This window comes from Numenius arquata, unplaced genomic scaffold (assembly GCF_964106895.1).
Source record: "Numenius arquata unplaced genomic scaffold, bNumArq3.hap1.1 HAP1_SCAFFOLD_154, whole genome shotgun sequence".
NCBI lineage: Eukaryota > Metazoa > Chordata > Aves > Charadriiformes > Scolopacidae > Numenius > Numenius arquata.
The window spans coordinates 175,315-245,722 of NW_027415214.1; the positions used below are offsets into that span (position 1 = coordinate 175,315).

Genomic DNA, 70,408 nt, shown 5'->3' on the forward strand with positions numbered 1-70,408 from the left:
ACAGAATTAAAACTAACATAAACTACAGTACATGAGCTTGACATATAATGAGTTACGTTAACAGTGATTTGTAGAAGAAAACAGCTTATTGTTTCAGAAAATCATCTGGTCATCAGTTTCCACACTGCACCTTTGAGCTCCTGGTTCCTCATGCTGTAGATGAGGGGGTTCACTGCTGGAGGCACCACTGAGTACAGAACAGCCACCACCAGGTCTAGAACTTGGGAGGAGATGGAGGGGGGCTTCAGGTGGGCAAAAAATGAAGTGCTGATAAACAGGGAGACCACGGCCAGGTGAGGGAGGCACGTGGAAAAGGCTTTGTGCCGTCCCTGCTCAGAGGGGATCCTCAGCACGGCCCTGAAGATCTGCACATAGGACACCACAATGAACACAAAACAACCAAATGATAAACAGACACTGACCACAAGAAGCCCAACTTCCCTGAGGTAGGAGTGTGAGCAGGAGAGCTTGAGGATCTGGGGGATTTCACAGAAGAACTGGTCCAGGACATTGCCCTGGCAGAGGGGTAGGGAAAATGTATTGGCCGTGTGCAGGAGAGCATTGAGAAACCCACTGCCCCAGGCAGCTGCTGCCATGTGGACACAAGCTCTGCTGCCCAGGAGGGTCCCGTAGTGCAGGGGTTGGCAGATGGCAACGTAGCGGTCGTAGGCCATGACAGTGAGAAGATAAAACTCTGCTGACATCAAGAAGACAAACAGAAATAGCTGTGCAGCACACCCCCGGTAGGAGATGGCCCTAGTGTCCCAGAGAGAATTGGCCATGGCTTTGGGGACAGTGGTGGAGATGGATCCCAGGTCAAGAACGGAGAGGTTGAGGAGGAAGAAGTACATGGGGGTGTGGAGGCGGTGGTCACAGGCTATGGCAGTGATGATGAGGCCGTTTCCCAGGAGGGCAGCCAGGTAGATGCCCAGGAAGAGCCCGAAGTGCAAGAGCTGCAGCTCCCGTGTGTCTGCGAATGCCAGGAGGAGGAACTGGGTGATGGAGCTGCTGTTGGGCATTTGTTCACCCTACACATGGGGGACTGTTGAAAGAGAAGAAGACATTGACAAGTTATGACCGACTTCTTTGACCCTGTCCTGTGCTGTTTTCCAAAAAAAATCCCGCCAAATTGACTGTGAGCTCAGGTGTGTGCTGCTGAGTGAGGGCACGTCCTTTGCAGGGGCGGATATCCCTCTCCTTCCCGTTGTCTTTAGCCTGGACACTGCTGATCCCTGGGTGACAAAAAGGCTCTCTGTGCCCTGGGGCAGAGCCAGGAGAGCTGCTCTGCACACCAGTACCTGCTGGTCACCACCCAGGTGTCCTGTGCTTACACCTCTCTCCGTGGGAGAATGGTCTCCCTGACACCGTCCTTGAGGAAGAAAACGGCCTTTTGTGAGTGTGGGAGAGTCCAGGTTCCAAGTCCATTTCTCCCGTCTGTTGTCCCTTTCCCTGTGCAGCTGAGCAGAGAGGGATGCAGAGGGGCGGCCTGGCTCTCTGCTGCCTGGGGCTGTCCCTGCTGGGAGCTGTCTCTCTGTCCCCAGGTCTCTCCCTGTCACTGCTCCCAGAGACCCCCACCCACCCTGTGCTCAGCTCTGCCCTGCAGACCCCTCCTGGCAGCAGGGCACTGCCCAGGGACATCTCCCTGTTTGTGGCTCCTGAGCAGTAGATGAGGTAAAGCCTGATGCTGCAGGCAAAGGTGATGCTGCTGCTGTCTGTAGGGAGAGGAGTGGGGGAAGGCACGGTATGAGGTTTCTGGCAGATCTGCTGATCCCTCAGTTCAGTGAGAGCTCCTTTCCCTTTTCCCTTGGGAGAAAGCTGACAGCACAGAAAAATGAAAAGTCTTCGTCTTTAATGGAGCCCCTGCCTTGCCCTTCCTCTTGAAATGCTGCCTCTGCCAATGTCCTGGGGGTGATCTGGAGCTCTCAGCAGCCCTGTCCCACGCAGTAGGACATCCCTGATAGCCCTCGTGAATGAAGTAGGATCTTTTACTGACAGGGGTCACTCCTTCCACTCCAGCTTCTCCCCACAGATGCTCCATGGGGAGCTCCCCGGGCAGGCTGAGAGCTGACCCTGGCAGGCAGCAAAGTCCCTGTCCTGGCACACAGACCCCTGGGGTGCAGGGACCCTGCTCTGCAGGACAGCCCTGGGCACCCCTGGATGCACTCCCAGCTTCACACCCTCTCGGCTGTCCCCGGCAGAAGGCAGCCTTCAATCCTTGTCCCCGTGATGGTGTGGCATTGAAGCCCTGCTCTGGAGCACATCCTCCTTCTCCACACCAAAGAAACCAGGAGAGCCATCCTGAGAGGTCCTATCAGTCATGTAATGTGTCAGCTCTAGAACACCTCTCCAAGATAGTCATCTTAATGTCCCTACAGCCAGAGACTTACTGTGTCAAAAGATGTGAAGATTTCTCCATGAACAAGCTCAGAACCGTCCCCCCACTCCCCAGACTGCCTCTATCCTCTCTGTACCTCACTCCCCTCGGTGCCTGCAGGCAGTGCCCTCAGCCCTGCTGCGCTTGGCAGAGGAGCTGCTCCTGGGCAGAGCTGTCTCTCTGATGCGCTGCCCCATGGCCAGGAGCTCCCTCCATCCCAGGAGCCCGGCCCAGCTCAGCAGCAGAGCAACAGCCCAAGGCAGCGCTTCCTCTGGCCCCTCTGGAATTCCTTGAGGTGTCCCTGGGGCTCCAGGGGAACCTGCTGTGAAACAGGCTGAGGCAATCACTTGTTTTCAGTCTCTCAGCTGGGGACAGACACTTCTTTCCTGCACTGTCATTTCTCCCATTACAAAAAGAGGGAGGCCCATGGGTCACCTGATCATTGTCCCATCTTCAGAGAGGACACCCAGACAGGGACAGGGAATGATCTCATCTGCCATTGCTGAGGGAAGGGATTGATTGAGGGTGGGAAATTCCTTTGCCAAACTTAAACGACACAAGGTGCCCACCTGTAGGAGAAGTGAACCTGTAACTGTCCTGATGTCCAGGGCAGCCCAGAGAGGGATTCAGCTGACCTCGTGGGGTCGTGTGGCACAGGGACAGCTGAGTCTCTCTCTGTCTGGCAGTTGTCTCCTGTGCATCCCTTCATTGCCTCACCTAATTCAGTGCAGCTGAATCTTAATTTCAGTCACCAATTCAGGCCTGTGGTGCTGTGGGAGGTGCCAGGGCTCTGCAGCACAACTGCCTGCACCTGCCATGGACAGCACAGGAACCCCGTCCCCATGCAAAGAATCACACAATCATCATGGTTGGAAAGGACCTCTGAGATCACCGAGTCCAACCATACACGCACACGGAAATAAACCCCTTACAATCTCAGCCCCTGAAGCATGCCTTGAAGTGCCACATCTACATGTTTCTTAAATTCCTCCAGGGATGGTGACTCCACCACCTCCCTGGGCAGGCTGTTCCAGTGCCTGACCACTCTCTCACTCAAGTAATTCTTCCTAATATCTAACCTAAACCTCCCCTGCCCCAACTTCAGACCATGTCCTCTGCTCCTGCCATTATTCCCTTGGGAGAAGAGGCCAACACCCACCTCTCTACACCCTCCTTTCAGGGAGTTGTAGAGGGCAATGAGGTCTCCCCTCAGCCTCCTCTTCTCCAAACTAAACATGCCCAGTTCCCTCAGCCTCTCCTCCTATGACTTGTTCTCCAGACCCCTCACCAGCTTGGTGGCTCTCCTCTGGACACGCTCCAGCAGCTCAATGTCCTTCCTGTAGTGAGGGGCCCAGAACTGAACACAGCACTCGAGGTGAGGCCTCACCAGTGCCCAGTACAGAGGCACCATCACTTCACCACTCCTGCTGGCCACACTATTCCTGATACAGGCCAGGATGCCGTTGGCCTTCTTGGCCACCTGGGCACACTGCTGGCTCATGTTAAGTTGGCTGTCCACCAACACCCCCAGGTCCTTTTCTGCTGGGCAGCTTTCCAGCCACTCTTCCCCAAGCCTGTAGCACTGCCTGGGGTTGTTTATTATGAAAGAAAAGCAAGCCCATGGCTCCACAGGGTTGTTGAAATGTTAGAAATCACGGAAGTGCTTGAAAACTCTCCTGCAGGAATTAGGGCTTCTCCCTCCAAGAAAAGTAGCGGGATCAATAGCCCAACTGAAGTGCATCTACACTAACGCCCACAGCATCGGGGCAACAAACAGGAGTTGGAAGCTCTTATGCAGATGGAAGACTACAACATCGTCGCCATAACGGAAACGTGGTGGGATGACTCGCACGACTGGGGTGCTGCAAGGGATGGCTATAAACCCTACAGAAGGGACAGGCAAGGAAGGAGAGGTGGTGGGGTGTCCCTGGATGTTAGGGAGTGTTTTAACTGTCTAGAGCTTGACAATGGTGATGAAAAGGTTGAGTGTTTATGGGTAAGAATGAGGGGAAAGGCCAACAAGGCAGGTATCACGGTGGGAGTCTGTTATAGACCACCCAACCAGGATCGAGAGGCAGACTAAATAGTCTGTCAGCAGCTGGGAGAAGTCTCACAATCGCTGGCCCTTGTTCTCGTGGATGACTTCAACGTGCCAAATGTTGGCTGTAAAGACAATAGAGCAGAGAGAAAACAGTCTTGCAGGTTCCTGGAGTGTGTGGAAGAGGCCTTCCTGACACACCTGATGAGTGATCCAACTAGGTAGGAAAGGCGCCCCACTGGACCTGTTGTTTTCCAGTAGAGAAGGACTTGTGAGTGACCTGGTGGTTGGCAGCCGTCTTGGAGGCAGCAATCATGAAATGATAGAGTTTTTATTTCTCGGAGAAATAAGGAGGGGGGTTAGAAAAACCTCTCCCTTTGACTTCTGGAGGGCAGATTTGGTATGTTTAAAGACCTGGTTGTCCTTGGATGGCTCTCTTGACGTGCAAAAGAGGCCCAGGAAGGATGGCAATTCTTCAGAAAGGAAATCTTAAAGGCACAGGAGCAGGCCATCACCACGTGCCAAAAGACGAACCGGCAGGGAAGAAGACTGGCCTGGCCAAACAGAGAGCTTTGTCTGGAACTCAGGAAAAAAACCAGAATTTATGACCTTTGGAAGAAGGGGCGAGTAACTCCAGAGGACTACAAGGATGTCGTAAGGTTATGCAGGGAGAAAAGTAGAATGGCCAAAACCCAACAGGAACTTAACCTGGATATTGCCTTAAAAGACAATTAAAAAGTTTCTATAAATACATTAGGAACTAAAAGAGGGCTAAGGACAATCTCCATCCTTTATTGGATGCAGGGGGAAACATGGTGCCCAAGGATGAGAAAAGGCTGAGGTACTTAATGCCTTCTTGGCCTCAGTAAGACCAGTTGTCCTCCAGGTACCCAGACCCCTGGGCTGCAAGGCAGGTAAGGGGAGCAGAGTGAAGCCTCCATAATCCAAGGGGAAACAGTTAGTGACCAGCTACAGCCCTTAGAGGTACACGAGTGTATGGCTCTGGATGGGATCCACCCAAGGGTAGTGTGGGAGCTGGTGGAAGTGCTCACTGAGTCACTATCCATCATGTATCAGCAGTCCTGGCTGAACGGGGAGGTCCCAGTTGACCAGAGGTAAGCAAATGTGGTGCCCATCTACAAGAAGAGCAACAAGGAAGATCCGGGGAACTCCAGGCCTGTCAGTCTGACCTCAGTGCCTGGGAATGTTATGGAGAAGACCATCCTGAGTGCCATCAAGCTGCATGGAAAGGACAACCAGGCCCAGTCAGCATGGGTTTGTGAAAGGCAGGTCCTGCTTGACAAACCTGATCTCCTTCTATGACAAGGAAACCCGCTTGGTGGATGAGGGAAAGGCTGTGGATGTTGTCTACCTGGATTTTAGTAAGGCCTTTGACACCATCCCCCACAGCATTCTCCTGAAGGAACTGGTGCTTATGGCTTGGATAGGTGTATGCTTTGCTGGGAAAAAACCTGGCTGGAGGGTGTGGCCCAGAGAGTGGTGGTGAATGGAGTTCAATCCAGTTGGTGGCTGGTCACGAGTGGTGTTCCCCAGGGCTTGGTACTGGGGCCAGTTCACTTTAATATCCTTATCAGTGATATGGATAAAAGGATCAACTGCACCCTCAGTAAGGTTGCAGATGACACCAAGTTGGGTGGGAGCGTTGATCTGCTGGAGGTTAGGCTGTCTGTACAGAAGGATCTGGACAGGCTGGATCTATGGGCTGAGGCCAATGGTATGAGGTTCAACAAGGCCAAGTCCCAAGTCCTGCACTTGGGTCACAGCAACCCCATGGACGCCACAAGAGGCAGGAAGAGTGGCTGGAGCTGCCCCACGGAAAAGGACCTGGGGGTGTTTGTCGACAGCTGGCTGGATATGAGCCAGCAGTGTGCCAAGGTGGCCAAGGAGGCCAACAGCATCCCTGCCTGTATCAGGAACAGTGTGGCCAGCAGGACTAGGGAAGTGATTGTCTCTCCTGTGCTCAGAACTGGTGAGGCCCCATCTTGAGTGCTATGTCCAGGTTTGGGCTCCTCACTACGAGAAAGACGTGGAGGTCCTGGAGCACTCCCAAAGATCAACAAAGCTGGTGAGGGGTCTGGAGAACAAGTCTTGTGAGGAGCGGCTGAGGGAACTGGGGTTGTTCAGTCTGGAGAAAAGGAGGCTGAGCACCTTGTCACTCTCTACAACTACTGAAAGGAGGTTATAACGAGGTTGGTGTTAGTCTCCCTTCCCAAGTAAGTAGTGTTAGGACACGAGGAAATGGCTGCAAGTTACACGAGGGGAGATATAGATTGCATATTAGAAAAAATGTCTTCACTGAAGAGTTTGTCAAGTGCTGGAACAGGCTGCCCAGGGAAGTGGCTGAGACACCATCCCTGGAGGTGTTTATAAGATGTGTAGATGGGGCACATAGGGATGTAGTTTAGGTGTGGACATGGGAGCGTGAGGGACTCAATGACCGTAAAGGTCCTTCCCATCCTAAATGATTCTATGAGTCTACGATTCTTTTGAATCTTGGGACTTTGTTTCATCCTCGCCCCTTCTTTGGGAGGCCAGGAGGTGTCACAGAATTTTCCTGCCCTGGGCACTGCTCACCCCCACATCCCACTGCCCCCAGGAAGAGCCCTGAGCCACAAGTGAGGGGCAGGATCTGCCTTGCCAGGGCCTGGGGGTGAGGGCTTGGCCTTTCTGCTTCCTCAGACAAAGCCAGGCTTTCCTCAGCATTACAGCCACCTGCACTCTGCCTTTGCCTACCTGCAATCACAGCCTCCAATTATCTGCTCTAACGAGTCCCCAGGGAGCCTTTGTCAGTAACTGCCCTCAGTGGGGCTCCTTAAGGCTTCCAGGAAGTTTGGGTTGTGCTTCTCATTTCTTGAGCACTTTCTTCAATCTTCTCTCAGTATCTGAGGTTCATGGACTCAGCAGCAAATACCCCATGGGGCTCCTTGGAAACAGAAAGCCTTAACAAGGAATTTATCTCTTTGCAATTTCCTTCAAGACTTGTACAGCTACTTGGGGAGGTTTTGTGGTGTAGTTAATGACAATTTTTTCAAAGTGCATCTAATGAAAATGCTTTCTTGATTGTAAAGGATGTATTTTATGAGTGTTCAGTTTACAGAGGAGGTGATGGAAGCATTCTCCAAGGGATACTGAGGCCGAGTGTCTCCTCAGGAGGTCTGGCCAGGTCAGGAAAAGCAGTCCCGTGATGTCCATCCCTGTATGGACAGCTTTGCTCCTCACCTCCCCAACCCCACCAGGTCTGACCTCACCCACCTGGGACTGACATCACTGTTCCTTGCATCAGACTTCTCCACTCCAGTCTGGATGTGACAGCTCCATTGCACCATCTCCCACCTGCTCTCCTCAGAGACCTGGCTGCTCACAGCCACAGGGGAATTCTGCCTGTTCTTCAGAAAAGAAAAGTAAAGCACAGTCAGTTTTCATAAACAAGAAAACACTGTGTAATCATACGCAAAGTACAAACTGCCTCTAATGAGGTTGCCTTTCTACAAGGGATAATCTTAGGAGAAATAGTTGAGGTAGGTAGATACACAAAGATAGATATAAACATAATGAAAGAGCTGGCTGAGGAGACAATGAGACTACTGAGAGACAGGCAAGGTTTTACTCCCTGAGGGTGAAAGAGCAGCAGAGGTGAGAGGTACCTGGATGAACAAAGAGTAAAGGGAGGAGAAAACTGGAGAATGATGGAGAGGGCCTTTTCCTAGACAGTCTGCATCTGAAAAGATGACTTTGCAAATGACCATTGTATCAGGACAAGTGTAAGTATAGTAAAGATTAGAGAAACAAAATACACCATATAACAGACAAAATAGTTGTAGTGAAGTCACAAGGGAAGACTGAGATTTCTTTGGAATATCACCTCTGGAAGGTGACAGGCTTGGCAGAGCTCTCTTGTGGGTGAGGACAAGCCAATGTTGCCCCCACCTTTGAAAGAGGCCCAGCCCAGGGACCCACAGGCTGTACAAGCTCCCTGGGGTGATTAGTGTGCCATCAATGAGAGTCCCCTTGGGTGACATTTCTGGGCACCGGAAAGAGGACAATGTGTCCAAAAGCAGTCAGCGCGGACTTTCCAAGGGTAAATCAAGCCTCAGTGAGGAAGTGGTGACAGCAGGGAAAGCTCTCGGGTTTCCTGTGTCCATGGAAGTCAGTCAGATGTTGGTACAGTCAGACCAGCTGCATGTTTCTTGTCCTGCTCCAGGCAGGGTTGCTCAGATGCAGGGCTACTTGACAGGTATCTCCAAACAGCCCAGATCATTTCCTTTGCTTAACCATTCATTCCCATTGCACTATTTTCCCACGTCTCAAGTCCCACTCTTTAACCAACTTCATCCTCTCCCTTGCAAAAAGTCAACCCCTTTTCACCATTTCCCCACTGGCGCTGCCTTTCCTCACTTTGCTCCCACCTTTGCTGTTTCTGAGATGGTATCCCAGTGCTTTCTACTTTGATTAGCAACTCCATTACACCAGTACTGTCTTCTTATCTGTAGCGTCCTGCAGCTTCTACAATGATGCTCTTGCTAGAGGCACCCTGACTCAGGATGAACATCAGCACCTGCTGGTGGCAGGTGGGATGCACCTATCCCAGAGGGGGAAAAGAATTTTGGGGCAGGAGTTAGCAGGGCTCATTGACAGGGCTTTAAATTTGATATGAGGGGGGAAGGGGAAATAACTGGGCCTGTCAGGATTAAACCCAAGGGAAGCACGCCAGGGCTTGAAGGATGCTGGACTAGTGAGGACTCTCGCTCTGCCATTTCATTTGAGCAAAGGGATAGACGTTTAGAAATTTCTGATTGCGAACAATGGGAAAACCCTCTCCCGAAAGGGGAAAAGGGTACTAGGCCAGGAGTTAACAAAGCTCATGGACAGAGCTTTAAACTAGAAGTGAAGGGGGAAGGGGATAAAACCGGGCCCACTGGTAATGAGCCTGGGGGTAAAGGGGCAAGGATGGGGGTGAAATGGGGAGCCCAGCTCAAGTGCATCTACGCTAATGCACGTAGGATGGGCAACAAACAGGATGAGCTGGAAGCCATTGTGCAGCAGGACAGCTATGACGTAGTTGCCATCACAGAAACGCGGTGGGACGACGGTCACGACTGGAATGTTGCGATGAGTGGCTATAAGCTCCTCAGAAGGAATAGGCAAGGAAGGAGAGACGGGGATGTGGCTCTGTACATTCGGGAGTGTTTGACTGTATAGAGCTTGATTCCAGTGACGATGAAGTTGAGTGTTTATGGGTAAGGATGAAGGGGAAGGCTAACAAGGGGGATTTTGTGCTGGGAGTCTGTTATAGACCACCCAACCAGGATGAGCAGGTTGATGAAGTGTTCTGTAAGCGGCTGGCTGAAGTCTCGCAATTGCCAGCCCTTGTTCTGGTTGGGGACTTCAACCTACTGGATATCTGCCGGCAATACAATCCATCAGAGAGCAGGCAGTCTAGGAGGTTCCTTGAGTGTATGGAAGATAACTTCCTGACACAACTGGTAGGAGAGCCTACCAGGGGAGGCGCCTCACTAGACCTACTTTTCACAAACAAAGAAGGACTAGTGGGAGATGTGGAGGTCGGAGGACGTCTTGGTCTTAGCAATCATGAAATGGTCAAGTTTTCAATTCTTAGTGAGGTAAGGAAGGGGGTGAGCAAAACCTCCGCCTTGGACTTCCGGAGGGCGGACTTTAGCCTGTTCAGAACCCTGGTTGGGAGGGTCCCTTGGGAGAGAATCCTGCAGGGCAAAGGGGTCCAGGAGGGCTGGATGCTCTTCAAGAAGGAAATCCTAAAAGCCCAGGAGCAGGCTGTCACCATGAAGCGCAAAATTAAAGAGTGGGGAAAATGGCCAGCCTGGATGAACAAAGAGCTTTTGATGGGACTTAGGGGAAAAAAGGAAGGTTTACCACCTTTGGATGAAGGGACAGGCAACTCAGGAGGAGTACAGAGATCTTGTTAGGTTACACAGAGAAAAAATTAGGAAGGCAAAAGCCCAGCTGGAACTCAACCTGGCCATTAATATAAGGGACAACAAAAAAAGTTTTTGTAAATACGTCAACAAAAAGAGAATCAGGGAGAATCTCCATCCCTTCCTGGATGAGGGGGGAAACATTGCGACCAAGGACGAGGAGAAGGCTGAGATACTAATGCCTTCTTTGCCTCTGTCTTCAATAGTCAGACCAGCTACCACCAGGGTGTACAGCCTCCTGGGCTGGAAGATAAGGATGGAGAGCAGAACAACCCCCCCGTAATCCAGGAGGAAGTAGTTAATGATTTGCCTATGCACCTGGACACGCGTAAGTCTATGGGGCCTGATGGAATTAACCCAAGGGTACTCAGGGAGCTGGCGGGAGAGCTCACCAAGCCTCTCTCCATTATCTATCAACAATCCTGGTCAACAGGAGAGGTACCAGATGACTGGAGGGTGGCCAATGTGACACCCATCTACAAGAAGGGCCGGAAGGAGGATCCGGGAATCTCTAGGCCTGTCAGCCTGACCTCAGTACCGGGAAAGATCATGGAGAGGATCATCTTGAGTGAGCTCTCACGGCAAGTGCAGGGCAGCCGAGGGATCAGGGCCAGCCAGCATGGGTTTATGAAAGGGAGGACCTGCTTAACCAACTTGATCTCTTTCTATGACCATGGGACCCGCCTTCTCCATGCGGGGAAGGCTGTGGACGTTGTCTACCTGGACTTTGGTGAGTCCCCCACAGCGTTCTCCTGGAGAAGCTGGCGAATCATGGCATAGACAAGTGTACTTTTTACTGGGTAAAACCTGGCTGGATGGCCGTGCCCAGAGAGTTGTGATTAATGGGGTGAAATGCAGTTGGCGGCCGGTCACCAGTGGTGTCCCTCAGGGCTCAGTTTTGGGGCCAGTCTTGTTTAATATCTTTATTGATGATCTGGATAAGGGGATTGAGTGCACCGTCAGTAAGTTTGCAGATGACATCAAACCAGGTGGGAGTGTTGATCTGCTTGAGGGTCGGCAGGCTCTACAGAGGGACCTGGACAGGTTGGATCATTGGGTCAAGGCCCATGGAATGAGGTTTAATAAGGCCAAGTGATGGGTCCTGCATTTTGGTCACAACAACCCCAGGCAACGCTACAAGCTATGGGAAGAGTGGCTGGAAAGCTGCCAGCAGAAAAGGACCTGGGGATGATGGTGGACAACCAGCTTAACATGAGCCAGCAGTGTGCCCAGGTGGCCAAGAAGGCCAACGGCATCCTGGCCTGTATCAGGAACAGCGTGGCCAGCAGGAGGAGGGCAGTGATGGTGCCTCTGGACTGGGCACTGGTGAGGCCTCACCTCGAGTGCTGTGTTCAGTTCTGGGCCCCTCACTACAGGAAGGACATGGAGCTGCTGGAGCGTGTCCAGAGGAGAGCCACCAAGCTGGTGAGGGGTCTGGAGAACAAGTCATACGAGCAGAGGCTGAGGGAACTGGGCATGTTTAGTTTGGAGAAGAGGAGGCTGAGGGGAGACCTCATTGCCCTCTACAACTCCCTGAAAGGAGGGTGTAGAGAGGTGGGTGTTGGCCTCTTCTCCCAAGGGAATAATGACAGGACCAGAGGAAATGGTCTGAAGTTGGAGCAGGGGAGGTTTAGATTAGATATTAGGAAGAATTACTTGAGTGAGAGAGTGGTCAGGCCCTGGAACAGCCTGCCCAGGGAGGTGGTGGAGTCACCATCCCTGGAGGTATTTAAGGAACGTGTAGCCATGGCACTTCAGGGCATGCTCTAGTGCCCGAGATTCTTGGGTTGTGCCTGTTTGTGGGTGGGTGTGCTGTGTGGTTGTGGGTGTTTGTTTTGTGTGGTTTCGGTTTCGTTTTTGGTGTTTGGTTTCTTTATTTTTTGGTTTGTGTGGCTGGTGCTAGTTAGGGAGTTCAGCTCTGGAAGGGAATTGCCCAGTGCCTGTCCCGACCTGTGGTCCAGGGCTGCCCCACAGCAGGAGGATGAGCTGCCAGAGCACTCGGGCTCCATAGCAAGGCAAGGGCTCAGAAGGAGAGCGTGGGAGTGAAAGAGCACAAGCTGGAAAAGACCAAGGTTGGTGCTCGCTGACAGAGCTGCTGTGCTCGGACTCTTTCCCCTCCACCTCTGCTCACAGGCATTGCCCTGCAGCTCCAGAGAAAGCCTGAGAGGAAGGATTTCGGGCAACAGGTCGCTGGATGGTTTTATATTTTATTTTAATCCACAGAGAGAGCAGGTCCTCATTTATACAGTATGTAGATTTCACAAATTTGGAAAAATACATAATTCGAATCAGCAAAACAAGTTGGTTTTTTTGGTAGAAAACATTATACAAAGTAAAGCAAAAAAAAAACCAACAAAAACCAAACAAAGGCCTAAACACAGAATTAAAACTAACATAAACTACAGTACATGAGCTTGACATATAATGAGTTACATTAACAGTGATTTGTAAAAGAAAACAGCTTATTGTTTCTGAAAATCATCTGGTCATCAGTTTCCACACTGCACCTTTGAGCTCTTTGTTCCTCATGCTGTAGATGAGGGGGTTCACTGCTGGAGGCACCACCGAGTACAGAACAGCCACCACCAGGTCTAGAACTTGGGAGGAGATGGAGGGGGGCTTCAGGTGGGCAAACACTGCAGTGCTGAGAAACAGGGAGACCACGGCCAGGTGAGGGAGGCACGTGGAAAAGGCTTTGTGCCGTCCCTGCTCAGAGGGGATCCTCAGCACGGCCCTGAAGATCTGCACATAGGACACCACAATGAAAAGAAAACAGCCTAAGCCTGAACAGGCACTGACCACAAGAAGCCCAACTTCCCTGAGGTAGGAGTGTGAGCAGGAGAGCTTGAGGATCTGGGGGATTTCACAGAAGAACTGGTCCAGGACATTGCCCTGGCACAGGGGTAGGGAAAATGTATTGGCCGTGTGCAGGAGAGCATTGAGAAACCCACTGCCCCAGGCAGCTGCTGCCATGTGGACACAAGCTCTGCTGCCCAGGAGGGTCCCGTAGTGCAGGGGTTGGCAGATGGCAACGTAGCGGTCGTAGGCCATGACAGTGAGAAGATAAAACTCTGCACCAATGCAAAAGAAAAAAAAGAAGAGCTGTGCAGCACATCCCCAGTAGGAGATGGCCCTGGTATCCCACAGGGAATTGGCCATGGATTTAGGGACAGTGGTGGAGATGGAGCCCAGGTCAAGAACGGAGAGGTTGAGGAGGAAGAAGTACATGGGGGTGTGGAGGCGGTGGTCACAGGCGATGGCGGTGATGATGAGTGCGTTTCCCAGGAGGGCAGCCAGGTAGATGCCCAGGAAGAGCCCGAAATGCAAGAGCTGCAGCTCCCGTGTGTCTGTGAATCCCAGGAGGAGGAACTGGGTGATGGAGCTGCTGTTGGGCATTTGCTACCACTGGCTGTGGTTATCTGTTGAGAAGGAAAAGGCAGTACAAAGTTCACCCTGACTTCTCTGAGCAAAACTGATTGCATGTCTCATTGCAACCCCCCACTCAGGCTCTCTCTTTTCAGGAAGACCTCTCTGCAGCTCCCTCACTTGAGCCCTGGCTTTTGCTGGATGAGGGTGCCATTGGGAGCAGGGACTCCGGAATGGGAAACTGAGGAGTCCTTCTGGCTGTGCCACAGGTTGATCTCAAATTAAATGTACTTGTGAGACATCAAAGAACTTTTTGTCTCTGTTCCCTGCAATTTTCCCAGCTGCAGAACTGAGCTGAGGGGATTTTGTTTTGTTTAATGTGTTCTAGATTCACCTGCCACGTTTAGGAGTGGGTTTGGATGCTTGAAATCCTTCACATTTCTAATGCATTCCAAGTGAAATCCTGTGGGTCCCGAGCAGCAAAGGGACTGTCCCGTAGTGCAGAGAGAGGAGAGCTGCTCTGCCCATCGGTCCTGTTCTCAGCTGCCCTGCGTTGGCAGCTTGGACCTGGAGGAGGGTCACACTCCGATGTCCCCCTAAAAAGAAAGAGGACGCTGCAGAGAGCAGAGGAATCCAGGTTCAAAGAGCAGATTCACAGACTCCTCGCCCTTTCTCATCTCTCCCCTCCCAGACTGGGACACAGAGGGATCACTGCAGTGGCCCATCTAACGCTGCCCAGCAGCATTTCCATGGCCTCAGCACCCAGATGTCTTCTCCATGGGCACCCTGGGCAGCACAGAGATACTTCTGGAGGGCACCCTGCAGCCCCACAGGACACCCCAGGGAAAAAGCTGAATGTCCTGAGCTGGCCTGGAGGAGACTTGGGCACGTTTCTCCCCTAGACACGTCTGTAGAGCAGGACCCAAAGGATGGGAGTCTGAACAGGAGCTGAATCTGCCGCCCCCGACCCCCACCCCCGGCACTGACTCAGGAAAGCCAATGGTGAGAACCAGGGCAGCACAGGCAGGAGGGGACGGCAGTGAAACGCCACAATGCTCCTGGCCAAGGGAGGAGGGACACACAAACAAGATGGAAATCAGGGGTTTGCCCTTTCCTGGGCTCTGGCTGCCGCAGGGGTGATGCGCAGCCAAGACCCCATGGGCCTGAGGACAGAGGCTCTGCCTGGGCTGGGAAAGGAGACCAGGGAGGAGCTGCTCAGGGGAAGGTGTCTGTGCTGCAGGGACAGCAGGGAGGTGCCCACATCCCCTTCCCCAGCCTTTCTGGCAGCAGCTCCCTCTCACTCCCTGCCCATGTCTCTGCTGCCAGGAGCCGTCTCCCTGTCCCCAGCTCAACTCCTGCCAGTGCTCACAAACCCCATCCCACCCGCTGGGCGCCCACCTCTGCCTGCAAACACCTCCCAGGGGCATCTCTGCGTGTGCAGGGGCTAAAGAGCAGATCACACAAAACCTGATGCGGCTGCAAAGGGGAAGATGCTGCTGAGTGAATGTGCTTCCTGAGAAGTCCCCTTAGAAATGTCACGAGGAAGAGCTTAACCTGTGAGAAGCCCTGACCCGTGCAGCACTCTCTTGACAGCAGAGGCACCGTGCCCTCACCTGCTCGTCCCTACCCTACCGTTGTGGTGGTCACTCCTTCCACCCACAGCTTCTCCCCACACTCCCCGGGCAGGCTACAGCTGACCCTGGCAGCAGCAGAATCCCTTCCCAGCACACAGTGCCCTGGGGTGTAGGGTCCCCGCTCTGATGGACAGCCCTGGCCAGCCCTGTTTGCACACGCGGCTTCACGCTTCTGATGCCCAAGGCCTTCTCTGAAGCATGTCCTCCTCCTCCACACCAGAAAACCCAGCAGAACCTTCCCGACAGGTCCTATCGGTCGTGGCATGTGCCAGGTCTAGGAGACGCTTCCAGGAACTCAGCTGCATTGCCCTGCAGCCAGAGACTTACCGTGTCAAAGCCTGGGAAGATTTCTCCCCCTGGTGAGCTCTCACTCACCACCCCAGCCTGCCTTTACCTCTCTCTCACATCTCTTGTCTCCCCTCGGTGCCTGCAGGCAGTGCCCTCAGCCCTGCTGCGCTTGGCAGAGGAGCTGCTCCTGGGCAGAGCTGTCTCTCTGCCGCGCTGCCCCATGGCCAGGAGCTCCCTCCATCCCAGGAGCCCGGCCCAGCTCAGCAGCAGAGCAACAGCCCAAGGCAGCGCTTCCTCTGGCCCCTCTGGGCTCCCTCAGAGATGTCCCTGGGGCTCCAGGGCAACTGACTCTGAAACCAACTGAAGTCATTAATGATGTTTATTTCTTCCGCTGGGGAGAGACACTTCTTTCCAGCAGTGGCATTTCCCCTCTCAGAGACAGAGTTAGGTCCAAGAATGACCTCTTCTTGAGGTCACTGTGAGACAGGACACCCAGGCAGTGAAAGGGAGGAATCTCCTCTACCTCCTGTACCCATGCAAACCACAGGTGGCATTTGAGGTGCCAGAGGTGGTCCAAGACACTTGCAGATAACTGATGGAAACATTCAGAAGGACTGGGCAGCACCTGGGCTCATCATTTCGGAGGCTGGTGGAGCATGCCTTTGGCCAGCTGAAGTGACAGCAGATGTCCCCATTTAGGGCCATGAAGCTGATCCTGCTCATTGTGTCCAGGGCAGCCCATAGAGCTATTCCTCTGAGAGAACGGAGTCATTGCCATCAGGAGAGCTAAGCCTCTCTCTTCTCCACCAGCTGCATTTACCAGCTCTCCAGGGGCAGTGAGGGCAGGTTTGTCAGAGACACCCCTCCAAGGCCTCACCTAACTCAGGGCAGCTGCTCAATTTGGAGGTTGACTCCATCCTGTGGTGCTGCCTGAGGTGCCAGGGCTCTCCAGCACAGCAGCACGCAGCCAGCAGGGACAGCACAGGACTTGCAGGAACACCGTCCCCATTCAGAGCAGCCACATCATCACATTAAAGCAACCGCAGGGGGTCAAGTCCTGTCCCTTCTCCATCCAGTAGATGCTGGCAGTGCTGCTCCCGCATCCTTTAGTCATCCCTTTGATGATGCAATCAAGGAGCAGAGCAATGGTTTTCACAGTGTTGGATCACAGGTTGTCCGTAGCCAAGGACATTTTCAAGAGCACCTTGTCCTTCCTGGAGATCAGCTTCACCTGCACCACAGGCCCTCCAGGGCTGCAGAGACACCACAGGCAGCAAAGCCCTCTCCTGCCAGGGCCGCGCAGTCCAGCCCTGCGTCTCTCTGGTCCGAAGGGTTTGCTCTCCTCAGGGACATTTCATTTCCTCTTTACAGGTGTGGCTACTGCTGAATTTTGTCAGAGAAGGTGCAGATGTGTCTGAGGTCCTCTTTGTCCTCTTTGTCTTCAGCCATAAGGTCTCCCAGGCCTGTGTTCCTTGAAGCAGGACTCTGGAGGAGAACAACCAGCAGTGGATGTGGGGCAAGTCAGGGGTTACTTGAGCAAGCTCAGACATGAAGTGGTGGGGCAGGATCGAAGGGTTCTGACAACTTGGGAATCAAATAGAATAGAATAGAATAGAATAGAATATTTCAATTGGAAGGACCTACATCAATCATCTAGTCCAACTGCCCAGCCAATTCAGGGCTGGTCAAAAGTTACAGTCTGTATTTAAAGGCATTTCCAAATGCCTCTTAATCACTGCCAGGCTTGGGGCATCAACCACCTCTCTGGGAAGCCTGTTCCAGTGTTTGACCACCCTCTCGGTAAAGGAAAGCTTCTGGATGTCCACTCTAAACCTCCCCTGCTCCAGCTTTGAACCATTCCCACGCGTCCTATCCCTGGTTCCCAGGGAGAAGAGACCAGCACCTCCCTCTCCACTTCCCCACCTCAGGGGACTGTAGAGAACAAGGAGGTCATCCTTCTGCCTCCTTTTGCCCAAACTAGACAAGCCCAAAGTCCTCAGCCGATCCTCATCGTGCCTTCCAGCCCTTTCACCAGCTTTAATGCCCTCCTCTGGACGCTTTCAAAGACCTTCACATCCTTCTTAAATGGTGGGGCCTTGAACAGCACAAGCTATTCAAGGTGAGGCCACACCAACACTGAATGCAGTGGGATAATCCCCTCTCTCGACCGGCTGGTTCTACTGTCTTTGATGCCCCCCAGCGTGTGGTTTGCCCTCTTGGCTGCCAGGGCTCCCTGCTGACTCCCAGGGACTCCTGCTGGGACTCCTGCTGCCAACCAGCACCCCTGATCCCTTTCTGCAGGGCAGCTCTCCAGCCACTCCTCTCCCAATTTATACTTGTGCCCGGCAATACTCCGTCCTAGGCGAAGGATCTGGCATTTGGACGTGTTAAATTTCATCACATCAATCATCGGCCAGTGCTCCAATCTCTCTAGATCTCTCTGCAAGGCATCTTGTCCCACAAGAGGGTCAATAGCAACGCCCAGTTTGGGATCATCAGCAGACTTGCTCACGGTGCATTCAACTCCTGCGTCCAGATCGCTGATAAACGTATTGGATAGAACCGGCCCTAGAATTGAACCCTGAGGAGCACCACTGGTAGCCCTATTCACTGCAACCCTTTGAGCTCTGCCCTTCAGCCGCTTCTTCACCCAGTGATCAACCCAGAAGCTCGTCTAGAAGGATGCTGTGAGGGACAGTATCAAAAGCCTTACTAAAATCCAGAAAATCTACATCCACTGCTTTCCCTTCATCCAATGGGGGGGTGACCTTATCATAGAAGGATATCAAATTAGTTAGGCAGGGCTTTCCCTTTGTGAACCCATATTGACTGTTCTTTAAGTGCCTTTCAATAGGACCCAGTATAACTTTCTCCATAAATTTTTCCAGGAACTGAGCTTAGACTAACAGGTCTGTAGTTCCCTGGGTCTTCCCTCACACCCTCTGGGTAAATTGGAATAGCAATGGCTACGTCCCAGTCAGGGGGGACCTCTCCTGACTCCCAAAACATTTGGTAGGTGATCGACAGGGGTCCTGCCATCACATTCACCAGCTCCTTCAGTGCTCTGGGGTGAATCCCATCAGGCCCCGTGGACTTGTGAACATTAATCTGATCCAGTTGGTGCCTCATGATTTCAGTGTCCACAAATGGACAGTCTCTGTTCCCACAGCCGAGCTCCTCCGACTCAGGGGACCGGGCAGCCCAAGCTCTAGCTGCATTATTAAAGACCGAGGCCAAAAAAGCATGGCATGCCTCTGCTTTCTCTTCATCCCTATTAGTCAGATGACCATCTTCAACAAGTATTGGTCCAATGCTTTCTTTTGACCTCCCCTTGCTATTAGCATACTTTAAAAAGCCCTTCTTGTTTTCTGAGACAACACTGGCCAGTTTCAACTCTAATTGAGCTTTGACCTTTCCTGCCTTCTCCCTGCATACACGAACCACAGCTCTGTAATCTTCCTGCGAAGCCTGACCCTGCTTCCAGAGACTGAAGCATTTCTTTTTCTCCTGAACTTCACGAGGCGTTCCCTCTTCAGCCAAGCTGGTCTCCTGCCCAGCTTGCTGGAGTTATGGCAGAGTGGAATTGCTGGCTCCTCTGCTTCGAAAAGGTGGTTCCTGAAGACTGCCCAGCACTGCTGGGGAAGAGGGAAGGGTTTGTGCACCACAGGGGAGTGCAGAGAGAGCAATGTATGGGTAGCAATAGGTGTGTTAGAGGTAGGAAAAGATCTGAAATACCATGGGTGAGGTGGGGTCATGTTGAATTGAAGCAGGTTGATTCTTCAATTTGAGGCAGCAGCAGAAGGTACGTGTGCCGTTCCGTGCTGGGATATGGAGTGAGGATTCAAGCAAGTCTGGAGGCCAGGACATCTTGGGAGCTGGGGGAGCATTAGCAGGGCCTTGGAAGAAGCTGGATCAGTTGTGGAAACCTCACAGGCACCGGCAATTACTCAGAAGTCTTTGTGTTTGAAGACACAGCCAGTGAGGACAGGGAGACACCAGTAAAGCGTGGGAGATCCTGGGTCAGAGTGATGTGAGGAACCAGGGGGGGAGTTGAAGTCTGCAAGGAAGCAGGCACAGTCGCAGGACAGCGGAGGACAGCCTGTGGTGGGGACAACCAAGGGCCTTGATGGGGTCAGAACCAAGAACAACATCATCAACAGAACTGACATCCTTGTCCTCTTGGCTATGGCTGCTGTCTCTGCCACTGAGGCCCACAAGAGGACAGCAGTTCCTTAAGTCCCCAGTGCGTCCTTACCTCCTCACCTCCACAGAGGCTGGGGGGTGTCCCACTGCTGTCCTGCACCCCGCTTTGCACAGCCCCACCTCTCCCTGCCCCAGGAAAAGCCCTGAGACTCCCATGAGGGAAGAATCCCCTTTCCCAGGGGACAGGGGTCAGGGCTTTGCTCTCTTGATCAACTAAATGCATCCAAGGTTTTCAGAGCCATCCCCACGTGTGGTTTTCTACCTGTAACCAGTGCTTCTGCCTTTCTGCTTCACCAGTCCCCAGGGATGGAAATTTGCCTGCTCCTTCCCTCCAGGGTCTCTCTGGTGATGGCCCTCGGTGGGGCCTGCTGACACCCTCAGGAACTTGGAGGTTTGCTGCCCACTGTTACTTCTCCAGATGCTTGTTCAGTCTTTCAGGATCTGCAGTTCAGGAACTTGGCTCATTAACATGGAAAACGCCCTAACAAGCCAAGCCTCTGGGCAGTTTTCAGGAATCCCTCGGTTCTTATGCAGTAAGTGATCGGGATTTCAGAAGTGACAGTATCACAATACTAAAAAATAAGAAACTATTTCTTCTTTCTAATATTTTATCTATTTTTTTTCTTACACGTGGGGTGATATCAGCAATCTCCAGTCAATATTGATCCTGAATGTCTCCCGATGCAGTTTGAATATGCAAGTCAAGACCCTTTATGTCAGACTCTACAAGATGGTAGCTGGGGATATCGAACACCTGTTTATATGCTCGATAGAATAATTAGGTTGCAAGCCGTACTCAAAGTAATTACCAATCAGACCGCCTCAGCATTAGAATTAATAGCGGCCCAACAAACACAGATGCGAACTGCAATGTACCAGAATAGATTGGCATTAGGCTACCTACTAGCAGAAGAAGGGGGGGTATGTGGCAAGTTTAACACTTCAGAATGTTGTCTTCAAATTGATGATAACGGGCAAGCTGTGAGAGATCTAGCAACGAACATCAGAAGACTAGCACGTGTCCTGGTGCAAAAATGCAAAATGGAAGTCTATGATAGAGGCCAACTGGTGGGATAACTTTTTTGGAGTATCTTGGTGGAAAAAGGTGGGCTTCATTTCGTTATGTGCTACTACTGGGCTGCTGTTCATACCTTGCTTTATTCCTTGTGCAGTGAGATGGATTTCTAGTGTGGTAGAAGGAATGCAAGTGACCAGTCTACCAGATGCGAAGGCCTCGAATCAAGATGTTACACCACAGAGAATTCTGGTCCTAAGGAAAAGGGACCACCAGAAGGAAGAACAAAATGAGAGGTTACAGTTATTATTAAATAAATGGGAAGAAGGTTATGAGCTTCAGCAAAAAAGTAATGAATGAAAAGGGGGTGAACTGTGAGAAAGGGGTTAAGTTTTGCTTCAGCAAATGGATATATGTTTGTTAGTGTGTCTGCACTAAGAAAGGAGGCTTAGTGATAGTAGAATCTAATCAATGGCACCCAACTAATCCTTAGAACTGCCCTGGGTCTGTCAAGGGATCCTTGTTTACAGAACGTTATCCAGGTAAAGAGAAACAGACTGGCATGTGGCCTTCAATACAGGAACCCAGAAGATAGGGGAGTATCGATAAGGCCAAAGAAACCAGGCCTGGACAGTAAAACTGCTGAGGGGGCTGTGAAGACCGCTGAGTGGACTAAGGTCATCTAGAGGGCAGCTGATGAAGAGGAGGATACGACCACCTGAGGAAGTAAACGACCACCAGAGTGCTTGTAATTACTAACACTGGACAGTAGATGGTAGAAAGACCGTGAAATAACTTGTAGCGTAATCAACTAATCAAAGGCGTGTTTAGGATAATGATTTCGTAGGGGAGGTGTGTGTATGCCCTGTAAGGTGAAAAGGTGTGAACTGAACCTGTAACGGGTCAGGCGGTCGGGAAGAATGTGAGCTCCAACTTCTCAACCAACGAGAAGAGAGACAGAAACTCCGGCAGCCGGGATAGGGTATAAATACCTAAAAGCTGAAAGATGAGGTGTGCCTCTGCTTTGAGACGCACCACATTCAGCACTGTTTCGTATAATAAATTTGTAATTTTTTTATCTTTGCTTCGGCGACTTTGTTCTCTATCAAATTCTAATCGTGAGCCGGTGTTTCTCACAAATCTCATGTCTGTTTCGATGGTGAGAACCCCAGGAGGTGTAGCATTGAATGGGCCTTCGACCCAAATGCGGCAAACCATGCAGACAACCATGCAGACCCCCTCCATAGCAGACAGTCTCCTCTTTTGGTCATTCAAACCACTCCAGGATTTTCTTACAAGGAAACAACACTATTCATCATCTCGACAGTCAAACAGACAGGACGTTTCCATGAGAACTTCCTGCAGCAGTGCCGGGTACAGGGAGGGCCACGCGGGAGGCAGAATGTCTGGTACAGACTGGGACCTTTCTGCAGGCTCCTGTGTGACAATGTGCTGCTGAGGTTGTCCTGTGGCCAAGGCATCTGTGCAGCACAGCCCAGGGGTGAAGGCCACTCTGTACGTACAGCCCAGCCCAGCACGAACTGCTCGATGTACAATGGTTCTTCTGGGCAGGATCACAGCTCAGGTTTCCCCGTGAGAAGTCAGCTGAGGTGCTGTGGCCCAAATATGCACTGCCAGGAGGAGTCCCATGTCTACTCACAGAACTGGGATGGTTTGGGATTGAATGAGATGTGGTGGGACATCTTGCTGAGCTGTGGTGCTGCAATGGAAGGGTACAGGCTCTGCTGGAGGGAGTAGCAGGGAAGAGGACGACCAGCAGAATGCCCCCTGAGTGAAGGAGCAGCTCAGATCTATGGAGCTCCTGTATGAGATGGGTCAAGGGTTGAGTGAGCTTGTGTGAGTGAGGATGAGAGGAGAAGCCAGTAAGGGTGAAAATGTCTTGGCCATTATACTCCACTTGATCGGGCACAGTAGGCAGAATAAGTCTTCTAACAGCAACCTGAAGATGTCTCCAAGTCAATGAGCAGGTTCCTATGGGGAAGAGTAGTTGCCCTGGCATTCACTGGCCAGGCAAAGACACAGGGTGCCAGCAGCCTGGAGGACCTTGGGACAACTTCTTAACACAGCTGCCAGGTGGGCAAACAAGGGTGATGCTCACCTGGACCTGGTCCTGGCAAAAAACAAATTAAAAAAAAAAAGAGTGGTCAGGGAGGTGAAAATCAGTGTCAGCCTTGGCTGCTGTCACCAGGAAATAGTGGGGTCCCAGGTGCCGAAGAGGAGTGAGGAAGGCCAGCAGCAGAGCAAAAACGGGTGGACTCCAGAGAAGAAGACTTTGATGTACTTGGGAGACTGATGCGAGTGGTGCCATGGGAAGCAGCTCTGAAGGCTGAAGGGTCATGGAAAATCTGATAGGCCTTACAGGACAGCCTCCTCCAGGCACAAAAATGATCTCTCCAAATACCCCTGAAAAGAAGCAACCGTCTCAGGAGGCTGCTTGTTGGAACTGACTGAGCTCCAGGACAAAGAGGCAGCACAAAGGAGGTGGAAGCAGGGAAGCTGCAGAGGAGGAATTGAGAAACCTTGTCCCAGGACGTAGGGACGATGTTAAAGCCAAAGCTCCCATGGGCTTGACAGATGAAGGGAAGGACAGCAAAAGCGCAACGAGCTGATCCAGGCTTCGAGGGTCATGGGAATGAGTCACCCTCTGCCTGGAGGCCTGTGACAAGTGGGCACTGCAGATATTTGCATCCTGACTGCCTCAGCGTGGGCGATGGGGATCCCCCTGCTGGGGGTGGCTCTGCCAGCCCATCCACATGGGTCTGGATGGTGCAGACTCTACTTGGAGACATTCCTGTAACCCAAATTCCTTGGCGTTAATGCAGAATTGGCAAGTTGAAATCAAGCATTTCATGCACTTGGCCTCTTCGCCTTGACATCTTTTCGCTTTGACTCCACTCCCGAAATCAACCACAGAAGAATTGAAGATGAAAGGAAAATTATGGCCTGGCTTGGCTCCTCAGGGCGTTTTGCATGTTAATGAACCCTCTGGTGCCGAGTTCCTGAACTGCAGATCTCTAAAGGCTGACCAAGTCTCTAGAGGACTAAGAGCCAGCAGCAAACCTCCAGGTTTCTGAGAGTGTTTGCAGGCCCTGCTGAAGCCCATCACTGAAGAAACCATGGAGGGAATGAGCAGACAAGGGTCCTGTCCCTGGGGGCTGGTGAAGCAGGAAGTTGGAGACACTTGGTACAACGGAAAATTTAAAAGTAGAGATCACTGTGGAAGCCCTTGATGTGCTCTTCCAAGCAGGAAGGCCACGTCCTTACCCACATCCCCTACAGATGGGGCTCCTTTCCCTCTTGGCATGTTCAGGGCTCTTCCTGGGGGCAATGTGATTGGGAGTGTGTGTTGCCAGGTGCAGGTCAGCAGTAGGGCACCTCCCAGGATTTGTGGGGGGTGGCTGAGGAGGCAACGAGGCACTGGAGCTGGAAGGACCTTGTGTTCTCTCCTGGGTCTCAGTGGAAGAGACAGAAGTGACAGGCAAGAGAACAAGGGTCTCAGATCTGTTGGGGTGTCAAAGCCCCACCAAGGCCCTTGGCCATCCCCACCACAGCTACGCTGTCCTGTGCCTGTGCCTGCTTCCTTGTTTCCAACACCAAAATGTGGGTGTCTGAGGATTTGCCAATGCCAGTGAGTTCCCCACATCTCACCTGGTTTCCTCCAAAGCCTTGCTACTGCTCATTTATCCCCAAGATTTCCAAGCTCCAGAATCCTGGAGAATCCATGCCAGAATCCTCTCTGTAGCTCCACATCCCAGCACTGAACAGCCAACCCCCAATATTTCATTTCTTCTTCCTGCCTTTAGCACACTCACTGCTCCCCCCACACTGCTCTCTCCCTGCACGCCCATGTGTCTCACAAACCCTTCCTCTGCCCCTGCAGTGCTGAGACCTCAGCCCAGGAGGTTTGTGCATCCTCCAGGCTCATGGATGTTTCCTGAAGTCCATCCAAGTGTGGGCAGTGAAGGAGGGGAAAGGAGCAAGTTGTCAGCCCATGGGGCATTCCTAAGAACAGCCACCCCCAGCAGTGGGCATTCCCCATCCGCCAGGCTGAGGCAGGCACACAAGAGATGAATGTCTGTATCACCCCTGGTTTGCAGAGGAAGGGTCTTCCTTCCTGCCATTGTCCCAGGAGAAGCCTCTTCCTCAGCCTCTACCCACAAACATCCACTGCTTCCCACGGCTGGCTTCAGACATGGCTGTAAGGATTGGCTAAAGCCATCAGCCGTCCCCTTGCTTCTCGCTGACATTGCTTGACCCTCTCTAACAGACTTACACGTGGCCAATCACCACTGCTCAGGGCCACTCGCCCTTTGGAAGAGCATTTTGGACTTTCCTAGTGCTTTTTATAATCTTCCTCGCTCCCTCCAGAGCACATGGTGGGCTTTCTTGGCCAAACAGGGCCTTTTTCACCATCTCTTAAGAAACAGTCGTCTTTTTATGATCCTCTGTGCAGGAATAGTCATCCCAGAAAAGCACCAAAAGTATCCAAATAGCAGTTGAGTGAAGTGCCAGTAAGAACCAGGTGAACTCCCCCCATGGCCGTGGCTCCCTGGCAAGGAGCCTCTTCTGAGAAGGTGATCCGGCCTCTGCCACTCTCTGGAGAGGGAAACCAGCAGCGCCTGTGCCACACGGGGACACAAGGGGTGACTTTTGCAAGACCACCCTTCATCTGAACCACTTTCAATATGTACTTCAGGATGGGATATCATACCTTATATGGCAAATACTAATTTAATTGCCATTGTCCAGATTTGCTATTGTGGAAGTAGACTGTTACTTTAACATTTCTTTTCATCATTATTATTATTTTTTGCCACTCTAAAGGAAATCACAGAATCACTGGAAGGATCACTGATGCTTTATCAACAGAAGACCCGCCAGCTTTGCATCTCAAGAAATAGGATGCCAGAGGTCAAGAGAAGGATGGGTTGGGAAAACTCATGGGATTTGGGAAACTGAAGCGTGAGCCCCTCTCCCCGACATCCTGCCCTCCTCCGTGACCTGTGTGAGAAACTCCATCAACTGGGTCTGAGCTCACAGTCGTGTCAAGAAAATGGTGTGTACCTGCAGCCAATGTTGTCCTTCCAGTTCAGGATTTGAGCTCCCACTTAAGACCAAGAAGCCCAAGGATCCCAGTTCCTAGAGGGCCAACTAATGAGGACATCCCACAGGCTGGGGGAGTTTTTCTTTACTGACAAAGATTTTGTTGCCTTTTTTTCCTCCCTCTTTGTAACTTGACTGTCAGAATTCATGCATTGAATCTACTTTGACCCTTTAAAACTGTCTCTGTGAAAAAATAATCCAGCACAGTTTTGGTTTTTTTGTTTGTTTTTTTTTTCCCAACCCAACTGTACTTGGAGCATTGAAGAGTCTTTCCAGATTTGGAGTGGTTTTTCAGAATGTCTGCTCCAAGAGGGGAAATATCTCAGCCTGCAGATGGAAGGACGGGAGGAGGACAGCATCATTCAGGCTCAAAGGGAATTGGAGGATGTCTTGACCAACCTCCCATTGAAAACAGGGTCAGACCTGAAGAGTCAGGGCTTTGTTCAAAGATGTCTGGATCCCTTTCCAGGACAGAGCTGTTGCACGCTCTCTGGGAAACAGCTTCCAGTGCTTGACTATCCTCATGCTGGAAAAAGTTCCGCCTTATCTGGCTTGACCATCCCTTTTCTCAGCCCATTGCCTCTTGTCCTTGATTCTTCTACCATGGATTTGACTCAGGCTCAGTCTTCCTGGTAACTGTGTGATGCTGCTCCATGTTCCCCCCAAGAGCTCCTCTCCTCCAAGCTGAACAAGCCCAGCTCTCTAAGCCTCTTCTCACAGTACAAGCTCTGTCAACGTTGGTGTCCCTCCAGTGACCTGGCTCCACTTTGCAAGGTCTCTTAATGCTCTGTCTAAAGCTCCAAGAGGCAGTTTGTGGCTGTTGCCTCTGTCATATCCATTCACCACTGCAGAAGAGACCTTGGGTCTGTCACCTCTCCAGGTAGGCTCTTTCACAGGTTACCCCATGCCTCCCCTTCTGCAGGGTAGAGACGCCCAGTTCCCTCAGACTCTCCTCAAAGCTCAAGCTTTAGGGACTTCACCATCTCGTCAGACCTCCTCTGGACCCTCTCCAGTCTCTCCATTTTCCTTTTGAAATGCAAAGCCCACTGGCTCATCATGGCAGCCATCATGACTCAAAAGCCCTTCTCCTCAGGGCACTCCTTACCTGGTGTGGTCACTGCCCGTGCTGCTGCATGGAGTTGTTGTGCAACTCTTTCTTCTAAACCTTCAGGTTTCTGATGTCCAAATCCCCAGGTGGGTCAAGGTCCCTCTGGACATAAGCTCCAGCGGTCAAGCATTGGAAGTACACGTGCTGATGTTCATCCTGAGTCAGGGTGCCGCTAGCAAGAGCATCATTGTAGAAGCTGCAGGACACTACAGATAAGAAGACAGTACTGGTGTAATGGAGTTGCTAATCAGGGTAGAAAGCACTGGGATACCATGTCAGAAACACCAAAGGTGGGAGCAAAGTGAGGAAAGGCAGCGCCAGTGGGGAAATGGTGAAGAGGAGTTGACTTTTTGCAAGGGAGAGGATGAAGTTGGTTAAAGAGTGGGACTTGAGACGTGGGAAAATAGTGCAATGGGAATGAACGGTTAAGCAAAGGAAATGATCTGGGCTGTTTGGAGATACCTGTCAAGTAGCCCTGCATCTGAGCAACCCTGCCTGGAGCAGGACAAGAAACATGCAGCTGGTCTGACTGTACCAACATCTGACCGACTTCCATGGACACAGGAAACCCGAGAGCTTTCCCCGCTGTCACCACTTCCTCACTGAGGCTTGATTTACCCTTGGAAAGTCCATGCTGACTGCTTTTGGACACATTGTTCTCTTTCCAGTGCCCAGAAATGTCACCCAAGGGGACTCTCATTGATGGCACACTAATCACCCCAGGGAGCTTGTACAGCCTGTGGGTCCCTGGGCTGGGCCTCTTTCAAAGGTGGGGGCAACATTGGCTTGTCCTCACTCACAAGAGAGCTCTGCCAAGCCTGTCGCCTTCAGAGGTGATATTCCAAAGAAATCTCAGTCTTCCCTTGTGACTTCACTACAACTATTTTGTCTGTTATATGGTGTATTTTGTTTCTCTAATCTTTCCTATACTCTACACTTGTCCTGATACAATGGTCATTTGCAAAGTCATCTTTTCAGATGCAGACTGTCTAGGAAAAGGCCCTCTCCATCATTCTCCAGTTTTCTCCTCCCTTTACTCTTTGTTCATCCAGGTACCTCTCACCTCTGCTGCTCTTTCACCCTCAGGGAGTAAAACCTTGCCTGTCTCTCAGTAGTCTCATTGTCTCCTCAGCCAGCTCTTTAATTATGTTTATATCTATCTTTGTGTATCTACCTACCTCAACTATTTCTCCTAAGATTATCCCTTGTAGAAAGGCAACCTCATTAGAGGCAGTTTGTACTTTGCGTATGATTACACAGTGTTTTCTTGTTTATGAAAACTGACTGTGCTTTACTTTTCTTTTCTGAAGAACAGGCAGAATTCCCCTGTGGCTGTGAGCAGCCAGGTCTCTGAGGAGAGCAGGTGGGAGATGGTGCAATGGAGCTGTCACATCCAGACTGGAGTGGAGAAGTCTGATGCAAGGAACAGTGATGTCAGTCCCAGGTGGGTGAGGTCAGACCTGGTGGGGTTGGGGAGGTGAGGAGCAAAGCTGTCCATACAGGGATGGACATCACGGGACTGCTTTTCCTGACCTGGCCAGACCTCCTGAGGAGACACTCGGCCTCAGTATCCCTTGGAGAATGCTTCCATCACCTCCTCTGTAAACTGAACACTCATAAAATACATCCTTTACAATCAAGAAAGCATTTTCATTAGATGCACTTTGAAAAAATTGTCATTAACTACACCACAAAACCTCCCCAAGTAGCTGTACAAGTCTTGAAGGAAATTGCAAAGAGATAAATTCCTTGTTAAGGCTTTCTGTTTCCAAGGAGCCCCATGGGGTATTTGCTGCTGAGTCCATGAGCCTCAGATACTGAGAGAAGATTGAAGAAAGTGCTCAAGAAATCAGAAGCACAACCCAAACTTCCTGGAAGCCTTAACGAGCCCCACTGAGGGCAGTTACTGACAAAGGCTCCCTGGGGACTCGTTAGAGCAGATAATTGGAGGCTGTGATTGCAGGTAGGCAAAGGCAGAGTGCAGGTGGCTGTAATGCTGAGGAAAGCCTGGCTTTGTCTGAGGAAGCAGAAAGGCCAAGCCCTCACCCCCAGGCCCTGGCAAGGCAGATCCTGCCCCTCACTTGTGGCTCAGGGCTCTTCCTGGGGGCAGTGGGATGTGGGGGTGAGCAGTGCCCAGGGCAGGAAAATTCTGTGACACCTCCTGGCCTCCCAAAGAAGGGGCGAGGATGAAACAAAGTCCCAAGATTCAAACAAATCGTAGACTCATAGAATCATTTAGGATGGGAAGGACCTTTACGGTCATTGAGTCCCTCACACTCCCATGTCCACACCTAAACTACATCCCTATGTGCCACATCTACACATCTTATAAACACCTCCAGGGATGGTGTCTCAGCCACTTCCCTGGGCAGCCTGTTCCAGCGCTTGAGAAAGTTTTCAGTGAAGAAGTTTTTCCTCATATCCAATCTACATCTGCCCTGGAGAAACTGCCAGCCATTTCCTCTCACCCTATAAACTTGTTACTTGGGACAAGAGACACACACCCACCTTGCTATAACCTCCTTTAGGTTGTTCTAGAGAGCAAGAATGTCTCCCTTCAGCCTCCTTTTCTCCAGGCTGAACAACCCCAGTTCCCTCAGCTGCTCCTCATGACACGTGTTCTCCAGACCCCTCACCAGCTTCCTTGCCCTGTGTTGATTCCAGTGCCTGACCACTGTCTCAGTAAAGTAATTCTTCCTAATATCTAATCTAAACCTCCCCTGCCGCAACTTCAGACCATTTCCTCTGGTCCTGTCATTATTCCCTTGGGAGAAGAGGCCAACACCCACCTCTCTACACCCTCCTTTCCGGGAGTTGTAGAGGGCAATGAGGTCTCCCCTCAGCCTCCTCTTCTCCAAACTAAACATGCCCAGTTCCCTCAGCCTCTCCTCCTATGACTTGTTCTCCAGACCCCTCACCAGCTTGGTGGCTCTCCTCTGGACACGCTCCAGCAGCTCCATGTCCTTCCTGTAGTGAGGGGCCCAGAACTGAACACAGCACTCGAGGTGAGGCCTCACCAGGGCCGAGTACAGAGGCACCATCACTGCCCTCCTCCTGCTGGCCACGCTGTTCCTGATACAGGCCAGGATGCCGTTGGCCTTCTTGGCCACCTGGGCACACTGCTGGCTCATGTTAAGCTGGCTGTCCACCAACATCCCCAGGTCCTTTTCTGCTGGGCAGCTTTCCAGCCACTCTTCCCTGAGCTTGCAGCATTGCCTGGGGTTGTTGTGACTGAAATGCAGGACCCGGCACTTGGCCTTATTAAACCTCATCCCATTGGCCTTGGCCCAATGATCCAACCTGTCCAGGTCCCTCTGTAGAGCCTTCTGACCCTCAAGCAGATCAACACTCCCACCTAGCTTGGTGTCATCACTCATGATCCTCTCTATGATCTTTCCCAGTACCGAGGTCAGACTGACAGGCCTATAGTTTCCCGCATCCTTCTTCCGTCCCTTCTTGTAGATGGGTGTCACATTGGCCACCCTCCAGTCATCTGGTACCTCTCCTGTTGACCAGGATTGTGGATAGATAATGGAGAGAGGCTTGGTGAGCTCTCCTGCCAGCTCCCTGAGTACCCTTGGGTGAATCTCATCCGGCCCTATGGACTTATGCATGTCCAGGTGCATAAGCAAATCCTTAACTACTTCCTCCTGGATTACGGGGGGGTTGTTCTGCTCTCCATCCTTATCTTCCTGCCCAGGAAGCTGTACACGCTGGGGGTAGCTGGTCTGACTATTGAAGACGGAGGCAAAGAAGGCATTAAGTATCTCAGCCTTCACCTCGTCCTTGGTCGCAATGTTTCCCCCCGCATCCAGTAAGGGATGGAGATTCTCCCTGACTCTCTTTTTGTTGACATATTTATAAAAACTTTTTTTGTTGTCCCTTATATTAATGGCCAGGTTGAGTTCCAGCTGGGCTTTTGCCTTCCTAATTTTTTCTCTGTATAACCTAACAAGATCTCTGTACTCCTCCTGAGTTGCCTTCCCTTAAAAATGTTAAACAGTACCGGTCACAGCACGGACCCTTGAGGGACACCACTTGTCACTGCTCTCCCTCTGGAATTCAAGCCATTGAGTACCACCCTCTGGGTGCGACCATCCAGCCAATTCCTTATCCACTGAACAGTCCACCCATCAAATCCGTATCCCTCCAATTTGGCAAGCAGGATGTTGTGAGGGACCGTGTCAAAGGCCTTACTGAAGTCCAGATAGATCACGTCCATAGGTCGTCCCTTATCTACTGACCTAGTCACTCTATCATAGAAGGCCACTAGGTTAGGCAGGCAGGACCTGCCCCTAGTAAAGCCGTGCTGGCTATCTTGAATCATCTCCGTGTCCTCCGTGGGCCCAAGCATGGCATCTAGAAGGATCTGTTCCATGATCTTCCCAGGCACGGAGGTGAGGCTGACAGGTCGGTAGTTCCCAGGGTCCTCCTTTCTACCCTTTTTAAAAATGGGTGTGATGTTTCCTCTCTTCCAGTCCACAGGGACTTCACCTGACCGCCACGACTTTTCAAATATCATGGAAAGCGGCTTGGCAACTAAGGTGGTCAAAGAAGTCAGTAACATTTTAGGAACGGATTGGCAGTTACATACTCCATACCGCCCACAGGCCAGCGGCCAGGGGGAGAAAACGAACCATCTGATAAAACAACAACTGGCTAATCTTTGCCAGGAGGTTAATTTGCACTGGGATCAGGCCCTTCCTTTGGCCTTGCTAAGGATCCAAACCAAGGCAAGGTCCAAGGAAGGAATCAGCCCTTTTGAAATTCTGTGTGGAAGACCCTAGCAATTGCAGTATGCCAGAGATCTTACACAATTAGGTGACAATTATTTACAACAATATGTAATTAGTCTGGGGAAACGGTTAAATTCAATTGAGAAAACTGGGTTAGCTGGAGAACTGAAATAAAGACAGATTTCTCGACTGAGCGGGTTGGTTGGATTTTACACAGCGGGTGAAGGGCCCTGATTCAGGGACATCTCCTCCCGCCCCGTTTTTTCCCATTCCCTGCTGCAGCTCCCTTTGGGTGAGCCCTGGCACCGGCTGCTGGAACCTGCTCCCCTGCACCATCCTGGGCCTCCACAATAGACCTGCCTCCCTGCTCTGGACCGAGGGGACCCAAAGGACATGTGGCAGAGCGGTCCCCAGGGGGAGTCGCCACTGTCCCTCCCCGCAGCGGCGAGAGCAAGGGTTGGTGCAGGGCTTCTTGGTCTGAGGAGAAAGAGCCCTGGAGAAAGGATCTCAGCACAGAGACCGCCAAAGCCCAGGCTGAACAGAGCTGGAGCAGCCCCTCCAGCTTTCTCCATGAGACAAAAGCTGGGTCTTTGTTCTGGCTGGTCACCTCCTGACCCGTAAGAGCTGCCGTGTGATGAGACGTAAGGAATGGAGGATGGGGAGGGGTGGGTGGCTCAAAGGCCCGGCAGGTGCCGCCTGGAGACTGGGCTGGCACTTGTCCGTGAGGAGGGGCTGGGTTTTCCCGTGGCATTTCCATACATCCAGACCTCTTTGGGAAGGACAGGCACCACTTGCCCCGGCATCCCACAGACACTCTGCAAGACTCTGGGCAAAACCCACTTGATCAGTGATGGGATGGTTGGGGAGAAGTGCTTAGGACAGGAAGGAAGTGAAATGTGTTGGGATTATTAACTTTGGGGGGGTGTACGTATTAAGCTGCCCCCCCGTTAAGGGGGCTCGTTCCCATCCCCGCTGCGCATCCCGTTGCCATGGTCCGTGTTCCATCTGCAACTGCCAGTGCCTGGTGACGGGCACGACGCAGCCTTCTGCCCTGCTCCTGGTGCCTTGGACCAACGACCCAGCCCTTCCCTTCCCGCTCCCAAAACCACCTTCCTCCCTCTCTTTTGCACTCTGGGAATCATGAAGGCCCTCAGGAAGAGGTCGCTCGTGCTGGCAGAGGTACGGCCCCGCTCCACGGAGGTGGGCACCCCCCAGTGCCCAGGCAGGATGGAGAAGGCTCCGCAGGGATGGGGTGGGATGGGGTGGGGACCCCGCTCTGGGGAGCTCGGGGGGCCAGGAGCTGGGCTCGCCCTCTGCCCCCAGCCCTGCAAGGCCAGGGGCTGGCAGAAGCCCTCCTGGGCTGCTCGTGCCCTGCTGGGACAGAGCATCCCTGCGCGGGGGGACACGTCCCCGGGGGAGCCCAGGGCGCCCCGGGCTGGTGCCGCAGGGATGCTCGCCGGGAGCAGCCGGGTGCTGCCCGGAGCCTGAGCCGGTGCCTCCTCTGCCCCTTTCCAGGCTGGAGCCGGGGGAGCCGAGCCCTGCCCCCAGAGCAGCGCCGAGCCCAAAGGGCGGCTGCACAGAGTAAGGAGCTTCTGGGCGCCCAGGCAGGCGCGGGGCCGGGGTCTGCGCCTGCAGGGCCGGGGTCTGTGCCCGGGCCCCACGGGGCAGGGAGCAGGGCCGCTCACCCCTCTCCTCTCTGCTCCAGCAGATCCAGAAGACCTTGACACACCCCAAACTCAGGAAGGAGAAGAAGATGAGGAGCCTGCAGCTGCAAGCAGTGGCCCTCGACTGCTGGTGGGTGCTGGTGGCCAAGGAGTCGCCCGGGTCCAGCCAGCTCCTACTGGGGACATGCCCAGGGGTCCCATCACCCCACGGCTCTTGCCGGGTGGCGAGACCCCTGTTCCACGGGTCCTCTTGGCTGGCCAGGGCAGGACCAACGCACTTTTCTGCTTGCCTCTGAGCTTAGGATGTGCCAAGTTGCCCTTGAGTCTGCAGAGGCAGCTGCCCAAAGTGTAAAAGAGTGGATCGAGCTGGAGCTGGCAATGGAGATCGATGAGGATGAACAGGAGCAGATGGAGGTGGATGAGGAGGAGGAGGCAATGGATGTAGACCCCCCACCAGCAGCACAGGCACGTGCTCCCCACCCACTGCCCGCAGGGAGGGAGGGTCTCCTGCCACCGGGCTGGGGCTGGGGGGTCCCCGCTGCAGGGACAGGGCTCCCGGTGCCCTCGTCCTGGCGGCACAACCGCCCCCACCGCGCTGCCCTGAGCCCCCGTCCGCTTTGGGACGGGAGCGGGTTCTCGGGGCCGGGACACCCAAGTCTAAGCCGGAGCCCAGCCGGGGCTCAGCGCTGGTGGCAGAGTCCTGCTCTCCCCAGCGTGTCCCAGGGCTGTGGCCATCGAATGCCCGTCAGGGGCAAGCCCCAGCCCAAGCAGCTGCTGCCGCTGAGCCGGCTCAGGAAGCCCCAGCTCTGCTGGGCCAGGCGCTGCTCGTTAGCCAAACGGCCCTGCCACTTGCTTTGCTTCCAGGGCCAGCAGAGCTGTGGGGACCGACGGCGAGGAAGAGGAGCGATGAAGAGGAAGCGCTGTAAATAGTTCTAGAGAGTTGGTGTTTTGTTAATAGTTTTACAGGGTTGGGGTTTTTTTTTTTGGAAATAGTTTTACAGAGTTGTTGTTGTTGTGTTGTAAACAGTTGTTGAAAGTTGTTTTGTTGTTCATAAAGAGTTGTATGTATGTTTTTCAGACCCAAGCTCTCTCTGTGTTTCCTTGGGCACCCGCGGCGTTTGCAGAGCTGTGGTTTCCACTCGCTGGGGGTTCCCGGGGCTGGAGGGGGCTGGGGGTGCTGGCACGGCCGCCCCGGGGGCAGGGGGTCCCTGTGCACAGAGGGGTCCCGCTGACGCAGGGGACGGCACTGGGCAGCAGCGGGGTTCATGGGCTGCTGGAGAGCGGTGTCCCCAGCAGCAACGGGGTCCCCAGCAGAAGCCTGAGCTCTGAGGTGACCCACCCCTGCCGTGATGCCGTCAAAGCAGCAGGAAACCTTCTGCTCCCCTTCCTGCTGGAGGGAAAGGGAAGGGACTCACGGGGCACGAGCCGGGATCAGGCCACTGCGACGCAAGAGGCAAAATCTTGAACCTTTCAAGTCCCCACACTCAGGGCTTTGCTTCTCCTCCTGCCTGGTTTTCCCCTGGGCCATGAGCAGAGACGAAGCCCCGAGCAAAGCCCTCCTTTCCCTGCTGCCATTCCTGCTGCTGGTAGTGGCCCTGTCCCCGACTCGGGGCGACCCGTGGAGTGTGCAGCGCAGGCTGCGGGGGAGGCTGCGGGGGGCTTTGGGGAGAGGGAGCTGTTGAAGGGATGCCCTGGGGCCTGTGGGTGCAGGCGAGGAGCTGTGAGTGCAAAATCTCAACTAACCCCCTAAAGGCCATGACATCCTTGGGAATGGCTGGTGCCAGGATCAGGGAGAACGTTTTGTAGCTGTAGCTGCTGATGTTTTATGCCACGGTCCATGGGTTGAAGATGTAGACCTCGACGAAGTTGCTGGGTGCCAGCTGCTGAGGTCAGTTCTGATGCCGTCACCGCTGCACTTTACTTGATTTTTCATCAGAGTCCATTAGTTTGGGTGATTCTTGCTGTAGTGCAACCAAGAGCAGTTATAGAAATGAGATGTACAGCGGCAGGGTCATTTAGCAATTAACATCATACAGTTTATTCATTGGCTATTCTCGCCCAAAATCAGGTCCCCATGAGGGACACGTTGCACTTCCCCGTCCTTCCGCATCACCCGCCAAGTGCACCCAGGTCCCTGAGCAAAGGCAATCCCATGGATGGGTTTGCCTTTGCCCGAGGCAGGACTAACCCCGACGGCCTTCCCTGACATATTCTTCATGTGCACTACGGGGACTTTATCTCCCTCCACAGCACGTGGAGGTTTTGGTTGGGCAGGGCCAGCTCGGTTGGTAGCTCCCCTGGTGTTAACTAGCCAGGTGGCCTTTGCTAAATGTGTATCCCGATGTTTTAAAGTCCCACCACCTCTTGCTCTCAGTGTCATTTTTAACAGCCCATTGTACCCTTCGACCTTCCCAGAGGCTGGTGCGTGGTGGGGGATGTGACAGACCCATTCAATGCCGTGCTCTTTGGTCCAGGTGTCAATGAGGCTGTTTTGGAAATGAGTCCCGTTGTCCGACTCAGTTCTCTCTGGGGTGCCATGTCACCACAGGACTTGTTTTTCAAGGCCCAGGATGGCGTTCTGGGTGGTGGCGTGGGGCACAGGGTATGTTTCCAGCCATCCGGTGGTTGTTTCCACCATTGTGGGCACATGGCGCTTCCCTTGACGGGTTTGTGGGAGTGTGATAGAATCGATCTGCCAGGCCTCCCCAGATTTATATTTCAGCCATCGTCCTCCACACCAGAGAGGTTTTAACTGCTTGGCTTGTTTGATTGCAGCACGTCTCACGTTCATGGATGACCTGTGCAATAGTGTCCATGGTCAAATCCACCCCTCAGTCACGAGCCCATCTATATGTGGCATCTCTTCCTTGATGGCCTGAGGTGTCATGGGCCCATCGAGCTATGAATAACTCACCCTGATGTTGCCAGTCCGGATCCACCTGAGCCACTTCAATCTTAGCAGCTCGATCCACCTGCTGGTTGTTCTGATGTTCCTCAGTGGCCTGACTCTTGGGTACATGGGCATCTATGTGACATACTTTCACAACCAGATTCTCTACCCGGGCAGCAATATCTTGCCACAGTTCAGCAGCCCAGATGGGTTCGCCTCTGCGCTGCCGGTTGCTCTGCTTCCACTGCCGTAACCACCCCCACAGAGCATTTGCCACCATCCATGAATGGGTGTAGAGACAAAGTACTGGCCATTTCTCTCTTCTGGCAATGGCTAGGGCCAGTTCAATGGCTTTCACCTCTGCAAACCGGCTCCATTCACCTTGTCCTTCAGTGGCTTCTGCAACTTGTTGTGTAGGACTCCACAAGGCCGCCTTCCCCTTTCCATGTTTCCCACAATCCGGCAGGACCCATCAGTGAAGAGGGCACATCTCTTCTCACTTTCTGGTAGTATTTCATAGAGTGGAGCCTCTGCCGCGTGTGTCACCTCCTCCTCTGGTGACATTAGAAATCCTTACCTTCTGGCCAGTCCATGATCACTTCCAGAATTCCAGGGTGACTGGGGTTTCCCATTCGAGTTCCCTGTGATCAGGGCAAACCACCTTCTCCACGTGGCATCAGTTGCACGATGTGTGGCAGGGACCCTTTCTTTGGGCATCCAGCACCAGCAGTTGAGGTGCTAAGAGGAGGTCTGCTTCTGTACCAACCACTCCTGGAGCAGCTCGAACCCTTTCATACGCTGCCAATATCTCTTTTTCAGTTTGAACAAAGGGGGCTTTGGATCCTCTGTATCCCCGACTCCAGCATCGTGAGGAGTACCTAGAACATATAGGAATTTACATAAGACAGCCATGAGAACAACCAAACAACACGGTGTCCAGCGTCTATTTAACTAATATAATAAATGCACATCACATATTCCTTTTAGAACGCTCTGGTCAGATCTGTCATTATCTCAACCCTTCATACCCACATTGGGCACCAAAAGGGACTGTCCTGGTTTAGCCTCAGACAGCAAAAACTCTGTGCCTGGAAGGATCATGGACACATCTTGATCTGCATGGAAACTATGATATGGCACATGGCAAATGAGAAGGTGATTGGTGACAGCCAACATGCCTTCAATAAGGGAAAATCATGCCTGATAAATACGATGGCCTCCTACGATGGTGTTAACAGCATTTGTGGATAAGGAAAGAGAAACTGATATCATCTACCTGGACTCGTGCAAAGCATTTGACACTTTCCTGCATGACATCGTGGTCTCTAAATTCGAGAGACGTGGATTTGACAGGTGGATCACTTGGTGGACAAATAACTGGCTGGATAGCCACACTCAAAGGGTTGCAGCCAATGGTTCTATGTCCAAGTGGCGAGCAGCGATGACTGGTGTTCCTCAGAGTTCGGTACTGGGACCCGTGCTGTTTAACATCTTTGTTGCAGACATGGACAGTAGGATTGAGTGCACCCTCAGCAAGTCTACTGATGACACCAAGCTGTGTGGCACGGTCAACACGCTGGAAGGAAGGGGTGCCATCCAGAGGGACCTAGACAGGCTTGAGAGGTGGGCCTGTGTGAACCTCATGAAGTTCAACCAGGCCAAGTGCAAGGTCCTGCACCTGGGTCACGGCAATCCCAAGCACAAATTCAGGCTGGGTGGAGAATTGATTGAAAACAGCTCTGAGGTGAAGGATTTGGGGGTGTTGGTGGATGAGAGGCTCAACATGAGCTGACAATGTGCGCTGGCAGCCCAGAAAGCCCCCACATCCTGGGCTGCATCAAAAGCAGTGTGGCCAGCAGGGCAAGGGCTGGGGGGACTCTGCCCCTCTGCTCCGCTATGGTGAGACCCAACCTGGGGTACTGTGTCCAGCTCTGGACCCTCCGAACATAAGAAGGACATTAACCTGTTGGAGTGAGTTCAGAAGAGCACCACAAAGATGATCAGAGGGCAGCTCTGCTATGAAAATGTGTTGAGAGAGTTGGGGTTGTTCAGCCTGGGAAAGAGAAGGCTCCGGGGAGACCTTATAACAGCCTTCCAGTACCTAAAGGGGTCCTAAAGGAAAGCTGGGGAGGGATACTTTATAAGGGAGGGGAGACATAGGATGAGGGGGAACGGTTTTAAACTTGAAGAGGGGAGACTGAGATGAGATCTCAGGAAGAACTTCTTTGGTGTGAGGGTGGTGAGACCCTGGCCCAGGTTGTCCAGAGAAGCTGCCCCATCCCTGGAGGGGTTCAAGGCCAGGTTGGAGGGGGCTTTGAGCAATCTGGTCTAGAGATTTATGGGTTTAGAAAACACTAAACTACTTTAATGAAATAGTAACAAAAAGATAAAAAGGAAATAATGAAATAGATACAATGTATACAAATATAAAACTATATCAAGTTTCCAGGAAGATGTCACCAGCAGGCACTGGGGAAGTTCCAGACTGGACTTGGTGATGGATGGGAACCGGATTCCGGATCTTGGTTCATGAACCCACAGATTGGGATCAAAGGTAGACAAACTGATAAGGTCCTCCTCAGATGTCAGTCGCTGAAGAAAGCCATTGAAGAACCAAGCTGACCCTTTGGTCCCTCCGCTTTTACATCTGAGCGTGGAATATGGGATGGACTACCCTGTTGGTCAGCTGTGGGTCACCTGGCCTGTCCCCACAAGTGCAACCCCTCCCTGGGTTACACGACTGAGTCGGCTGACCCTGACTGGCACAGCAACAAGTAAGAGCAAGAGCCTTTCTCACTGGACAGAAATTTAGCTCTGCTCCACCCCAAACCAGGGCAGCCAGGCAAGGTGAAAAGCTGTGTAATGTCCTCAGTCTCTACAACATCTGTGCCAGAGGTCAACCCGTACCCTTTGGGGTCTTTAAAATACCCTCTCCCGAGGTAGTCTATGCCAAGGATGCACGGAACATCTGGGCCAGTCACAACAGGGTGCTTCTCCCATTTATTCCCAGTTAGGATCATTTCGGCCTCCAATACAGACAGCTCTTGAGCCCCCCTTGTCCCTCAAGAAATAGTGACAGATTCTGCCCCTTTATGATTTGATGGCAATAGCACCTGTGAATGTGAATAGCAACCTCTGAATGGCACCTTTGTCCACCAGGGCTTTATACTTTTGTTTCTCTAACATGCCAGACCATCGAATCCATGCAGTCCAATAAAATCAGTTGTCCCTCTCCTCCTCCTGGCTGGAGGCAGGGCCCCTCTAATATTGAGCACAGTACCCATGATTGGCAGATGAGTTCCTGTGTGGACTGGGGAACTCCTCACCGTAGACCGGAGCAGCCATCCTCCTGGCAAAAGTCTTCTATCTGTTTTACCTTGCAGCTCACGTACTCACACTTGTAGGACAAGGTAGGTTGTCCATCCTGCTTCCTCATGTCCTCTCCATATCCAGAGAAACAGGACCACCGGCCACTTTGTGGCCTGATCTGTCTCTCTTGAGCCAGTCTCGTAAGAGGGTGTCTACTCCTAACAGCTGGTATGTGGCTCCATGCAGGGGAAGAGCGGGACCTTTCCTCCATCCTGGACAGTTTATCGAACAGTTTATCAAATAATTCCTTGGTTTCCTCAGTCATTTTCTCAGTGTTCTCGACCATCATTCCCTGGGTTTTCTCAGCCAGTTTTCCCATGGCTGCAACAACGAAGGGATGAGAGAGATTGTCTTCATACTGTTGTACGCTGTCAGCCACTTCATTTACAGTTGGTGTCTCAGCATCAGAACCTCCCCAGACCATTGTTTGCAATGTGTGGGAATACCTTGGTGGTGCACTCTGCACAAACTTCCGCAACATAGGGCACTGCACAGCATTTCATCAGGGTCTGTAATCACTTGCCAGTCACTATAAATCGCCTCTCGCACATCCAGTTCTCTCAGGCACCTTGTTGATAACTCCGTCTCTGGCCAGGTTTCCCAACTGCCTGGCCTCTCTACCATCTCAGTCTATGGTATTGGCCTCGTTATGCCAGTGTCAGAGCAAAGAGGAGATAGGTCTCACCTTCATGACAGCTGAAGTCCTTTCTCATATTTTGCAAGTCCTTCATAGATAAGGACTGAAATATTATCTCTGTGTCTGAGTCCTCCTCCTGCGCTGACGCTGCCCAAGGAGGACTCTCTCCCTGATCTGCTTGAGAAGGACCCTTTCCCAGATCTACTCTAGAAGGACCTTTTCTTTCTCTGTTTTATAAGGATCCTTTTTTATAAGGATCCTCTCCTGGATCTTCATCAGAAGAATTCCCCCCATGGTGTCTGGCTTCAGCTGGTCTTTGTCATAAGGGGCTGGGGAACAAACTGACCTCTTGTTTTGCTTCCTGGTCACCAGAGAAACTTGTACCAGTACTGATAGAGTTGGAGTAGCAGCAGTACTCGTTGCCAGAGCGGTTGGCACACATGGTGCTCATTGTTGAAGGTGGAATAGCTTGTGCTGGTACAGGTGGCAGAGTGGCTTGTACCAGTACAGGCATCGGAGTGGCTTTTGCTGGTATGGGTGATGGATTGGCTTTTGCTGGTAGGGGCGGTGGAGTGGCTTGCCAGGTTTGAGTAGCAGCACTGAGTGTCTTACACTTAGTCCTGCACCAAGGTTTAATAAGAAACCACTCCCTTAACCCACTCTCTTCCTCATGCCTGCCCTTCCCCACTGCTTATCCTGACATTGCAGAGCCCTCATTAGCCTGTCCATCCTTTGCTTTCACCTTATTGTGAAACTCCATCCATTGTGCACCCAACACAAGGCACATGGTGTCCCTGGAGACCTCTTGCGCTCTCCTAGTGGCTCCTGATAGCTCCCTGAAGGCCATGAGTCTGTCAGTAGCCACACAAAATAGAAAACAGTCCCCAGAAGATGCCTCTTGACCGTTCAGGATCTCCAGTGGCACTGGGCACTCACAGGTCATGCTCAGTCCAGTCCTTATTGCCTTACACGACACCCCATGCCCTCATCCATCCCTCTAGTCCATTCAGCCCCCAAGTGTGGGTTAACAGGATTGTGGAAGAAGCAAAGACCAGAAGAAGGCATAGAGTAAGCAGGAATACTGGCAGAGGATGGCCCATGAGCAGCGCCTAAAGACCCATGAGCAGCGCCTAACAACCCTACTGATCGAGGGGAAATCCGCCCGTCTGGCAGTTGGGGGTTGCAAGGGGGTGTCGGTTGGGAAAGAAGATAACGCTGATGGACTTAGTGATCTGAAAGACTATATAAGCTAGGTGTTTGTTGTAATAAACGACTCTGGTTGAAGCCCCGACCTGAGTCCATGCTCTTCATACGCTACACCTGCACATCATCAAGGCCTTTTTCGGCTGCAGTTCCCTGTGCGTATTCTGCAGTTCAGCGTGGGAAAAAAACGCACAAGTTTCACCCATGGCACTGAGGAAATCCCCTTTTATTACAAAGATGCCACAAAGGAGGTCAGCATTAACATGGTGTTACAGAATGTCTCTGGGTCAGACAGACTGGGTTAAACCTCTGAAGACATAGAACAAAAGGAAATATTTGTGTACAGAGAGGTTTATAACCAATACAATGACCACAAGACAAATGTTGCCCGAGATAAATATGAGGTCACCTGTGAAGAGAGATGGAAGACTTATTCCTGCTGAAGTACACTGGCAGAATCACTTTCCACAGGGCATCCTTGATCTCCTTGTTCTTCATGCTGTAGATGAGGGGGTTCAGTACTGGAGGCACCAGTGAGTACACAACAGCCACCATCAGATCCAGGGATGGGGAGGAGATGGAGGGGGGCTTCAGGCAGGCAAATGTGCCAGTGCTGATAAACAGGGAGACCACGGCCAGGTGAGGGAGGCACGTGGAAAAGGCTTTGTGCCGTCCCTGCTCAGAGGGGATCCTCAGCACGGCCCTGAAGATCTGCACATAGGACACCACAATGAACACAAAACAACCAAACACTAAACAGACAGTAAGCACAAGAAGCCCAAATTCCCTGAGGTAGGAGTGTGAGCAGGAGAGCTTGAGGATCTGGGGGATTTCACAGAAGAACTGGTCCAGGACATTGCCCTGGCAGAGGGGTAGGGAAAATGTATTGGCCGTGTGCAGGAGAGCATTGAGAAACCCACTGCCCCAGGCAGCTGCTGCCATGTGGACACAAGCTCTGCTGCCCAGGAGGGTCCCGTAGTGCAGGGGTTGGCAGATGGCAACGTAGCGGTCGTAGGACATGATGGTGAGAAGACAGAGTTCTGCTGACATTAAAAAAACCAACAGAAAGACCTGGGCAGCACATCCTGCATAGGAGATGGCCCTGGAGTCCCAGAGGAAATTTGCTATCAATTTGGGGATAGTGGTGGAGATGGAGCCCAGGTCAAGAACGGAGAGGTTGAGGAGGAAGAAGTACATGGGGGTGTGGAGGCGGTGGTCACAGGCGATGGCGGTGATGATGAGTGCGTTTCCCAGGAGGGCAGCCAGGTAGATGCCCAGGAAGAGCCCGAAGTGCAAGAGCTGCAGCTCCCATGTGTCTGCGAATGCCAGGAGGAGGAACTGGGGGATGAAGGTGCCATTGGACATTTTCTTGCTCTAGGAATAGGGGCTCTGTTGGAGGAGGAAAACATTTGAGAAAAGCCTATTCAGTTTCTCATAGAAACCTCCAAAACTTCCCCTCCCTTTTCAGGAAGACCTCTGGCAGGTCCCTATCATTAGTTGTGGTTGATGCTTGCTGAGGGTGCCACTGGGAGCAGGGGGCTCTGCTGTGGGCTTTAGAGGATTCAGTCTCTCCCGTACTGCAATTGGTAACTAGGAAGACGGGGTGATCTCAGATTAAATCCACTTTTGACATCAAAGAGCTTTGCAGCATTGTCACTCCCAGTTCACCCAAATGCAAAGCAGAGCCGAGGGGACTATGTTTTGTGTATTTTGTTCCGGTTGCCCCAACACGGTGGAGGAGTCTCCGAGTCCTTGGCACTCCTGTTCTCCAAGTGAAATCTTGAGGGTACTGAAAGGCAAAGGGACTGTCCCTAAATGCAGAGTGAGGACAACTGGACTGTCCTTTAGGCCTCGTCTCAGCTGCCCTGTGCTGGCCCCTCTTTGAGATGCAAGACAATAACACCCAGGTGTTCCCCTACAAGAAACAAGATACTGCAGAGGAATCCAGTTTCCAAGTGCAGATCCCCAAAACCCTCATCCCATCTTGTCATACCTGAGGAGGATCTCAGCTCTCCCCTCCCAGCCAGAGAGGACACAGAGGGCTCCTTGCAGCTGCCCACATTGAGCCCTCCAGCAACATCTCCTTGGCCTTAGCTCAGTGGTGTCTTCTCTGTTGGACACTTAGAAAACACAGAGATGTCATGGGACAGTTGTGACCTTCTGTATGGCAGCATGCAGCCCAGCAGGGCCACTCCAGGGAAAGAGTCAAGTGTCTTAAAGACGGGGTGGCCTGAAAGGTCTCTTCCAGCCTGGCACACTGCAGTGCTGAGCCCCAACACTCGGGAGAAGATTTGGTTGTTTTCCCTCCATGGAAAAATCTGCATGGGAGGACCCACAGTGCTGGTGTCCCAGCTGAACCTGAATCCCCATCTCCCGTTTTGTTGGTCGAGCTGCCTGGAAGGAAACTGATGGCCAGGTGTTTGTGACACTGAGGGTGGGGGCTACACTGTGCGGAAGAGGAGACCTGGGAATTGCTCCAGGGAAGGGGCCCGCACTGCAGGAGATGGCAGCGAGGACCCCGAATCTCCCCTCCCACCACATTTCTGCAATCTTCTCCCTCTTCCTCTCTGACAGTGTCTCTGCCGCCTGGAGCTGTGTCTGCCGGGAACCGCTTCTCCGTACCCAAGTCTCCTCCCTTTCAGTGCCCACAGAAAGAGAGCCCCATCCCACCCGCTGTGTGCTCAGCTCTGTCCTGCAAACACCTCCTGGCAGCAGGGACCTACTCCAGGGCATCTCTGTCTGTGCAGCGGCTAAGGAGCAGCTCAGAAAGCTCTTAAAGAGAGGGGGTGACCCCATGGCTTCTCAAGAGTGGAAAAATAAATTCCCATCTTTGAAGTGGGCTTCAAACCCAGCCAACCATGAGGACTAATCTCAAAGCACAGACTCCTTCCCTTTCAGGTAACCCTGACTTTGACCATCCTCTTGAAAAGTTTCCTTGGAAATGACCTGGGGGTGATCCCCAGAGGTGCAGGGACCCTCTGCGGAAGGACAGCCCTAGGCACCCCTGGCTGCACGCCCAGCTTTGTACCCCTGCAGTCACTCCCAAGACAAGGAAACCATCATTCCCTCTCCCACTGAAGTGCAGCAGGGAAGCCCTGCTCAAGAGCAGTTCCTCCTTCTCTACACTAGAGAAACTGCGAGACTCCTCCTGCCAGATCCTACAGGCTGTGGGATGAACCAGGTCTAGGATGTCCCCCCAAGAACACCAAATTCAGTACCCTGCAACCCTAAGCCCTGCAGACTTACCATGTAGAGGTCTGTAAAGATTTCTCCCCCAGTGAGAGCTCAGCCAGCCTCCCACTCCTAGAGTGCCTTTAACCTCTCTGCCTTGTTCCTCTCACCTCGAAACCTGCAGGCTGTGCCCTCAGCCCTGCTGCGTTTTGGGCAGAGCTGTCTCTCCGTGGTGCTGCCTGGTTACCATGAGCTCCCTCCATCCCAGGAGCCCGGCCCAGCTCAGCAGCAGAGGACCAGCCCAAGGCAGCTCTTTCTCTGCCTCCTCTGGGCTCCCTGGAGGTGTCCCTGGGGCTCCAGGGGAACCTGCTGTGGAACAGGTTGAAGTCATCAGTGATGATGATCTCATCAACATCAATGATTCCCATCTCTGCACAGACACTTCTTTCCACCAGAGGTATTTCTTGTATTAGGAAAAGATTTGGGCATGAGAATCACCTTTTCTTATCCCATCATTCGACAGGACACAAGGAAGACTACAGCAAAGGATCTAAATTCTCCAAGCTGGGGGGAGTGGGGGTGGGATGTGTCTTCAGTGGAGTGAATTTAGAGATTTCATTCTGAGTTTCTGGTCCCAGGGCTAGAAAGACATTCAGCAATCTTTTGTCTGTGTCATGACTCTGCTCTGAAGCAAAGCCTTTGCACACACAGGGTCTTGGACACCTCGTACCAAGTTTTCTTCTGGCAAATATGAGCTCCCCTGTTCCACAGCATATGTGCTTCAGCCCTGATGTGCCTCAAAGCCCTCAGCCAGGGGCACAGACAGGATGAGCTGGAGCCGTTACTGTTGGAGACAGAGCTGTGATACTGATGGAATAAACTGCCTAGGCGTGGCGGCAGAGCTCAGCACAGCCGGTCTGCAAGGACATCATCTTCCAAGCACAGCACTAGTCCAGATCAAAACTCGGTCTAAACCTGTAAGGATATTCAAGGGCACCATAAGGAGTGTTTACTACATCAGGAACGGTTCAAGAAGAAACAAAGATACTGTGTGGCCATTGCTGAACTGAATAAGGGATAGAGGTGAGATGTCCTCTTGCCCTCTGTCTTCCCCAGCAAGGTCTCCCAGCCCTCTGTGACTCGAGGCAGGACTCTGAAGGAGAAAAGCCAGCAGTGGACGGGAATCAAATCAGGGGTCACTTGATTTGCAATCTATCAGTCTATGGGACAGGAGGGGCAGCATCCCAGAGAGCTGAGAGAGCAGGCCACTGTCACAGTGAGGCCATTCTCCATCATCTTTGAAAGGCCATGGAGGCTGGGAGAACTCCCTGATGGATGGAAGCACACACACATCGCAAGCGCTTTTCAAAAAAGGCCAATGCATGAGCAGTGCAACTAAAGGCTGTGCCCCAGAGTGTGTCCAGTCACATCCCATTTCTGGGCATCTGAAAGAGAAGGTGATTGGATTTACCCAGGGCAGACTGTACCTGGCCATCCTCTTTGCTTTCTCTGATGAAAGGACAGGATTGCTGGACTGAGGGAGAACAGTGGTGGTCTGTTACCTGGAAGTCAGCAAGGCTTTCAGCATCATCACCACCCCCACCACCACCCTGGGCGGGGTCCAAGATCGGACATTATGGTCAGCATCGGTGTTTAAATAGATGGGTAAAAATCAAGCTGGATGGTTGGGGTTGGAAGAATGCTAGAGAAAGGGAGAAACTTTTCAATCATGAGGATAGTCATGCACTGGAAAAAGGGAGTGTGCAGCAGCTCTGTCCTGGAAAGTAACCAAGATGCGTTTGGATAAAGCCCTGAGTAATCTGCTCTGACCCTGCTTTGAGGAAGAGGTCGGTTGAGCCACCTCCCAAAGACCCTTCCAGCATGAACAAGGCTGTCCTTCCTCCTCCTTCATGTTTTCAATTGAAGGAAAGCTCTCAGGTTCTCCCTGATCACAGAAATCATTCACATCAGGTGCAGGAGTGCTTTACACATAGCCCCCGAGTGCCCTGAGCACATCTTTGGCATCCCTTTTCATTTGCCCCAAGCCAATTTCTTCTTTGTCACTGTCCTAATACCCTTCTAAAGGAACAGCCCACCTTGTTCATCCTTTCAGAGCAGGTTGCTCAATAGGTGTCGGCGTCCATGTACAGAGTCTGCACATCAGCCAGGCATCAAAGCCACCGTTACAGAAACATAGACAAGACACTTGGCCAGTTCCTTGAAACCAGGAATGGGTGTGCCATGGCACCAGAGATTCCTGACAACACCTAAGCTTTAAGTGCAGAGAAGCATGAGTCCTCACCAGGTGTCCTGGCCAGTCTCCTGACCCATGTGGTACTTCAGCCTGTGAAGAGAATCAAAACACACTTTTTGACTGCATTAGTTCCGTTTTACATGCTGACACGCAGGGCAGAGGAAGAGGGCACTGAACTGGAGGAGGTTTTGAGAAACATGGTCGAGTGGGAGGTTTCCCTTCCCACAGCAGGGAGGTTGGATCAAGATGATCTTTAAGGTCCCTTCAACCCTAAACCATTCTATAGTCCTATGATTCTATATGCAGTGGTTTTTCAGAATGTCTGCTCCAAGAGGGGAAATATCTCAGCCTGCAGATGGAAATAGGTGAAGCTGAGTTGCTTCAGACAGTATTTGATACACATACAATACCGAAATGTTGTGAAGGTGAGTGGGTGTGCAAGAAACAGGAAAACTGCCCCATCTGATGGAGCTCTGCAGGAGGAAGATGGAGCCGTACATGACATGAGGAGATACAAGTGGGATGAGCACAAGGAGAAGACTTTTGTAGGGAAAGCTGTGCAAGGGAGCATCCTGGCTTCACCCAGGTGAGAGCAGAGACCAGGCAGTGTGCTGAAAGGATGGGGAGAAGTGTCCTGGGTTAAAAGAGTGGGGATGGCAGAAGGCCAGAGAGATTGTGAGCCCAGTGAAAAAGCTTAGGTGTTCCCAGGAATCTCAGGAGACATGGGATACCCATTCCTGGATTCAAAGATCCAGTCAAGTGCCTCCTCTCTGTTTCTGCGATGATGGCTTCAATGCCCGGCTCATTTGGAGACTCTGGACATGGATTCTGACATTTGCTGAGCAACCTGCCCTGAAAGGGTTAACAGGACAGGCTGTTATATTTGGAGGGCAGAAAGAGAGTAAAAGAGAAGAACTTGGCTTTGTGCAAATGAAAAGGGAAGCAAAGGATGTGGTCAGGGCTGTTTGGGGGCACCTCTGCAGGAGCCCAGCACCTGATGTGAATCACTTCTGGGGTCAAGGAGAGCCTGAGAGCTTTCCCTAATTTGGAACCATGGAAGGGAAAGGAGGACAGCATCATTCAGGCTCAAAGGGAATTGGAGGGTGTCTTGACCAACCTCCCATTGAAAACAGGGTCAGACCTGAAGAGTCAGGGCTTTGTTCAAAGATGTCTGGATCCCTTTCCAGGACAGAGCTGTTGCACGCTCTCTGGGAAACAGCTTCCAGTGCTTGACTATCCTCATGCTGGAAAAAGTTCCGCCTTATCTGTCTTGACCATCCCTTTTCTCAGCCCATTGCCTCTTGTCCTTGTATCTTCTACCATGGATTTGACTCAGGCTCAGTCTTCCTGGTAACTGTGCAATGCTGCTCCATGTTCCCCCCAAGAGCTCCTCTCCTCCAAGCTGAACAAGCCCAGCTCTCTAAGCCTCTTCTCACAGTACAAGCTCTGTCAATGTTGGTGTCCCTCCACTGACCTGGCTCCACTTTGCAAGGTCTCTCTGGCACGGTGTGGTGTCAAAACCTAGGGAAGTATTCTGGATAAGGTGTAACAAGTGCTGAGCAGACTGGCTGTGCTCCTGCAGCTCAGGAAGCTCTTGGCCACCTTTGCTGATGGCTCGTGTTTTACCCAATAGAACCCAAGGGCCACCAGGGCCTTTCCCGCAGAGCTGCTGCCCACCTGGGCAGTCCCTGGTCTCTGTCATGGCATGGGTTTAGTCCACCTCCAGGTCAGGACCTATTGGCTCTCCTGGAGTTCCTATGGGTCCATCCCTCCAGCCTGTCTAGGTCCCTCCGGATGGCAACCTTGCCCTGCAGTGCAGTGTCTGCTCTCTTCCTTGTGAGGTCATCTGCAAATGTTATGAAAAAGGACTCTCTCATACACTAACCCAAAGACAGCCCCCCAGCTTGTAGAAATCAGATCCTGCCCTGTCACCCTCCTGGTGTGCTGCCTCACGATAGGATAAGGAAAGGTGACTCTTAGGATTCTCATGGTTCTCATGCCCAAGTCTTCTCCTGACAGGAGAAATGACACTGCTGGAAATGAATCTCTCCCACAATCTCTCCCATCTCCTGAGAGAACATCAGGGCTGACTTCATCCTGTTTCACAGGAGGTTCCCCCAGGGACATCTCCGGGGATCCCAGGGGGACAGAAAAGTGATGCCTTGGGCTGTTCCTTGGGCTGTTGCTCTGCTGCTGAGCTGGGCCGGGCTCCTGGGATGGAGGGAGCTCCTGGCCATGGGGCAGCGCGGCAGAGAGACAGCTCTGCCCAGGAGCAGCTCCTCTGCCAAGCGCAGCAGGGCTGAGGGCACTGCCTGCAGGCACTGAGAGGAGACTTGTGAGGCCAGGAGAGCTGAAAAGCATTCAGGAATGGATGAAAGCTGAGAGCTCATTGGGGGAGAAACCTTCACAGCCTTTTACAAAATAAGTCTCTGGCTGCAGGGCATTGACTCTGCAGTTGCTGGAGGGATCCAGGAGCTGCACAACCCACAGCCCGTGGGATCTGTAAGTACAACTCTCACAGTTTCTCTAGTGTAGAGGAGAAGGAGAACTTGTGGAGCAGGGCTTCCCTGCTGCAGGGGCAGAGGGACAGGGCGTGATGTTTCTCTCTGGTGCAGTATAATGCAGAGAGGCTTCCTGGAGCAGTCTCCTAAAGCTGGCATAGCCCGTGTCTCATGTGATCTGTCAGGAAGGCTCTCAGGGATCTGTTGGTGCCGAGAAGGATTTTCTTGAGAGCAGCGGATGCCCACCACATCATCAAAATGCCAGGACGTGTCGGCTGCCTTCTCCCAGGGATGGCTGCAGGGCTGTGAAGGTGGGCGTGCAGCCAGGGGTGCCCAGGGCTGTCCTTCCGAGCAGGGTCCCTGTGTCCCAGGGAACTGTGTGCTGGGGCAGGGACTCTGTCTCCTGCCAGGGTCAGCTCTCAGCCTGCCCGGGGAGCTGCCCATGGCAGTGTGGGGAGAAGCTGTGGAGGGAAGGGGTGACCCCAGTCTGGGCATGGCAGGGTCCTTCTGCAGTCGAGAGGATGCTGCGTGGGTCAGGTTTGCTCACAGCTCCACATCACCCCCAGGACATTTGCAGAGGGTCCTTTTGAAGAAGGACACAGAGGCAGCATTTAGCCAAAAGAAATGGAATCTGTGCTTTGAATTTTCCCCTCTTGGTTGGTTAGATGGGCAGTGGGAGATCTGAATTTACATCTCCATTCCCATGAAGGCAATGAGACCCCAGTTTTTGTTAGCACTTGTCCGAGCTGCTCCTTTAGCCCGCGCACACCCAGAGATGCCCCTGGGCCATTCCCTGCTGCAGAAGGTGTCTGCAGGGCAGAGCTGAGCCCTCAGCAGCTGGGATGGAGTCTCTGAGCACTGAAAGGGGGGAGACCTGGGGGCAGAGAAACAGCCCCCAGCAGCGACAGTGCAGGCAGCAGAGGCATGGGCAGGGAGTGAGAGGGAGCTGCTACAGGAAGGGTGATGGGAGGGGGGATTCCAGCACCTCCCTGCCATCCCCTGCAGCGCAGATGCCTTCCCCGCAGCAACTCCCTGGTCTCCTCTCACACAGAGTAGACTCCCCAATCGCTTCATATCTTGGGGGCTTAGTCCTGAGTCTCCCTCCCAGCAGCCCAAGCACCAAAGAGGAGAAATGCTCGCGTGTCTGACTGTGTCTCCCTGTCCCGACTCTCTTGGCAGGAGAACTTTGGCGTGTTCCCCTCTTGTCCCTGCTGCCCTTGTTCCTCCCCTTCTTTTGGCTGTGGTGTGGGGTGAGGATTCAGGTGCAGCTGAATGCTGGTGCTGCATCCTGTCATCCAGGTTTATCCGTGGAGGAAAAGCATCCAAATTGCTGAATATCTGGGTCTCTGCACTGGTCTCTGCACAGTCTCTGGGGACTGCACTTTGTGGGGCTGAGGGTAAGTCGACCCTCCCATCAAAACTCCTCATCTATAGGACAGTGGACTCTTTCCTTGGAGCGTCCTGTTGGGTGCCACGCTGCCCTCCAGAAGGGCACAGCTTTCCCACGGCATCTCTGTGTTTTCTAGGAACCCCACGGAATAGACGTGACAGTGGCAAGGCCATGTCAGTCCTGCTGGAGGGCTGAATGTAGGCAGCTGCAATGAGCCCTCTGTGTCCCCGACTGGGAGGGGAGAGCTGAGATCCTTCTCGGGTCCAGCGAGATGGGGTGGGGGGTTGGGAGACCTCCACTCGTAAATTTGGCTCTTCTTCTCTCAGCAGTGTCCATTACTTCTCAGGGAACATCTGGTGTGATCAATCTTTCTCCATCTCAAAGTGGTACCAGCCCAGTGTAGCTGAGAGCAATCCCGATGGACAGACGGGCTGTCCTCGCTCTGCACGGAGGGACAGTCCCCTTGGCTCTTAGGACACACAAGGTTTTGCTCGGGGCATATCAGAAATGCCAAAGATTTCTGCCTTAAAAACACTCCTCGGGTGTGGTGGGCAAAACTGAAACAGATCAAACAAAAAAAGTCCGACCAGCTCTGCTCTGCCGTCGGGCGAATTGGGAGTGACAAAGCTGAAAAGCCCTTTGATGCCGGGAGTGGATTTAATCAGAGATCGCCCCGAGTTCCTGTTTAACTATTGCTGTAGGGCAGGAGTGAATCCCGCAGCGCTCACAGCTCCCTGATGGATCGTCAGCCAGCACCCACCAGAGTGTGCAAAATGGAAGTACTAAAGGTCTCCTTGAAATGGAAAAGCCAGTTGGGTGGGTCTCTAAGAGAAATTGAAAACTTTTTTTTTCTGAGAATTCTGCCCTGTCTTCTCACTCTCTTTCCTTCCATGGACAGGTCTCCAAGCCTGCTGAAAGAAAATGTCCAACAGCAGCTCCATCACCCAGTTCCTCCTCCTGGCATTTGAAAACAAGAAGGAGCTGCAGCGCTTGCACTTCGGGCTCTTCCTGGGCATCTACCTGGCTGCCCTCCTGGGAAACGCACTCATCATCACCGCCATCGCCTGTGACCACCGCCTCCACACCCCCATGTACTTCTTCCTCCTCAACCTCTCTGTTCTTGACCTGGGCTCCATCTCCACCACTGTCCCCAAATCTCTTGCAGTTTCCCTCTGGGAATCCAGGGCCATCTCCTACTGGGGATGTGTGGCCCAGCTCTTGTTCTTTTTCTTCTTTATCACAACAGAGTATTGTCTTCTCACTGTCATGTCCTACGACCGCTACGTTGCCATCTGCCAACCCCTGCACTACGGGACCCTCCTGGGCAGCAGAGCTTGTGTCCACATGGCAGCAGCTGCCTGGGGCAGTGGGTTTCTCAATGCTCTCCTGCACACGGCCAATACATTTTCCCTACCCCTCTGCCAGGGCAATGTCCTGGACCAGTTCTTCTGTGAAATCCCCCAGATCCTCAAGCTCTCCTGCTCACACTCCTACCTCAGGGAAGTTGGGCTTGTTGTGGTCAGTGCCTGTTTAGCATTTGGGTGTTTTGTTTTCATTGTGGTGTCCTATGTGCAGATCTTCAGGGCCGTGCTGAGGATCCCCTCTGAGCAGGGACGGCACAAAGCCTTTTCCACGTGCCTCCCTCACCTGGCCGTGGTCTCCCTCTTTGTCAGCACTGCAGTGTTTGCCTACCTGAAGCCCTCCTCCATCTCCTCTCCATACCTGGATCTGGTGGTGGCTGTTCTGTACTCAGTGCTTCCTCCAGCTGTGAACCCCCTCATCTACAGCATGAGAAACAAAGAGCTCAAGGATGCCATTAGGAGGGTGATTTCATGGACCTTCTCCAAGAGCGACAAATTTGCTACGTCTCCCCACCAATGATTCCCACACTATCTGATTACTTCCTTTTTTTTTTTTTTTTTATTTTAAAGCATTTTAGTTATCATGATTGCTGTTGTTATTTGTGTTCATGTTTATTTTAGTTCTACAGAAATGTTTGCGTTTGCATCCCTGCACCTGAGACATGTACCTTCTTTGTGTCACCTGCTTCCCTTATAAAAGTGACTCCGCATGATTTAAAATCCTTAGTGCGATTGCTAGTGACATCAATACAATACACTTTGTGGGAGGCTCATTGGAGAGGGGGACTCCAAACACTCCTGCCGCGATGGAGAGACGGGACGCAGCTTGATGCAAGCAAGATGTCGATTTTATTATAATTCTTTACATACATTTATACTAGTCCTAAGGTAGCGTGTTCTAAGCTAATTGGTTCACATTCCACATTAGGCACTCACAGATTGGCTAATGCTGATGCTAATGCAAAAGGTACTTTTCTAAACACCTATAAATCTGTCTTGAGCAAGGACAACAGGATAATTGTTTTACAGCCTCACCAGCTGTCCCTGTAGGATGTCAGTACTCCCTATTCTGAAAGTTTTTATCTTATCTTTCCCAGGGCCTGTGGCCCACAAGTTCCAGCACATTTTCTTTTATCAACTGAGCAGTGCTGGGGGTTTTGCAGAGACCAGCCGAATCCTGTCCCACATCTCCCCCTTCTTGTTGCACAGTAAGAACTCTCTTAACAGAGTTTGCTACCAACTTTTGCACACATTGCAACAGACAAGGCAAACAAAGCAACAAAAGGACAAAAACAACTAAAATATACACAATCGTTTTAACTAAACTTCTTAGCCATCCGGACAGACCTAGCCAGTCCCCAAGAGCATCCAGGCTAAAGAATCCAGAATCTTGTTGTATCTTTTGAGTATGCGTCATTAGATATTGAATTTCTTTATGGATAGATCTTGAGTGATCCTCTAGGTCCATACAACACATTCCATCAAAATCCTCACAGCCGTGTCCGTGGGCTAGCAAAAGGAAATCTATCGCGGCTCTATTCTGTAATACCGCATGTTGCACTGTGGACAGATCATCTGCAAGTTCGGACAGGACTCTGCTCGTTGTGTTGGCTTGCACAAAAGCTGGTCATGTTGAGTGATCGAGCTAAAGTTACCCACACATTTTCCCGCGGGTCAAACATTCTGCTATATGGGATGGCTCTTACACTTATAGTTAAAACAACTACTATAAAACCTTTTATACCTAAAATATCCATTTTCAATCAGCTGATACTAAACACTTCTTATTACATTTTATGCTAATGATTATTACTTATACAGTAAACAGGCCCACTGGCGGTAATTAATATAATTTCCTTTGTTATCTTCTGCTATGTGTCCTGCGATTTTGAGACCGAAGGTTCAGGAGTTTGTTGATCAAAGAGACGATCAGGGTCGTTACTGGATGATTGTGGTAGGGATTCACGGAAGGGTCGTACACTCTTTGCCGGGATCCATCGGGGGCCTTTCTCTGTGGAGACACAAGCATAGCCTCTGCCCCATGTGATAAGGGGATACGGTCCCATGATCTTACCTGTTTCCGGATCACGAACCAACACGGGGGCTTTGACTCGCACCTCAAGTGAAGCATTCGTGTTAAAATGTCGGACTATCGGAGGGTTGCTATCTAACAAAGAGCAATTCAAAAAGTTAAAAACATACAAAGCTTTCTGCAGACGTTCCTCAGGAGTAGCAGTTCCTACTCCCCCTTTTTGTTGTTGTAACAAACGCTTCAAAGATTGGTGAGAGCGTTCAATTAGAGATTGACCTGTAGGGGAATAAGGAATACCAGTAATGTGAGTCACACCCCAGGAGTCAAAAAATGCTTTTGTTGCCGTAGAGACATAAGCAGGACCGTTGTCCGTCTTTATTTGTGAAGGTATACCTAAAGTAGCAAAAGCGCGCATCAAGTGTTTGTGGACATCACGTGCCTTCTCTCCTGTGTGGCAAGAAGCAAATAAAGCACCTGAAAAGGTGTCAATGGAGGAATGGACATATTTCAATTTACCAAACTCTGGATAATGCGTAACATCTGTTTGCCATAGCTGTAGACTCTGCAGTCCTCTGGGATTAACTCCTCCTGCGACTGACGGGAAAGAATGCCTTTGGCAGTCAGGACATACAGCAATAATATTAGACGCTTGTTGGGAGGTAAGCCCAAACTGCCGTTTGAGACCTCCAGCATTCTGGTGAAAAAAGGAATGGCTGAGTTTAGCCTGTGCCACGCGATCCGGCAACACCTGTACTGGTAATGTCAGCAAATCGGCTCGTCGATTCCCTTCTGCAATAAAACCAGGTAGAGAAGTGTGTGATCTGACATGCCTAACAAAATAGGGGTGAGGGCGAGAGTCCAAGAGAAAGATAAGTTCTTGTAATAAAGCAAATAGGTCAGAATGTGGGACGTTGCGTAACACAGATGCTTCAGCTCGCTCAACAATCCCCGCAACATAGGCTGAATCAGTGATGAGGTTAAGCGGTGTGGACCACCTCCGAAAAACTCGAACAACCGCAGTTAACTCCACTATCTGGGGAGAACCAGGAACAGTCTCTATGTCCGAGTCCCATCGTCCATGCTGGTTGTCCCACCATAAAATGACTGATTTGTGCGATTTTCCAGACCCGTCTGTAAATACAGTAAGGGCTTGTAATGGCTGATCACTCCTTTTCGGCTTGGGTATCAAGCGAAAATCGACATTAAGCAGCTTATGCGAAGGTGAGTGGGATGTGAGTTGGCCCGTATAGTCTGCCAACGCCATAATAAAGGTGTCTGACTGCTGATAAAGCCATTGTAGATACATATTTGTCACAGGTAAGCAAATACAAGCAAAGTCTACTCCTGATAACGTTAACAAGCGTTGCCTGGCTTTAATTATCAAAGAAGCAAACATCTCATGCTGCGTCGAAATGGTTTTTGTAGATTGATTCGGCAAGAAAACCCATTCGATAATCAGCAGTGGGTCTGATTTTTGAGAGTCCCATTGAAATATTAGTGCATGAGGCTGTCGAGCGGGGTTTAAAATAATTAGATAAAAAGGTAATTCGGGAGCCCACCGGTGTGCTTGTTTAAGAGTGATTGCGGTAGCAACCTTTTGTAAGGAGTCAATGGCCTCAGGATCAAGACTGCGGTGGGAACGCAAGTCAGTATCTCCTTTAAGCAGTTCGAATAAAGGACCTAAGTCTGCATTAGAAATTCCCAACAGCGGTCGGACCCAATTGATTGTTCCCAGCAATTTTTGCACATCATGCAAGTTTTTTATATCTGTCTGTATCTGTAAAGGTTGAGGAACTATAGTTTGAGCCCTTATGCGCCAGCCTAAATATTTCCACGGCGGTGTTTTCTGAATTTTTTCCGGCGCGATACAGAGGCCTGCCGAATTAACGGCAGCCGTGACAAGGGCTACAGCTTCCTCCATGACCTCGTGATGTTGCGCAGCCACCAGGATATCATCCATATAGTGGTACAATAAGACACTAGACATTGCAGTCCTGACTGGACTAAGCACTTTGGCTACATACCATTGGCATATCGTGGGGCTATTTTTCATTCCTTGTGGCAGCACAACCCACTGGTATCTTTGCAACGGGGCTTGCATGTTGACGCTTGGAACTGAAAAAGCAAATTTAGGAGCATCATTTGGATGCAGAGGAATATTAAAAAAACAGTCTTTGAGGTCAATAACAGTCAAGTGCCAATCTCGAGGAATCATAGTAGGGGACGGGAGTCCGGGTTGTAGGGCTCCCATGTCTTCCATAGCATCATTAATTTTTCTAAGGTCATGGAGCAAGCGCCACTTGCCGGTCTGTTTTTTAATAACAAAAACCGGTGAGTTCCATGGACTAGTAGAAGGTACAATATGTCCTTTCATTAGTTGCTCCGTAACTAATTCTTGAAGGGCGCGAAGCTTTTCTAAAGGTAGGGGCCATTGATCTACCCAAATGGGGACATCGGTTTTCCAGGTTAATTTTAGGGTGTCGCGCATTTCAATGGCCGCACCTAAAAATGGGTTTGAATGGACATTCCCCATTGTGATAGTACGTCACGCCCCCATAAAATCATGGGAACAGGTAATACAAAAGGTTTGACAGAGGCTATACATCCTTCTGGGCCTTGAATTTGGATTAATTCCAAGCTTTGGTGGCTGCTGCCGGTTCCACCGATCCCAGCTAACGCCTGGGAAATATTGGCTAGGGGCCACTGTGGGGGCCATTTAGCTTGAGATATTACTGTAACATCAGCCCCGGTGTCAATAATTCCGTTTAACACCACCTGCTGCCCTCCACGAATGAGGGTGCATTGGCATATAGGCCGTTTTTGGGAGAGAGACTGTACCCATAGATTTGTGGGCTCCCCGTAGATCCGAACCCACCCTGTCTTTGTTGAAGCTGACTAGAAATTGGGCAACTTGTGCCTGTGGGAATCAGTATCAATTGCGCTATACGGCTATCTTTCGGTACAGTGCAAGGAGGAAACGGGGTCCATGCCATAATCTTAATTTCATCAGTGCTATCAGAGTCAATAACACCTGGTAACACAAAAAGCCCTGACAATGTTGTAGATGATCTTCCTAATAATAAGGCTTGTGTTTTAGGGGGTAAAGGTCCCGAGACATTTGTTGACAATAGGTGAACCGAGGAATCGAGTAACGTTACTGTGTGAGCGGTTGCCAGGTCCACTCCGGCGCTGCCTGCTGTTGCTGGGCGAAGACCTGAGGCACTGCTGCTTCCCTCCGAGGGGGTTGAAGCGTCGGCTGCGGTATTTGTGTCTGCACGCGTCGCTGCTCCGCGCTCCGTAGCCAGTTTCCCTGTATCGGTTGTCCCTGAAAATCGTACTTGGACCGACATTGATTAGCATAATGACGCCCTTTTCGGCACCTGGGACAAATCCCAGGGGCTTGGGGTCTAGCACCGGCATTGGCATTTAGACAATTTTTCTTCAGATGGCCGGGTTTGCCACAACCATAACAGTTCCCCGGTCCTGTTGGACCACGCATGGCTGCGAAAGCAGCGGCCATGGCCTCAAATTTATGATCCATAGTACCAATTCTATTACAAGCCTCCACCATTTCAATTAATGTAGGGTTCGGGTTTGGGAGGGATTTTAACAATTTTTTGCAATCCGCGTTAGCATTTTCAACAGCCAGTTTTAGCAACAAAATTTCGCGTGCCTCTGTGTTATCTATTTGGCGTTCCAAGGCTTGTTTTAGTCTGTCAATAAACTGCATATAAGGTTCTCGGGGTTCCTGGGTAATAGTAGTAAAGGCCTTTTGCGGTTTCTGAGAATCGGGAACTTTAAAAAAGGCCTTTTTCGCTTCTTCACGAGTTGCCTCGAGGGCCTCCCGTGGAATTCGAGCTTGATTTACAGGGTTAGTGTGCTGACCTGTGCCTGTGAGGTGCTCCAAGGTCAGTGCAGCAATAGCGTTATTATTATGACCTACATAAGTTAAAAGGAGTGCTTGGAGTCCCCCTCTCCAGTGAGCCTCCCACAAAGTATATTGAGTCGGTGTCAAAAGCAGTCGCACTAAGGATTTTAAATCATGCGGAGTCATAACATATGTATCAAAAACAGAGGATAACAAGCTTGCAAAATACGGCGAGGAAAGTCCATGTTCAGTGACAGTACGGCGCAACTCCTTAACTACCGGAAAAGATAGAGCTTCTCACTGTGCCCCTCGACCTTGATAAATCACCGGAGCTACTATCATTTTAGCAATCTCTAGTTCTCCTTCCTTTAAGGCTTGGCGCCTTATGTTAGCCCACACATCGTGTGGGTCGGGGGGGTAGAGGTCTGGCTCCTTTTCAGGGTCCACTGGTCCCGGATCAAAGGGATGCTCCTCTGGGGGATACCCCGCAGCACACACCTCTAGTGGTGCAATGGATTTTTTACCCTCCGACGATAACAGAGGTATCGCAGGAGAGTCTTCCTCTCTCTCTGCTTCATCTTTGTGACTTTTTTCCTGGGCTTTTAAAGTTTCAAAAATACTTCTCCACCACGGAAGCATGCGCTGTGCTTCAGCATTCCCCGTAGTCGCTGCATCCCATAATTTCACTCCCACATCGTCCCAAAGTTCTCGCGTAAAAATAGTGGATGCAGTCACAGTGGGTATTTTCACTTGCACCCATTTAAGTATCGTTTTAAGATCATGCCCAGAGATATTCTTTCCATGCTTTTTAAGGAGAGCTTTCATAAGCTCATATACGTCTCTCTCGGGGGAAGACGCTTGATTCCCCATGTTTCCCACAGCTCACCTCTCTACTCCGGAGGGATTTCAGGCCGGCCGGCTCCTGCTTCCTTTCAGCAGCTCATTCAAAGTTCTGTGGGACTCGCAGCAAGTCGCTCAGCTAGGCGATTCATAAACCCATCACGTCGGGGTCACCAATTTGCCGCGATGGAGAGACGGGACGCAGCTTGATGCAAGCAAGATGTCGATTTTATTATAATTCTTTACATACATTTATACTAGTCCTAAGGTAGCGTGTTCTAAGCTAATTGGTTCACATTCCACATTAGGCACTCACAGATTGGCTAATGCTGATGCTAATGCAAAAGGTACTTTTCTAAACACCTATAAATCTGTCTTGAGCAAGGACAACAGGATAATTGTTTTACAGCCTCACCAGCTGTCCCTGTAGGATGTCAGTACTCCCTATTCTGAAAGTTTTTATCTTATCTTTCCCAGGGCCTGTGGCCCACAAGTTCCAGCACATTTTCTTTTATCAACTGAGCAGTGCTGGGGGTTTTGCAGAGACCAGCCGAATCCTGTCCCACACACTCCTCTTAACTTACGTAGGTCACGGCGACGCAGCTATCACCGCGCTGACTATAGAGCACCTCACAGGTACAGGTCAGCACACCAATCCTGTGGATCAGGCTCGAATTCCACGGGAAGCCCTTGAGGCAATCGTGAAGAAGCAAAAAAGGCCTTTTTTAAGGTTCCCGACTCTCAGAAGCCACAAAAGGCTTTTACTACTATTACCCAGGAACCCTGAGATCCTTATATGCAGTTTATCGATAGACTAAAACAAGCTTTGGAGCGCCAAATAGATAATACAGAGGCACGGGAAATTTTGTTGCTAAAATTAGCCGTCGAGAATGCTGATGTGGATTGTAAAAAGTTGTTAAAGTCTCTCCTGAATCCGAACCCTACGTTGGTTGAAATGGTGGAGGCTTGTAATAGAATTGGTACTATGGATCATAAATCTGAGGCCATGGCCGCTGCTTTCGCAGCCATGCGGGGCCCAACAGGACCGGGGAACTGTTATGGTTGTGGCAAACCCGGCCATCTGAAGAAAAATTGTCTAAATGCCAATGCCGGTGCTAGACCCCAAGCCCCTGGGATTTGTCCCAGGTGCCGAAAAGGGCGTCATTATGCTAATTAATGTCGGTCTAAGTATGATTTTCAGGGACAACCGATACAGGGAAACCGATCACGGAGCGCGGGGCAGCGACGCGTGCAGACACAAATAGCGCAGTCGACGCTTCAACCCCCTCGGAGGGAAGCAGCAGTGCCTCAGGTCTTCGCCCAGCAACAACAGGCAGCGCCGGAGTGGACCTGGCAACCGCTCACACAGTAACGTTACTCGATTCCTCGGTTCACCTATTGTCAACAAATGTCTCGGGACCTTTACCCCCTAAGACACAAGCGTTATTGTTAGGAAGATCATCTACAACGTTGTCAGGGCTTTTTGTGTTACCAGGGGTCATTGACTCTGATAGCACTGATGAAATTAAGATTATGCCATGGACCCCGTTTCCTCCCTGCACTGTACCGAAAGGTAGCCGTATAGCGCAACTGATACTGATTCCCACGGGGACGGACTCCCCAGTTTCTAGTCAGCCCCAACAAAGGTGGGAAGGGTTCAGATCTACGGGGAACCCACAAATCTTATGGGTACAGTCTATCTCCCAGAAACGACCTATATGTCAATGCACCCTTATTTGCGGGGGACAGCAAGTCGTGTTAAATGGGATTATTGATACCGGGGCTGATGTTACAGTAATATCTCAGGCTAAATGGCCCCCACAGTGGCCTCTGGCCAACACTTCCCAGACGTTGGCAGGAATCAGCGGAACTGGCAGCAGTCACCAAAGTCTGGAATTAATCCAAATTCAAGGTCCAGAGGGGCGTATAGCCTCTGTTAAGCCTTTTGGGCTGCCTGTTCCCATGATTTTGTGGGGGTGCGATGTGCTGTCCCAGTGGGGAATGTCCATTCGGACCCATTTTTAGGCAGGGCCATTGAAGTGCGCGACACCCTAAAATTAACCTGGAAAACCGATACCCCTATTTGGGTAGATCAATGGCCCCTACCTTTAGAAAAGCTTCGCGCCCTCCAAGAATTAGTTACGGAACAGTTAATGAAAGGACACGTTGTGCCTTCTACTAGCCCCTGGAATTCACCTGTTTTTGTTATTAAAAAACAGGCTGGCAAGTGGCGCTTGCTCCATGACCTTAGAAAAATTAATGATGCTATGGAAGACATGGGAGCCCTACAACCCGGACTCCCGTCCCCTACTATGATTCCTCGAGATTGGCATTTGACTGTTATTGACCTCAAAGATTGTTTTTTTAATATCCCCCTGCATCCAAATGACGCTCCTAAATTTGCTTTTTCAGTTCCAAGCGTCAACATGCAAGCCCCGTTGCAAAGATACCAGTGGGTTGTGCTGCCACAAGGAATGAAAAATAGCCCCACGATATGCCAATGGTATGTAGCCAAAGTGCTTAGTCCAGTCAGGACTGCAACGTCTAGTGTCTTACTGTACCACTATATGGATGATATCCTGGTGGCTGCGCAACATCACGAGGTCATGGAGGAAGCTGTAGCCCTTGTCACGGCTGCCGTTAATTCGGCAGGCCTCTGTATCGCGCCGGAAAAAATTCAGAAAACACCGCCGTGGAAATATTTAGGCTGGCGCATAAGGGCTCAAACTATAGTTCCTCAACCTTTACAGATACAGACAGATATAAAAAACTTGCATGATGTGCAAAAATTGCTGGGAACAATCAATTGGGTCCGACCGCTGTTGGGAATTTCTAATGCAGACTTAGGTCCTTTATTCGAACTGCTTAAAGGAGATACTGACTTGCGTTCCCACCGCAGTCTTGATCCTGAGGCCATTGACTCCTTACAAAAGGTTGCTACCGCAATCACTCTTAAACAAGCACACCGGTGGGCTCCCGAATTACCTTTTTATCTAATTATTTTAAACCCCGCTCGACAGCCTCATGCACTAATATTTCAATGGGACTCTCAAAAATCAGACCCACTGCTGATTATCGAATGGGTTTTCTTGCCGAATCAATCTACAAAAACCATTTCGACGCAGCATGAGATGTTTGCTTCTTTGATAATTAAAGCCAGGCAACGCTTGTTAACGTTATCAGGAGTAGACTTTGCTTGTATTTGCTTACCTGTGACAAATATGTATCTACAATGGCTTTATCAGCAGTCAGACACCTTTATTATGGCGTTGGCAGACTATACGGGTCAACTCACATCCCACCCACCTTCGCATAAGCTGCTTAATGTTGATTTTCGCTTGATACCTAGGCTGAAAAGGAGCGATCAGCCATTACAAGCCCTTACTGTATTTACAGACGGGTCTGGAAAATCGCACAAATCAGTCATTTTATGGTGGGACAACCAGCATGGACGATGGGACTCGGACATAGAGACTGTTCCTGGTTCTCCCCAGATAGTGGAGTTAACTGCGGTTGTTCGAGTTTTTCGGAGGTGGTCCACACCGCTTAACCTCATCACTGATTCAGCCTATGTTGCGGGGATTGTTGAGCGAGCTGAAGCATCTGTGTTACGCAACGTCCCACATTCTGACCTATTTGCTTTATTACAAGAACTTATCTTTCTCTTGGACTCTCGCCCTCACCCCTATTTTGTTAGGCATGTCAGGTCACACACTTCTCTACCTGGTTTTATTGCAGAAGGGAACCGACGAGCTGATTTGCTGACATTACCAGTACAGGTGTTGCCGGATCGCGTGGCACAGGCTAAACTCAGCCATTCCTTTTTTCACCAGAATGCTGGAGGTCTCAAACGGCAGTTTGGACTTACCTCCCAACAAGCATCTAACATTATCGCAGTATGTCCTGACTGCCAAAGGCATTCTTTCCTGTCAGTCGCAGGAGGAGTTAATCCCAGAGGACTGCAGAGTCTACAGCTATGGCAAACAGATGTTACACATTATCCAGAGTTTGGTAAATTGAAATATGTCCATTCCTCCATTGACACCTTTCCAGGTGCTTTATTTGCTTCTTGCCACACAGGAGAGAAGGCACGTGATGTCCGCAAACACTTGATGCGCGCTTTTGCTACTTTAGGTATACCTTCACAAATAAAGACGGACAACGGTCCTGCTTATGTCTCTACGGCAACAAAAGCATTTTTTGACTCCTGGGGTGTGACTCATATTACTGGTATTCCTCATTCCCCTACAGGTCAATCTCTAATTGAACGCTCTCACCAATCTTTGAAGCGTTTGTTACAAAAACAAAAAGGGGGAGTAGGAACTGCTACTCCTGAGGAACGTCTGCAGAAAGCTTTGTATGTTTTTAACTTTTTGAATTGCTCTTTGTTAGATAGCAACCCTCCAATAGTCCGACATTTTTACACAAACACTTCACTTGAGGTGCGAGTCAAAGCCCCCGTGTTGGTTCGTGATCCGGAAACAGGTAAGATCATGGGACCGTATCCTCTTGTTACATGGGGAAGAGGTTATGCTTGTGTTTCCACAGAGAAAGGCCCCCGATGGATCCCGGCAAAGAGTGTACGACCCTTCCGTGAATCCCTACCACAATCATCCAGTAACGACCCTGATCGTCTCTTTGATCAACAAACTCCTGAACCCTCGGTCTCAAAATCGCAGGACACATAGCAGAAGATAACAAAGGAGATTATATTAATTACCGCCAGTGGGCCTGTTTACTGTATAAGTAATAATCATTAGCATAAAGTGTAATAAGAAGTGTTTAGTATCAGCTGATTGAAAATGGATATTTTAGGTATAAAAGGTTTTATAGTAGTTGTCTTAACTGTAAGTATAAGAGCCATCCCATATAGCAGAACGTTTGACCCGCGGGAAAATGTGTGGGTAACTTTAGCTCGATCACTCAACACGACCAGCTTTTGTGCAAGCCTAGCAACACCTAGTTCCCCATTTACTACATGCCTTGTGGGGGTGCCCTTGACCGATGTCACCTTTAAGGTATTTAATGAATCCCTCTCAGAATTAAGACAACAGTATAAGGTGACAAGCAAAGGCCAATTCATGTGGAATGACATTGCGGAAATGTTTGAAAACTATGATAATTAGGACGATAAACTCCCTGTAGGTCCTGAACCACAGGAGATTGATCTAGCGGACTCCCTCAACGCTAGTCATTGTATATATATTGGTGCTGAGAGTTGGACAGGAGAGCAAAAAGAAGGACACATAGTTAATGAGACGGCCCCTACAATCCTCTTTCCAATAGGAAATCATAGTGGTTGGAGAGGCACCTGGTGTCAGAAAATAGATCGCGATGAGAGTTCTCCAGCCCCTGGCACCATACTGCCCAGGCGCCTTCCAAAAGGATTCTTTTTAATATGCGGCAACCGAGCATGGTCAGGAATCCCTTCCAACCCTCAAGGAGGACCATGTACTATAGGCCAACTTAGTCTAGCTGCACCATTAATGCACCCTCACTGATATCGATTTACAAGAGACACTTCCACAGCCTGACTAACGATTGTTCCGACCAAGTTAATCTTTGGAACAAATGGGAAGTCATCTTCGCATCCTTTTTTACGCCAGGTGTTGCCGCAGCACGAGCCCATAAAAATTTGAATAGTATAGCATGTTGGGTGGCAAAACAAGCCAACGCAACAAGCAGAGTCCTGTCCGAACTTGCAGACGATCTGTCCACAGTGCAACATGCGGTATTACAGAATGGAGCCGCGATAGATTTCCTTTTGCTAGCCCACGGACATGGCTGTGAGGATTTTGATGGAATGTGTTGTATGGACCTAGAGGATCACTCAAGATCTATCCATAAAGAAATTCAATATCTAATGATGCATACTCAAAAGATACAACAAGATTCTGGATTCTTTGGCCTGGATGCTCTTGGAGACTGGCTAGGTCTGTCCGGATGGCTGAGAAGTTTAGTTAAAACGATTGTGTATATTTTAGTTGTTTTTGTCCTTTTGTTGCTTTGTTTGCCTTGTCTGTTGCAATGTGTGCAAAAGTTGATAGCAAACTCTGTTAAGAAAGTCCTTATTGTGCAACAAGAAGGGGGAGATGAAGGCCAAAGCCTTAGCAAAACATCGTCTGTCACACAACTGATAGAAAAGAATGAAAAGAAGGAAATGGACGTGCTGGAACTTGTTGGTCACAAGCCCTGGGGGAACAAAACAGGCTAGCCTAGGAGGAAGTAAAATGAGGAGCAAAAGAATGTTTACTCTCTGCCCCCCGGGGGTCAAAAGGAGAACAAAGGATGCTTATCTTATGTTGGGCAGTAAGCCTTCCTTAAACAGGACATGTATACGTGCTGTATAACATAAAACAGACCTTGCAACTGCATTAAGACTAACAGCAACCAATCAGCCAGTGCCTGATGTACGAAGTAACCAATTAGAAAGGAACACGCTATTTTGTGATCTATGTATGTAGCCTTGAATCTGTATACGTATATGTGAAACTTGTAATAAACCGACATTTTGCTTGCATCAAGCTGGGTCCCGTCTCTCCATCACGGCAGCAAATCCCTGTTTCCTGGCAAGGAACGTTTGAGCAGATGGATTCGTCGAGGAAACAAACCCCCCCAGCAGCTTTTTTACCTTGCCTTTGGCTTTTTCCACCTCATCCCGGACTCTCTTGACCCTTTTCTCCAGCAGGCGAGGTCAGGTGCACCCAAATCGCACTGTCTTCCTCCAGAAGTAACAAGAGTCAACACACTGGGCCACGGTTTGCCTCTGGATCTATGGGGAGAAATCCAGGGATATTAAAGACTCCCTTGTCATTACAAAGGAGGGCAATGATGTCTTCTCCCGCTGGGTTTTGAGCAGGAAGAAGGGTCCTAAGGACAGGATTCCAACGGGGGATTGAAAATAGGGCTTTCTGGGTTAAAAGCCTCCCCGCTAACCAGCTCCGCCCCGCTCCAACGGCTTTACCTCCTTCTGGATGAGGCCAAAAGTCTTCTGATGGACAAAAAAAAGGCTCTTTCAAGAGCTTTGCGAGCGGGATCTCCAGAGAGAAACTCCTCCCTGGCTGCAGATGAGCTGGGACCGCCAAAACCCCCCATTTCTCATGGAAGATGCTCCCGAGAGCACCATCGGCTCTTATCTAGCCACTTTCCTCCCAAAAACGAGCCATCTCCTTCCCTCCAACGCTACGGGGCCAAGACAAGACGGGAGAGAACCCAAACGCCCTATCAAGTAACTCTGAAAAGGGGGAATTTGCCCCTTTCCCACAAGAAAAGCCTGAAGAGAAACCTTTCTCCTGCGGCTCGGGCTTGCTTTCCATGTCACCCCAGGGCTTCCAAACCAGGGAGGCTCCTTCCTCCTCCTCTTCCAAGAGGGATCTGTCCCGCAGGGCAGGCAGCTCCGCCTGCAACTGCTCCCCGGCATTGATGCGGCTGAAAGGGGGAGGAAGAGGAGGGGGAGGAAGGCACGTCGGGAATGGATACGGCGCAACAAACGCTTCAGAAGAGGGAAAACGTGGTGAGGTGGGGCAAAACCGGTCCCTATTTCCCAGCAAAACATCACTCAGTCTTCCGCCACCAACTTCCACCGCCCCTTCCCACCCCCAGCGTTACCCTTCGGCCACTGGAGGCTTTTTGGGCCCCATCGGGCAGGACAATTTGGGGGTTTCCCCAAAAAAACAATCCAACTGCTGAATGTCACTCTCCACAGCGGTAGGAAGCTGCCACAGCCACGGCCAGCGAGCGACCGCCGCCTCGGAATGTTGTGTGGAACGCGGGAGGCCGGCAACGGCCTGTGACGTCAGCAAAACCAGTGCTTTACTGGGACAGCACTGGGCCTTTGGGGGGGTTTCTGGCCCATATGGGGGACCCTCCACCCAAAAACACGCTGTGGAGAAGGGGCCGAGCGACACCCACCCCCACCCCCACTTCCCTCCTCCCGTTTTCCCAGGGGTCGCCCTCATTCCCACGGCTCAACGTGGATTTTTGCCTCATCCTCCATCAAAAGAACCCCAAAATCCTGGAGGTTCTGCCCAAAAAATCTGACAAAACCACGCTGGGGATAAAAATCTTTCCGCCAACACCCTCCTTTAGCCTTCCTTGCCCTCCTCCTCCTCCTCACACACCACTCCATCCCCCACAAAATTTCCCCCTTCTCAGGGAAATCATGGCTCTGGAGATGGACCCTCCGGCTACCACTTCACCCCTGCGGCTGCCCCAGGCCACAAGGCGGGCATTGAGCCATTTGGGGCTTTTCTAGAAGCAAAAGGAGCAAAGCGAAACCCCGGGGGCCCTTTCCATCCCCCAATCCCCCAATCCCCAGGGAAAAATCCCCTCCTTTTTACTCTTTCCAGCTTTTTTAGGAAGCAAAAGCAGAGCCGGGGCCTGTGGGCTCAACTCCTCGTCTCCCAGTAACTCCAGGTGTCAAAACCAGTAAGCAGAAGCCGAGCCCAGTAGTGAAACTGGGATGGAGTGGGCGGCTGCGCCCCGGACATGCTGGTTTGGGTCCAACCACCACCTCTTTTTAATGATTGGATTCAGTTTTGAACCTCAAACTCGCACCATAAAAACCAGGTGGTGGCTTTAGGAGGAGCTCCAACTGCTCCCTGTCAACACCCGGGTTTCCACCGCGGTCATTGATCCCCCAGGAAGGGGGACAATGTTTGATTTTAGGGATTCTCTGGCAGAAAATGCCTCCAAATGGGTGGAGTTGCTCCATGTAATGACAGCTGGTTGGATTCCTTTCCAGTTCTCCTGAGAACAGGAGCTGGGGAGAAGAAAGCCCCCCGCCAGATTTTGTGTGGCCAGAGAGAGAGCTCAAAGGAATAAAAGTAATTTCCCAAATCGTCTTGAAATCCCTCAAATCTCCTCCTCAAAGCCCAAGGATTTCCCCAGCTTTCCCATCCCCCTTGACACTTCCCACCTCCCCTTTTCTTTTCCTGCAGCTCCAGGTGATTAATGGGGGACGTATTTCCAATCAATTCCTCCCACGGCCCCTGCAACCTTTGCCAAAGTCTCACCAAAACAAAGGCCTTTTGCCTAAATACACTCAAAGCACAAAAAATTGCCACCCACCTGCTTCCCGGCTGCTGTCGTCACCGGGACCGAGACGGGACCCACCCTCACCTCCCCCCAAAAGCATCTCGGGCTTTTGAGGGACAATTTCCATCTCCTGCTGCCTCCAGCCACAGTTTCTGGGCACAAACAAGGGCAGGAGGGGGTTTTCTGGCATCAGCCAAGTCAAAGACATCCAAACTTTGCTGGTCCATGGGGGCTGCCCAGCCAAGGAGATGTCCCTTAATTATATCGACTGGCAACTTCTATTATCATCAGAAGGTTGATCAGACTTGGTCCATAGACCCCAGCTCCAGCGTCACCACCCCAACGGGCTCCAGTCTGTGAGACTCGCACAGGCTCAGCTGAGAAAATGATGGCTCCAAAGGAAATGTAGCTCCAGGAGACAGAGCTCCACGGCCTGAGCGCAGCACTAACCAGAAGCTTTACTGACTCAACCGCTGCTTTTCTACCCAAACGCTGCTCATCTCCAGGGAGAGAAAGCTGCTTTAGCCACTTCTCCTCCAAAGCCCTCACAGGGCTAAAGCCACACAGTCAGGAGCACCCCTCTGCACAGAGACACAGCCAGCACAAAGGAAACCCTTTGGGAAATCCATCGGGACACCCATTCCAGCAGAAAAGAGAATCCTTACCAGGCTGGTGGCAAAACTCCCCGCGTCTCTGGGCCAGGGGGACGTCACCAACGCGTCCGCACCTCTGAGGGTTGGGGTCCACCACAAGGCTGGTTTCCGTTCTGTCACATCCTCGGAGCTAAAACTGTCGGCAGGAGCTGCCTCATCCGGGGACTCGGAACCACCCGGGCACCTGACCTGCAGAACACAAGTACCTCTCAAGAGACCTTGATGTCCTGCATTAACACACCAGCCCGCTCTTGAGATCACACAACCACACAATGGTCACAGTTGGAAGGCACCTTAAAGCCCCTCCAGTCCCACCCCCTGCCCTGGGCAGGGACACCTCCCACCACACCAGGCTGCTCCAAGACCCCTCCAACCTGGCCTGGAACCACTCCAGGGATGGGGCAGCCACAGCTTCTCGGGGCAACCTGGGCCAGGCTCTCACCACCCCCCCAGCAAACCATTTCCTCCCCACATCTCATCTCAATCTCCCCTCTTCCAGTGGCAAACCCTTCCCACTCCTCCCACGGCTCCCCTCCCTCATCCAGAGTCCCTCCCCAGCTTTCCTAGAGCCACTTTAGGGACTGGAAGGGCAACAAAGGTCTCATTGGAGCCTTCCCTTCTCCAGGCTGAACCCCCAACTCTCTTAGCCTTTCCTCACAGCAGAGGGGCTCCAGCCCTCCCAGCATCTCCGTGGCCTCCTCTGGCCCACACTCCACATTGTTGGCTCCTGTGGAGCTTCTCACCCACCAACACCCCCAAGTCCTTCTCCTCAGGGCTGCTCTCCAGCCATTCTCCACCCAGCCTGGATTTGTACCTTGCACCTTGCACTTGGCCTGGTGGAACTTCAGGAGGGTCACAGGAGCCACCTCCATCCTGCCCATGTCCCTCTGGCTCTGGGCAGAGGGTGGAGAAGCAGGACAACTGGCGGACTCATCGCACAGGACTGCGGGAGAGCTGATCCCACCTCGCTGAGGAGCTGCTGGGACCGTCCCAGAGGCAAAAGGGGCTCAGTCTCTCCTGCATCTTCAGGGATAACGTTCCTCAAAGCCCAGGAAGAAACAGGGCCTGACCAGCACGGGGGAAAGGAGACCCCACGGGGCAGGGGACGGGGGGACAACGACAGGACAAACACAGTCATTCCTCGGAACAGAGCGCCTTCCTCGGCACTCTTGCTCAGAAACGTGGTTTCTGGAGGAACTGGGTGTTTCACGGAAGGTTTTTACCCTCTTCCGCCACCAGCACCTCCCGGTGGGACTCTCTCGGTGACAGGAGGTTGAGGTGACAGGGACAGTCCAGCGCAGGGAGCGCTTTGGGGCCCTGAGCTCTGTGCAAAACCCCAAAACTCGCTTTTTGAAGGTTGTTGGCCCTGCTGTGAGGGAAAGTTTGAAAATAGTTTTTAAAAATGAAGCCACAAGAAATAGAACGAAAGACGTCGAGTGAAGGAAACGTCTCCTGGCGACGTTAAGCTGCAAACGGCGTTGGTGGTTTCATCCTCCTGGCTTGGTTTCCTCTTGGCAACTTCATCCTCAAAACCACCTTTTCTTCCTCAAAACCACCTTTTCTCCCTCTCCCCAGGGCCAGGCTCAAAAGGAGCACCCAAGGGCCGCAGCACCCAAGGGCCGGAGATTGCTCCAACACCCAAGGGGACAGGTTTTCACAGCATGGGGGGGGTGGCAGTGCT

General features: G+C 51.5%; 4 protein-coding genes across 4 annotated transcripts; 1 reads left to right on the top strand and 3 right to left on the bottom strand.

Moving 5' to 3' along the window:
• Positions 1-101: 101 nt before the first annotated feature.
• Positions 102-674, bottom strand: LOC141478517 (olfactory receptor 14J1-like). Its single transcript, XM_074167553.1, has one exon. The coding sequence runs from the start codon at positions 672-674 to the stop codon at positions 102-104; it is 573 nt and encodes a 190-aa protein (XP_074023654.1).
• Positions 675-12,862: 12,188 nt separating this feature from the next.
• LOC141478511 (olfactory receptor 14J1-like) lies at positions 12,863-13,780 on the bottom strand. Its single transcript, XM_074167548.1, has one exon. The coding sequence runs from the start codon at positions 13,778-13,780 to the stop codon at positions 12,863-12,865; it is 918 nt and encodes a 305-aa protein (XP_074023649.1).
• Positions 13,781-42,026: 28,246 nt separating this feature from the next.
• LOC141478519 (olfactory receptor 14I1-like) lies at positions 42,027-42,986 on the bottom strand. The gene has a single exon (XM_074167556.1). The coding sequence runs from the start codon at positions 42,984-42,986 to the stop codon at positions 42,027-42,029; it is 960 nt and encodes a 319-aa protein (XP_074023657.1).
• An 8,986-nt stretch (positions 42,987-51,972) lies between these two features.
• Positions 51,973-52,818, top strand: LOC141478518 (olfactory receptor 14J1-like; the record flags this gene model as incomplete). The annotated part of the gene is made up of 1 exon (XM_074167555.1): positions 51,973-52,818. A coding segment is annotated over one exon (846 nt), but the record flags the coding sequence as incomplete, so codon positions are not given.
• Positions 52,819-70,408: the final 17,590 nt, after the last annotated feature.

Bases quoted from the DNA above. Each gene is read 5' to 3' on its own strand.
- LOC141478517 (XM_074167553.1), bottom strand. From the start codon at position 674: ATGGCCTACGACCGCTACGTTGCCATCTGCCAACCCCTGCACTACGGG.
- LOC141478511 (XM_074167548.1), bottom strand. From the start codon at position 13,780: ATGCCCAACAGCAGCTCCATCACCCAGTTCCTCCTCCTGGGATTCACA.
- LOC141478519 (XM_074167556.1), bottom strand. From the start codon at position 42,986: ATGTCCAATGGCACCTTCATCCCCCAGTTCCTCCTCCTGGCATTCGCA.